Source organism: Pollicipes pollicipes, unplaced genomic scaffold (genome assembly GCF_011947565.3).
Source record: "Pollicipes pollicipes isolate AB1234 unplaced genomic scaffold, Ppol_2.1 Scaffold_4881;HRSCAF=5763_pilon_pilon_pilon, whole genome shotgun sequence".
In the NCBI taxonomy this organism is placed as follows: Eukaryota; Metazoa; Arthropoda; class Thecostraca; order Pollicipedomorpha; family Pollicipedidae; genus Pollicipes; species Pollicipes pollicipes.
The window spans coordinates 55516323-55588411 of NW_023596576.1; the positions used below are offsets into that span (position 1 = coordinate 55516323).

The 72089-nt window shown below is 50.0% G+C and overlaps 1 protein-coding gene across 1 annotated transcript; it reads left to right on the forward strand.

The window, feature by feature from the left end:
• Positions 1-31618: 31618 nt before the first annotated feature.
• LOC119100614 (uncharacterized) lies at positions 31619-38615 on the forward strand. The gene is made up of 4 exons (XM_037223692.1): positions 31619-31661; positions 36838-37170; positions 37330-37445; positions 37784-38615. The coding sequence occupies exons 1-4, from the start codon at positions 31644-31646 to the stop codon at positions 38613-38615; spliced, it is 1299 nt and encodes a 432-aa protein (XP_037079587.1). The 5' UTR covers positions 31619-31643.
• Positions 38616-72089: the final 33474 nt, after the last annotated feature.

Consider the following 72089-nt stretch of genomic DNA (forward strand, 5'->3'; position numbering starts at 1 on the left):
GGCGGGGCGTCTGCGCCGACTCTGGGTCGATACTCCGGGGCAGGTCCAGCGACGGCAGGTCAACGGCCTGACGCCCTGCGCCCGGGCCGGCCACCAAACGCCGGCGCAGCTCGGAATGGTACGGCCCTGCGCAGCGTGCAGCCGGTCGGACTGCCATGGCGCCAGATACTGGCATTGTTCACGTACATGAGTGGGTGTGCTTTAGGTTGATTATTTTTTACCATGTTTCTTCAGTTATCTTTAGGTACACGCGTGCTGACACTATCCCTTCTTGTAACTCTACCGATGGCTCGATCTTCGTTTTTTTGTGTGAAAAGACATGTGACAATTAAGGCTTTATCCATTTACCAGAAGTCATGCGGAAACTATGAATGCTATAGTCATGATTTGCTGCAGTCGATATATGGTGCTGATTAAAACGACCTGTGATGCTAGCTGGCCATTACCAACAATCTATGATGCTGACCACTGCCAACAACACCGCAACCGAGAAAATTATGATTGTCCTGTGATTGCACCTGGTCTGCGAAGGACATACGTAAGAATCACGAATCATAGGAATCAAGCTCACATCAGTCCCCAAGTCCACCTGGAAATCCAATACTGTGTTGCACAGCTTTACTGAAGTGGTCCACACCCCTTCCCTCTCGTCAGCCACTGCGACCAAGAACATGTAATCGTGGTGGTCTTGCACCACTTCTCTCACGAGAGCGCCTCACAGATTGGATCAATCCACGGATTGTGGATCAATCCGCGGGTCGGTTGAACCGGACCAGAAATTTCCACCGAAACCTGGATTAGGACCCGACCGGGTTTGCACATTTGCCAGCTCACACGGGTTGAGCGGATTGAAATCCAATCACATGCTCAGCTCAGAATTCAGCTCAGAAAAGAACATGCAAACCAATAAAATACAGTGCTTAATGGAGTACGAAGAAAATACGGCACTTAGGGACCGCATCCTTAATGCGGCCAGGATCCGACGGGATTGAGTGCAGTAAATGACGTAATTTGATCGAGCGGGGCACTAATCTTCAAGTTTTTTTCATGCTGGAGAAGGATTTCAGAGTGCCATAAAAAGTGCAGCGGCTTAGAATCCAGCCGATAAGAGGTTGTAACGTGCACGTGGATCGTGACCAAAGACTGGCAGGGCCCCTGCTATTGTCGCGAAACTACAGCTGCCAGCATGGCGCAATTCGGTGTGTAGGGTCGTGACATACATGACGCATTCCAGGACACACCGTGCGAAGGTATGTCTCGGAATTGCTTTAACTTAGTCCATTGCATCATCTTGACGTAATGATTGCTTTTTGCTAGTCTGGGCCCAGTCGAGTTACTGGGTCAAGCGGTAGAGATAATGACGTTTTCGGGATTAGCGAACTCGGTTCATTATAAAACTGTGAACAGAACCAACGTCGAGGCATACAAATGATGGAATCGGAATATCTCCAAATTTAGAGGAAACTCAAGGATCCAAAAAGGCATTTGTATTTTACAAAGGGCTATGTGTAACCTCGTTACCCCCTGACATTTCATGGAGTTGGAAATTAAACTTTCGAGCAAACACAATGCTTATGATGCTGCCTAGCACATCCACCAAACAAAGTGTGCTTTATTTTGGTGTCTGATTGACCAAGAAGGTCAATAATCATTGTCACGCATGTCTCATAATTTGAGAAAACATTATGATATTGTACTGCAGCCGATAATGGTATCAAACGATTGATTCGACGATCGATCAAGCAAGCGATTACTGCGACTGGTGTGCCGAGCATCTTTAAATGCTTGGTGAATACGTGTCACTTCATCTAACCTTATACGGTTCGTAAAGTCTAGGAAAGGTCATAGGATGACCATGAGGATATTGCACCGAACCACACCGATATGGGTATCTTTTGGAAGCTCCCGCCCTGCTTGACCCGATAGAGAACTTTCTGACCGCTACTGGTCCCGCACGACCGCTGGGTTTACAGAAAAGTTGTCCGTGTCTCCCGCACCAATTGTGCCGGCGGAAAATTACACTAAACAAAAGAGGAACAACACGGTGACCCGCGCCAAGATCTGTGCTGAAAGGCGGGGAACATTGTTGCAGGCATCATGATTTGCTGTAGCTTTCGTGCAAGAATCACAACAAAACCGAGTTTACTCGTGCAAGAAACCGGTCACAACTGCCTTGCCGACTACCGGCAGGCTTGAAGATGTCGCGGAAGGGACCGCCGGTTACGACAGCCCGACTACTGCAAGACGATGTTCGTTGTATAAGATACGAGAAGGCTTCATTGGCATTCGTGTCGGCTGGAAACCAACGACAGAGAAGCTTTGGAATACTCGACCCGTTTTGGAATCACTCAAGTCAAGACAGTGAATCTAGTGCACATCAATCCTTTGCCTCTAAATAGACACAAACAGCAGAACATTCCGTGACGAATATGATGCTCCGTTTATGTTGACAAATGGAGCATCATGTTCTCAGTTACCAACACACTCATTTGGTAGCGATGGGAACCTGAAGTACGCATCTTGTTTTCTGTCATGGTTACAGTGGATACTACCACCTGGTTATTGTTAACAAATAGCTATGCACCGTGTTGGTTTGGGCAATTTAACTAATAGCAGTGTTTATTTGCATTTAATGCATGACATTTTGCCAGCTTTATCAGGCGCATAACGGCGCAAATTCCTTGACAAATTGTTTCAGAACCATGAACAATTCTTAGAAAAGTACACGAGACATCCCCACATTCTTCGATTTTATCCTCCTTATGGCATGTGCAAAAAGTGCATCTGTGCGGGAAAAACGATGAGCTATCAGGATAATACCTCAATAGGGCAGGGAATGTCACGAGGTCAGGCATTAACCTTACACACATGTCTGGTTGGGATTTTCAGTTTCTTCCCTTTCTGGAGATATATGAGTTTGCTATGCTTATGCGTTGATATTGTTTTTATTGGGTTTGCTTGTTTTCATATTTCGGTATTGTCTTCCTTGACAGTTTTGTAAGAAACTGCTTTCGTTGAACCCGAAAAGGTCACGACCTCTACAGTTTAACCCTTGACCCGACTGGGCCCACACAAGAAAATATTTAATCTATTCGACCGAACAGATCCGACCCGATGCCTTTAACCTATGGCTGCTCATGTTACAATACACTCCTCTGCAACATGGAACGCCTGAATTGGCAGCCTTAGAAGATACATGCCCCAAACTTAAGGAATATCTATCGTACCGATCAATAGCCGTTTTCCTCGGGACCCAATCGCAGAGGGTCAGGCAGCACGGACTGGTTCCGTGTTGCGCTGGAAGATACATGAGTGGCTGGGTGATTGGTTTCGATCGAATCCTTCCGGTAAGGGTCCCTACATTGCACGTGGGGTGCGACCCAAGATTGACACCCCTGTGCCAATGACACCGACCTGCATCTATCAAACCTGTTAATTTTGGCACGCAGAATCGCATCATAAATGTCAGCGAAAGCGGCTGTGTTGTGACCCAGGAGCTTCAATCTATAGGAAACGGGACACTAGCGCTGAGACGCGCTACCACGGGTATCTTCATTTGGCATCCTTAGAAGTGACACGCTCTCCAAACTCAACGGATATCTTTTCTGATACAAAGGCTCCATGCACGCACCACGGTAAGTAGTGATCAGTGCCAAGTGCCAGTGCCAAGATGTAGGCTGTACGTGTAACACATGTTTGACCTGGAGTCTTCCGGGTCACGGAAGCTATGGATTGGATACACGAAATTTGGTGGATAGAGAATTGCTTTCATAAAGCATCTAATCGTGCCGCATTTAAGTTCCAAAGATGCACGTACGGTGCTCGGGGCGGTCCTTTGGGGCACTGTGGAGATTGGTGACAATATGATCGTGGATCTCCGTGTTCATCGTATCCCGGAGATTGGTGGTGGTACGATAGTGGGTCTCTATTTTGACCCCACGCCGATACTGATCACGTTTGTTCGCCACCAGTTCCAACGGGAGAAGGGATCCTTATTAAGAAACTACTTTCTTTATCGTCTAACTATGGCCGTAGCCATGTTTCACTCCCTGTTATGGCTGAGAGACGAGCGCAGTAATGATGTCATGCATCTGGCCTGGCCGCTTATCTGGTCTGCGAAGTGCCAGAGCGCCCGGCATTTCGCTGAAGATATCCGACCCCGGCAACCGAACACCAGACCGGGCCAGACAGCAGACTGCGGCAGCAGGGCGAGCTGATCACCGCACTCCACACATCAGACCCACTCGCGAACGCACTCCAGGCCGGGACAGACAGAAGAGGGCGGCGGCAGGGTGAGCTGGTCACCGCTCTCCACTCATCAGACTCACTCGCGACCGCACATCAGCCCAGGCCAGATAGCAGACGGCGGCGGCATGGCGAGTTGGTCACCGCTCTCCACACGTCAGACACACTCGCGACCGCACATCAGGCCGGGCCAGACATCAGACGGCGGCGGCAGGGCGAGCTGGTCACCGCCCTCCACACATCAGACTCACTCGCGACCGCACGGTGTGTCTGGACTGCAGATGCTGATCCGCCATTAACTCACAAGCACGATTTGTTGGCAATATGCATTTTATCATTTCATCTTCATTTAATACCTATGCATTAAAGCGTGTATAGAATGGCATGCAAGTGCCACCTAATACGTGACGTTGTTTTTTCTAGCACTCATGATGCTGCTCTGGGGACAGCCATCAAAGGACCTGCACAATGGAACTATGATGCACCAAAGTAGATCTGAAACACCGGGCTAGGAGTTTTCAACAACACATGAGGAGGAAGAGGATGGAAGTCACCTAAGTCTTTCACCAAAATGTTCCAAAGATTTCACCCTTCTGCCTCATCTCAAAAGATCAACGGCCATTTCCGCCAAGATTTGATTCATTGACTAACAGCTTCGCACTAACAGGGTAAAAAACGCCGGATGTTTCGAGTCGTGGAAAGTGTCAGTTCATTGCAATGTGCCTAAGCCCAATCATCAATCGACTGCGTCACGTTTGCCGCAATGTCAAGTTTCTCATTGGAGAACCAGAGCCAGCCTCTTATATGGTGTTTGCTGTCCATAAGTGGATAAATCATGCAACTATACTAAGTAAACACCAGATGGAAGCATTGAAATGATCCACATTTCTCCTACCACTATCCACGTTTCAGCCCACAACCATCACCGCGCGGTGTTATGCAATGCTACGTGAAAACCACGTGGAAGCAAGGATGACAATAATATTTGCTCATGAATATATTCCCCTTCCAGTGACATCATTGACATTCAGCAGCGTAATGAAAAACGTTGTTGTTGTCATTGCTGCGTACTGCAGTAAAACTTCTATGAAAACAAACAAAAAATAAAGATAACTTTCACGAACTCTTCCTACAGTTTGCAAGCCTACAGCCCGCTGCTTTTGATCGTAAACGAATGTCTCATCAATATAATATTTTGGGTTGAGCTTTTCACGTAGAACTGCACGCAGATACAATAAGGAAAAAAGAACGGACAGAACAAATGCTTTCTGGAAAACGTGCAATAAACTTTGCCCCCACTTTTCAGTTTCGACAACTGCTACACATTTAATACGCCAATAACTGCTGAGTGAGGCAAAAAGGTTCAGTGTGCCAATCCCTCACATTAACAGCCAAGTGCAATGTGTAGCTGTATTTATATTAAGGACCCACCTAACTGCTGTTCAGTAAAATTGGGCTATATCCTTGAAAATGTGCGTTGTTGCTTTTTAATTGTTCAGCGAGATGTTTGATTAAAGCTGTTCAATTTGTGTATCCTAGTTTTCTGGTGGATCATGTCTGCCATAGGATTTCTGTCACTGGTGCTCTTGCTCTATAAATAAGAATACGTTTATTTCATGATTGCTTTGTGTTTGACAGCACACTTTGATTTTAGATTATTTTAAAACTTAATAAATAACAAAAGATACATTATTTTGCCCCCTGAAACTTTTGACCCGCAAAAGCCCGACAAGTCTAACCCATAACCAAACCAAAAGCTCGCGTTTCTTACTGGTCAGACATTGACGCGTTGGCGGGCTGGAAAGCTGCGTCCCTAGTCTGGACCGACAGCCAGGCTTCCACTCTGCTGGAGCCACCAGCTAGGGCGCGACCTCGCGACGTAGCTGCCGATCTCGCGGTGACGGTGAGAGGGTTGGCAATACCTCAATGCTGTTAGTAAGGTCTAAGTCTGCTTACCATCAGCTTACCAACGCGTCGTTTGTGCTAGCCGTGAGAGCGCTGGTGCCACACGTGCACCATCTCAGTGCGAGGGCTTCACATGAACGGTAACAAGATATGCACTGTCTCCACGCGCTTGGTGATAATGCGAGGATCTTCTTGCGCGGGGGGTGAGATAGTTGGCATTGTTCCCGCATACAGGGTGAGGAGTTTGTTGCACTCAGGTCAGGCCGTGAAGCGATTATGGTCTGACGTAACGGCCTCAAAAAGTACAAAGACAGGTAACATTTTTTATGAGAGATTAAAAGGTTGGCCAAAATGAGGCGCTCACTGCAGCAGTTTTATCTCGAATTCCGTGGAGAAAATGGTGCCTGCTTAACACGTAGCGCATTATGAAAGACAATCTGACCTCTGCAATTATCAAACCGGGATATATCTGAGGCAATAGGTAAAAACACCGCAGGCTCAAAGGCTACGCGTGTGTGTGTGTGTGTGTGTGTGTGTGTGTGTGTGTGTGTGTGTGTGTGTGTGTGTGTGTGTGTGTCTGCGCAGCCGTTTGTGCCGATGGCGCACGCTGTAGGTCATGACTTCACGCCGGTCTCAGCGACACCCGTCTGCTGCGGGTCGCAGCCGTAGCTGGGGTGGCAGCCAGACGAGATTGTGGGCGGCATTTGTGCTTGACAAAGCCCTTGGCGTGGCGCGGTCTGCGATCCCTCCCTGATTTGGTACTTCCGTGAGGTCTGCTGTCTCTGCTCTGTTGACGTGAAAACGGGATTCCAGCGAAGCAGTAGAGATATGCTGCATGCCGCGCTCGCCCACAGCCTACGCCACGATGAGCCGCCGACCGCGGTCCTTGCCGTCGTCGTCGCGGGCGACGAAATCAAAGTTGACGCAGCCTTCGGCCTCCTTTTTCACCGGAGCCTTTTTACCTCGTTCAGACCTCCTCAGGGCTTTGCGATGAAAGCGCTGGGAACGAAGCGTTAAACGATAATCAACGTGCCCCAGCTGCCTAGGACTGACGGTGAGACCTCCGTTGCCTGGGACTTCCATCGAGGCTTCCGCTGCTTGAGTTTGTCGCTGAGACCTCCGTTGCCTGGGACTTCTATTAAGACTTTCGCTGCTTGAGTTTGTCGCTGAAACTTCCGCTGCGACTCCCACTGCGGATGCAGCCCAAGCAACTTCCATAGGTGGGTTCCGTTTAGCCGGGTCGACTTTGTCTAAACATCGTCAGTCTGGCCGACTGTACTCGACAGGATACAGCCGACTGTACTCGACAGGATACTGCCGACTGTACTCGGCTGGATACTGCCGGGACCCGCCTTGAAAGGGAAATTTGTGACGGCCCAAGGGTTTTTCAGCGCGCCGTGAAAATGAAACGACGTTATGTCAGTGAAATCTTCGGTATCATTTCCTAAGGCAAGTAGCCAGAATCTTCCTCACATGGGCTAGACGTCAAGTGTCCTTCGGAAACCCGCGAACTTAGACCTCACTCCTGCGAAATCGCTCAGTACCTAGTGTCAACCAAGGCTACTAGACTAAAAGGCTACGCAGATGTGACGTCAACATGGAACTAAAATTTGGTAACCTGCAGTATGGTTTTTGGTCGATACTACGAAAGGGTTGGTTGATACTAGTTACACGATTAAAAACGGAGATTTTGCCAATGAACTGGCTGGTGATCCCATTCTACACCTTAATTTCAATGCTGTGTACGTACAAAGTGCAATTTGGCAGTTCAAACCATCTAAAAATATATCAGTACTAGCGGCATATTCCAAAAATAGATCCTACTAAACCACGTTTTCTTGTGCCAGTACCCACGCCATACTGCCGTGGTTAACGCGCCCGCATATTTCTAGGTAATGTGCTGTTGTGAAAGGAATATTTACATCTAAATGAATAAACATCATATGTAATGTTTACACTGTATTCATAAATGAGCAATGATTGCCCATATATCTTCGTACTGCAGTGTCTATTTGAAGTGAAATGTTGAAATAAGGTAATGCGAGGACGGCAGGTGGTGCGAGATTCTTGGCAGGTGCCGAGAATCTCGCTGTTGCTGTGCTATAACCTTCCTAGGTGTTGGTTACCTTGCATATCTATAATATTGGATGGGTTAGATAGAAATGGTGCGCAGAGAAAAATGCCCCGACCGCCCTATTATATCCCAATTAGACTATTTCAACCTATTAGACTTAAGAGACCATGTTCCCCTTTGCCCCATCCTTGGTTACGTGCCCAAAATTTTCCTTGGATATATGTTTGCGTTGTCCGCAACTGTCAACGCCATTGCAGGCCAGGTCATTGGCAGAGGCTGGATGAAAATAAATATACTTTATATGTTATTGTGCATCACTTTTTGCTCACCATTTTTGAATAGTGACCTAAGAACTAAAATTCTATTTCGATTATCATGCTTAACTACTAAAAGAATTTCCGGTGATCGACAGAAATAAAACGTATCATGAATGTGTTCTATCAACAATGATACACAAAATACGGGCCCAGTCATTCCGAGACAATACTCCGAAGTTGGCTGCTACCAGTCTGACCAGGTACTGCCGGAATGCTCGTTTAAAACCATTCCGCTACAAGTTTTAAAACCAGAAAATGCTTACAAATTAAACAAAACCAGTAAATGCGCGTGTTAACACATAACGGTACAAATCTGCCATGCTCACCAAATCTGTCCATATCTGACCAAGTTATTGGGACCTAACTTTTAGACTTCAATTTCAAACTAACCTCGGTTGACGCCACGACTTGCTCTGGATCTCAAAATTTTCCTCGGGTGAAGAACGAACAACAATAACAAAGGCACTTGAGATTTCACGTCACTCCGCTCCAACGCTGTTTTGTTTTTGTTTTTTTGCTAAGTTTCTGGAACTTAAGAGGAGGGATTTTCGTCCCCCGGCCGTCGTCGTCGTCGTTGGGACTTTGTGGAAGCACTCAGCTGCAGGGGCTACATGGCGCCGCCTGCCTCTCACCCTGGCAGAAATGGCATCCACCGCGGGGACGTTCTCCGACTTAGTCCAGCTGAGACCTTGCCTTCATTTCAAATGGAAGCATAATTATGCCAACACTGTTGAAAAGAAGATCATTTAAAGATGTAATGATTCTGGATTAAAATACATTTTGAAGAGAAAAATTCATCAAGATTGCCACTTGTGGAGTATGTCAAGGCGTCGAGAATATCTTATATACTGGCGCTATGATGCAATACAATTAAATACAAAAATTTTCGATGCGTACAATTTTATTTAAAAGAGCATTAATCCGAACTTTTTGAATAGATGGATTTCTGGGATCAGGTCTCGCGCTAAGCATGACTTGTTACCGGCGCCCTGACCCCTACCATCCGATCGCGCAATGCCAGGTCAACGACACAATTTAATGGCGAAAGCGTGACGTGCCGCATTGGTTGGCACGGTCAGTTCTGCCCTCAGACGTCAACTGACCTTTGGCGCGGCCGCTGCCACGGGCCGCAGGCCATACCTGTCAAGGGAAAATAGCGAGCACCTAAATTAGCGACTCGAACACATCCCGCCACGGGCAGGTGGATCGCAAGCCAGGCGCTTTAACCATCTAAGCCGTTAGGACGGAAAAATCAAATGAAACATGACGGTAATGCAAATGAAGCATACTCAAGGTTGCAGAACTGTAACTAGTTGCCTTCTAAAATGCTTCGCCAAAACGCGACGGTGGACGTGGTGATTACACGTGTCGGTCTTTGACGGAGCCTACGAAAATTGCAATCGTGCGTGGGGAATTAAAGGAAATGTCTCACTTTTGAAGATATTAAATCGAGCAATGGTGGCATGATATCAGATGTGATATGTCAGATATGATAAAATATATCAGATATGATGAAACACCTCACCCGTAACTATTGGCTTCCTTTTTAAGTGGAAAAGACTGCTTAGACAGCACGATTCTCTGTGAAGTAAATATGCCCCTCAATGCATCATGTTTTGATTACGTCACTGTACTTTGCACAGCATTGATTGAGAGTCATTTGTTGGCCGTTATATGAAGGAATTGTGCCCAAAAACGCCAGACATGAACGCCCCGACGATAACATTTTTGTTGGCCTTGATCGCCGCATAGCTCATGGAATGGCAGGACCTGAATGACGTCATTATACTGTCATGAATGTTAAGATGACTTGTAAATACCCTCCCCGATATACCTTTCCCATTTTCGCGGGCGCGTGGTGCCGTGATACCACATCACTCCCTGATCCAGCTTTGAACTCCAGGTCAGGGGTTGAAAAAGCTTCCGATTTACCGGATATGATTGGTGACAAAAACTGATACTTGTACCGGCCAATAATGACAAAGTTGCAAAAATGAAAACAAATTTCAACGGACCAGACCATATTATAACAAGCAATCCCAGCTAGACGAGCTCAAAGCTTAGTATTGGTCAGTACTCGCAAACTTCTGCAGCGTGGACATGTGTGGAGCACATGTCGAATCGTTGACATTTCGCTGCGTGACCAAGTTGAGCCATAATATGCTGCCAAACATAAGGGCTTTAATCAGTATAGCTTTAGCAGGTGACACAAGTATACTACAACTATATGTACTACGAGCCGTGCTAACGTCACAGATCGATGGCGGCGCAGTGTTTTTCCAATGTCCCTCGGATTAGTGCTTTTCAAATCATTTTTTGCCAACATTCGTTTCACATACTGAACAGCATAACATATCAAGTAACTAGGCTTATTACTAGTCGCAAGAATCGAAACTGGCTACAGCATATTGCGACGAGCTTGATCAGTTTGCTACGCAGTGTTTTAAAGCGGCGTGCCATTTGAGACAGATGGACCCGAATGCTCGCCACGCGGTAGTGCATCCGGTTCAGTGCAAGGCTGTGGGCTGCTGTTGGTTGTGTTCATGTCGTGAGAAGCTGACTGGCTAGAAAAACGTAGCTGATCGTCATTTTTTTAGGTAATAGCGTTAAAAAACCCTACCGATCTTGGAGGATGGTTGTTTGTGGATACCTGAGCAGTAGCTTCAGAAGGTAAACGGAGAACATTGAGGCAACACGTGTCAAGGATTCATACCGGACTGCCTGCTGCTGAGAGGAACAGCAGCCTTCAGAACAACATCTTTAAGAGACCGAGCACCGCTGATGTAGGCATCCCACATTGCCCGTTGCATCGTAGACTTAGCGCACTGATCGGTGGACAGGCGTGAAATTAAAAGCTTTAATTGCCATCATATCGCATATAGGTACAAAACGTGATCAAAATGTTCTTGTTGCATTTATTGTTACCAATGTTGTATGGATTTTCTCTTAACAGCTGCGGTCATGTTAGGTGCGAGTTCTGCACCTGGTAATGATTATGCAAAGTTCGCCAACGTTGCCAGCTGATTGCACGATGACGACACAAAACCAAAAGTGTTCTGTTTTTAAGTGCTTTTAGAACCATGTTTTCGGTAAATGTAGGGGTACGTGAATACAGTTTCGCAAAATATGTTGGGGTGAGGGAGGGAGGGATGTGGATGCAGAAAGAAAAACGGCTAAGCCTACCTCCGAAATGCATTTAAATCTATTTTCTGCTCAGATTTGATGCGCTCTCTTTTCCCAGTGGGGAGAAGGGATGTAGTTTCTTATAATCAGTTTTGGCGGACTGAACTCCGAAGATTTTGATGAATGAAAAATAATGGATAAAAATGATAACTAAAAACAGGAAACTACACCCCTGGCTAGCAGGCACACTTCTCTCTTCCCTCAGCTGGAAAAGAAACTACAAGCTGTCTGCAAGCTACAGAAACTACAAGAAACTACAAGCTAAGCTGTCAATGTTAAGTATGCCTCTATCTGATAATTTTGTTAGTTTAGCTTCAACCATCACTCAGTGTTTGATGGCTAGTAAATGATACTCTAGTGCAAGTGGACCCCCGGAAGAGAAAAATAATGTTTACGCTGAATTGCATTTAATTTTACTTTTTTCGTTTATCGCTTTAGAGATATTTTGCAGCAGTTTCTGAAAGATTTGGCTCTAGGTGACAATTTAGCCGATTCCAGATTTCATCGGGGACAGAAAAGGCACGTTTTCACCCCTACTTCAGGCACGGAAGACATTGAATATTCTCTGGCAGTATACGGGAAATATCGCCGAACGGTCTTTTTGAGTTCTAGTACCCTTGTACTGGCTGGCTAAGGATGTTGCATAATAGCACGTACGCTACAATTCAATGTTAGTTTTCACTTTTCCCATAAAACATCCCTGATATCCATAGGATGCAGGCACGCCATGATCCAGTCACCTTCTGATCCGACTTCGAACTCTAGGCTCGAAAGACATTGTGTGTGCTCTGGCAGTACAGGGGAATGTCGCCAGGGTTAAAAAAAAATCCTGACGACATCGCACTACATTTTTAGCACGGTAATCTTCCCCACGTGAGATAATTTCGTCATGGTAGGAGTTGGGAATATGGACCCCTTTGTTCAAATCTGTGTGAAGAATATAATTGTGCTGCAAGGAGGTCGATAGGATAGGGGGATTGTCCCTCTACCCGACGATAGAAAGGGACGCGTCCCCTAGTCTCCCCATTGGCGCTGCCCATGGGTACTGATTTTGGGTCATCTGTGAGAACCTTTCTTTAGACACCTGTCCCTCACGCCCTAGCAATAACAACTAAAAATGTCCAACATATAGCAGGCAATTCTCAGCGATATCCATACTGTTCACGCCCGCACGCCAGACAAGCACGCCGGCTCAGGATCCCGGCGCGTCTGCGGCGCTGCCCTCAACGGGCTGCCACCGACTGCCCTGTGAAGCCGCCGCCAGACCCGTCCCTCGTTAATCGGACATGTCCGCCAGATCCGGCGCCGATAATAGGACACGGCCTAGCCGCCGCCGCACGGCTATGGCTTGGAACGGTCGGATGATCACGCGCGCCTGTAATTTGACGGCTGAAAGGAATGAAAAATGAGATTCTGTGAGGGAAGGATGTGGAAAAAGAAGCGTGAAATATCCCCGTGATTTCCCAAACCACCTCGGGCGCTGATGGACAATAGTGTAACCATGCTTCTGAGATGACGGGGGGGGGGGGGGGGAGGGGGCAGATGTTGACCTGAAGTTGGCATTCGAGTGAGAAAATGTGAAAGTGAAAAACTTGATTTTATGGGAATTTTTTTAGAGGAAATGCCTATTTTTGAACTTCAGAGAAATGTAACAAGCGCGAATAGTATCACTGGTCCGGTTATCAAGGAGTGTTGCGTGCTGGTAATTAGAGGAACACATTCCAGGATGGTTTCATTTCATCTGTGTGGCCAAGACCATCACAAACTGTCCCCATTTCCAAACAGCCCGGGCGGGAGGAAGACGTCAAAAATCTACATGAAACAAGTTTTGTGAGCTCGCCACCTGTCTGTAGCGGTAAGCAGCTGACGTCGAGCATTCCGTGTATTTAACCTCAGCACGCAGCCGCCGTGGTCGGCTGGTCGTGAGAGCCGCCCTGACCAGCCGACCTCAGCAGCCGGCGGCGGGCCGACAGGCAGCACGCGAAGCGGATCCCCAGGCCGTCCGGACGGCCGTCATCAGCACGTCACCGCACCTGCGCGCGTGCCCGCCGTCACGGTCCAGCGCACAGGGCTGCCCCATCGGTGGTGACCTTTCCCGGAGCTGTTGAATTGCATGTCAGAGTGCAAGAGCGGTTGGTAGGAAAAGTATGAAGGGTGACGTGTGTGATGCTTTGACGGCCTGACTTCAGTAGTATTCAACCTTTTGGCCTCATTGCAAAGGTTGATGTGTTACGAGCCGGTGACAGCCACCCCATTCAACCTTTGGCCTCATTACAAAAGTTGAGGTATCACGAGTTGGTGAACCCTATACTGAACATTTGAAACACTCGAACATTACAGACTGGTAATGGACACCCCATGCTGAACATTGGAATTGCGATGAAGGCACTTCGGCACGAATGGAATACTCCGATTGGCATCAAGCCATCATACCATCAGCGTGCAGTCCGTCAGCCCGCCACACCATCAGTGTGCAGTCCATCAAACCTCACACCATCAGTATGCTGTCCGACAGCGGCGCGCCGAAGACGGATCAGACCAACCGGTGGAGCAGCGGAGACCGATCAAAACCGACCCGTGAAGCAGCGGATACCGATCAATACCGCCCGGTGAGCCAGCGGAGACCGATCAATACCGACCCGTGAAGCAGCGGAGACCGATCAATACCGAACGGTGAAGCAGCGGGGACCGATCAATGCCGACCCGTGAAGCAGAGGATACCGATCAATACCGCCCGGTGAGGCAGCGGAGACCGATCAATACCGACCCGTGAAGCAGCGGAGACCGATCAATGCCGACCAATGAAGCAGCGGATACCGATCAATACCGACCGATGAAGCAACGGAGACCGATCAATACCGACCCGTGAAGAAGCGGAGACCGATCAATACCGACCGATGAAGAAGCGGAGACTGATCAATCCCAACCAATGTAGCAACGGAGACCGATCAATACCGACCGGTGAAGCAGTGGAGACTGATCAATACCGACCGATGGAGCAAAGGAGACCGATCAATACCGACCACTGGAGGCTGCTGCAGTCTGCAGTCGCCGTCGGCTAGCGTAGCCTTTAACAGAACACATCAACAGCGTGGATGTCAGATGTATAGCTGGATCTATTTGACACAGATACTTTAAACAAATAAACTTAGAAACGTGATGACGTTTACACTGGACATTTGGACATTGTATCGGACGACGTTTTTACGGCACAGTTCGAGCGGATGGTTACAGGTTCTGGCAGTTCTGAAACTAAATGCGACCGTCAGCCATTTGTTGAAACACAACATCAGGTCTCGACGTGCCCGTGCCTCCCATGCGACCGCGGCCGGGGGCTCATACGACAGTTACACCACTCGTCTCGTGCCCGTGTCTCCCGATGCGACCGCGGCCGGGAGCTCATACGGCAGTTACACCGCTCGTCTCGTGCCCGTGTCTCCAATGCGACCGCGGCCGGGTGTCATACGGCATTTACACCGCTCGTCTCGTGCTCGTGTCTCTGATGCGACCGCGGCCGGGCGTCATACGGCAGTTACACCGCTCGTCTCGTGCCCGCGTCTCCGATGCGACCGCGGCCGGGGGTCATACGGTAGGTACACCGCTCGTCTCGTTCTGACTTTCTGTTGAAGTTCCCGTCTTCCCCGGATGCACTGGATTGGCTGAAGTTCCATGACGGCAGAATAATCGAACTTGCATTTTAGCGGGGGAGGAGGGGAGGAGGCGGGACGGGGGTAGCCTTCCTGGATGCAGCCTCAATAATACATTTCAACTCGACTGAACGCATGTTCGGCAGAATCACGTCAGGCAGGTCGCACCGAATGCATTATTTGCCGAACCATTGCGGTCGCAGCCAGCCGGATGCATACGTGTGAAAGTTCAGCTGGCTTGGCCATCCAGCTTGAAAGACACTTCGTTTCGATGGGCAAATCGATCTGGCCGCTCGCTGCATCCATAGCAAGCCGTGACCGCGGGCCATGGTGGCGTCCGGTAAACATTTGGATGCACTCGAGCCTTACGATGCTCAGCAGTGGTGAAGACCACGGTGGCGGTGGTGGACAACGTGGCAAAACCGTCCGTGAAACCGTTCCCTTATTTTCCCCCTCCTTTCCCAACACTGCCCGACGCCGCGCGGCTGAGGGGGGGGGGGGGGGGGGGGCGAGAGGCAGCATCGGGCCGGGCAGCGCCGCGCCGCTGCCGCCCGGCGCGCGTCTGGCCTTTGTGGAGGGGAGTCACAACCGCCAGCCGGCCGCCGCGCTGGCGGTTGCATCTCGCGCACAGCCATTTTGGCCGCCAAGAATGCCGGCCGGCTGGCGTGGCGACCGGGTCCGCTGCCGCGCCGCCCGAGCGCGGCGGCGCGCCTCCTGGCAGCGGGGTCGGCGGGTCAGCCGGCGGCGACTCCGTCCCCGTCGACGTCCGTGCGACTGCTGTCATGACGTGCGGCTGCTGTCATGACGTTCGCTCGACTGCTGTCAAGGCGTCCGTGCGGCTGCTGTCATGACGTTCGTTCGACTGCTGTCATGACGTAGTCCAGTCTGTCAGATCGGTAATCAGGTGTTAGCTGTGTCGGCTGTTTTGAGACTTGTGTTGGTCCAAGCTCATTAAGAGCGCTTGCCTCGTGTCGTCCTCATTAAGATTCGTACGAGCATGAATGATAATTCAGTTCCCAAATACGATGTACTCATGTCAACCAGTTGAATGAGTGCACAATGCCTAGCTGTTTCTGTATGCCGTTATAGATCGGCTGCGGGCGGTGGTGCAGGCATCCGTACGCAATAACTAAAAACCATATCCAGGGTTGTTCTGAGTATCGCGCACGACAAAATAAGGCAATACGATGCAAAGGCTTGGTCCTAACGACAGTCCTAACGAAACCACTTCGCAGCCTGGTTTGACCGTTTTGGTTACGAAGGCGCGCACGTTAGACATCCACAAAGCAGGACCTTTTCCCAGAAGTTTAGTGACCACACATCTGCTTACCCTACCATTGGTCACCGACCTCTTTGTGCGCGGTGTGTCTGGGAGGGTTTGCCGAGTACGTGCGATGTAAATTCATCCCGCAAACTCGAGACCGGGTCGTAGCCCCAGGCCGGCCAACGAGAGCCCTAGGGAATTCGCTCGAAGAGATTCCATTGTGAAAGCCTCCGTGTGTTTCCCACGTTAAGTTTTTGGGAGAGTGGAGCAAGGGGCCAAGTTTATGAGAACAGTGCGGAGATAGACGACCTTACTGTGATAATTAGGACGTAATCGATAAAGCCACGCAACATCGTGTCAGTGTAATGCCTAGGAAATGCCAAAGCGTCTTTAAAACTTGTGTGTGGGTAGTGCGAACACGAGATGGAGTCTCTAAACGGCTATATCTTAAGTCGATGGAACCCAGCCGTCATCGCCTTGAGACAACTGGCCATGTCATGAGGCACCTCTGCTGGTAGGATTGTCGTTGTCTGACTCAGACTGGGCGGCCAGCTGCCTGCGTCACGTCACCCGTAATAGGTGAGGGGGGAGGGGGTGGGGAGTTGGAGGGGGGCATAGTTTGACCCATTCGGGTACATTGTTTAGTGGCGTTGAGCAGCCTATAGTACCTACGCATCCAGCCTTAACCTTAAACGGCACCCCGAAACCGAATTCCTTTTGGATTTACCAGACTGTGTTTTATGTTGCGCGTTAATCTCTCTTGTCGCGTCCAGAAGACATCATCAAGTACTCATCCCACTTGCGATGCAACGGGGTGGGTTGGATCGTTTGAGAAGAGTCCATTTAGAAGTCATCTTTTCAAAACGAATGCGTGCACTGCAACAAGTTAGCGGCTCGGATGTAGGTAAGTTTAAAACTGCCTGCATACGTAAGAATGTCAATGCGCAATGAGGAAGCTGAAAATAGAACTGATACAACTTTCCTCACTCTTCCCTTCTTCACCGACACACATGGCACCGTTGAACCAGTTCACCGATTTTTATATCCGGTATTAAAACGAACATTCTGATATCAAACATACTATGATGGACAACGGTAATGCGTATTTTGCTTGACATTTAGCGTTACAGTCTAACATTTGACGAACAATCGCAGCGTGACGATGTTCCTCTGCGGCCGCGTACTGCCACCTGGCGAACTTAAATACAACTTCAACTTCTCCCGTGACCCGCAAAGGCATGGTGTATGGAGGCGTAGCAACCAGAGCCGAAGTGGCACAAGGGTCGCTAAAGAAGCTATTATGTCATGATGCTAGGCATACAGCTAGATTTTTCCAGAACGTATGCAGTGCCAACTTTTCGCCGAACTCCTACGGACATTATTGTGAAATCTCGCGGGATGTTCTGATGACCTCAAGACAGGGATGTAGTTCCACACACAGTTGTGGGCGTAGGATAGGGCTCAGACAACGACAATCCGACCAGCAGAGGTGCTTCATGACATGGCTAATTGCCCCAATGCGATGACAGCTGGGTTCCATCGACTTTGTATACCCCCTTAGAGACTCCATCTTGTGTTTGCACTATCCACACACAAGCTTTAGCATTCCCCCCCCCCCCCCCTAGACTTCAGCCCACCTAACTTGGGGAAAAAACGGGTTAAAATCACGGGAGAAACGCGTGAGTAGGCTATTTTGGGGCTGGGTTTGTCAAGTTTCCTGCCGCCTCCTCCTCAACTCATTTTACGAAAAATTATATGCCCGTGCCTCATACAGGAGGAGGGGGGGGGGGGGGGAAGGGGGAGGCATACGTGGTCATTCGTATAGGGTAGGTGTGGATAGTGTCACACCGTCATTGACGTCGGTGTGGAAAATCCACTTGATCCCCTTGATGCTTGCTATATTTGCTGTGCACGTCATTATCTGCAATATTATGAGTGCAAATTCTGTTAAAACAGGCACCAGTGCGTGCGCTGCTTGACACGTGAAAGTAGTTGCATCTTCAAGCTTTTTCATCGCATCAGGTTTATTGCCTGTCTCTGAGCTACTACACACCCAGTCCCAAGAAATGGTCCCGTGTGCCACATCCCGCACAGCGCGTCACATCACAAATCTGAAGATATACTTCTTTTCAATGGAAATAACCACAGAAGGAGCAATAACCATAAGTTCCAAAGTTAACGTTGAAATGGGCCAGAAAATCTGAACAAACGCTTTGCTGTCTTGGCTTCCCCAAAAAACATGCTCATCAAAACGGTAAACCGGAAAGTTTGCTAACTAGGCCTCTCGATTCGAGTGGCTTGAAAAGCAGGCGGACGCTAAAGGACCACCTTGGCCCTCCGGTCTGCCCTTGGTCCTTCCCATGCTCCGCGGGAACGGCATGCGCCGGCTTGCCGGGCGGGTGTGGTTGGTAGCTACACAACGCGCAACTTCATAGATCAAATAACATGTTAAATGTGTACCGCTGGTAGCAAACCCTCCTCCATCGGTGCGAAAACGCGTCTTGCACGAACCACGTACAAAGATCATCTCCGCGAGCAGGAGAACAAAGTTTTTGCATCTTAACTCAGCGATCGGATTAAGAAAGTGAAACGGCATCCATACCACCGAAAAAGCCACTATCAAAATTTTGCGCACCTGAACAGACGTAGCTGCGCTAAAATTGCCGCATCAGTGGTCATTTGTCATCACAAGCCGGACCTAAACGCCAACCTCACCTAGTATGGCGCTAGTATGGTGATGCCCTCACCATGCTAGCGCCTACCATTTGTGCCATATTTGTCCCCCGAATGCATTTGTCCTAGTGTTTACTAGTCACTCGCCCGTGTCATTGTTCGCGTATTGCTTCTGTAGCGTTGGTGAGCGTTGTTCATAGCTGGAACTCCTTTCCGAGGATATCGTTCTGGACATCAAAAACGCGGTTTAAAATTTTGCTAGCTGGTGCAATGCTTTCATTTTGAGAAAAAAATCTTGGACACCAAGAAAGCCGACACGGTGAAACGCTTTTCTTGTTGCTTGGCCCATTTTAGCACGTGCACGGGTGACCGGCCTGCCTGCGACATGCATTGGTGTTGAATGCGTGAATTGGGTGACGGGGGGGGAGGGGGGGGGGGGGCAATTTGACCACTGATATATTAAAACTAAGAGAGCTCGGGACAGCAAGGCTGTCGGGGTAGGTCGGCCTGTATGTGAGCTCACTTGTACCAACGGACCTACCTCTACTCCACTCAATACTGCGAGGGAATCCAATACTGTGAGAGAACCCAAAACTGAGAGAGCCCAATGCGGTGAGGGAGCCCAATACTGCGAGGGAGCCCAAAGGCCACGCTTGAGCCGTGCAACGGCAGAGGCTGCTCAGCGGGAGGGCAGGACTACGACATCAGTTTAGTGTCTGCACTGCTCCGGGGTGATTTGAACTTTTTTGCATCTGACGGTGTCTTTTTGCTGTCTCTATATGGCACTATTAGTTCAATGACCGTTATGGATAGCGAACGGCACTTTTTTGGTTGTGGGAACGGGATGAGTTTAACCATGGGAAACCTAAGTTAGCTCCATGCTCCATGCTCCAAAGATTACTTATTTAACCTCCCATACTTTTGCATGGATTACAAATAGTTTTCTAAAAGTTACTTAATTGCTTGGGCTTACTTCTCGATTGCTATAATTTTTGCATGGCGCACCCAACACACTCGTTCTTTGGTGCCAGTGAGTGTTATAGGGGCTGGTAGGTACACTGCTTTATACGCCAAACAGACTTCTCTGTGGGTCAGTGAACATCCCACTACGGTAGAAGGCTTGTTAGAAAAGAGTAATCTGACGGTTCCGGAAGTTCAGAGGGCATGCCGTATTATGAGGAAGTGTTACCAGACCTGAAACAGCCAAATTGAATCAAGTATGCAAATTTGGAAAGTCGGCTTGCATTAACGAGAAGGCTCGAGCATCGCTGAAAAAGGAGCGGTGATTGGTAATGCTACAGCAGGCCCAGCTTTCAAACAACCCGAGGGGGAGGGAGGCGTCCAGGATTTTGTTTATTTTCTTTCATCGCCAACGGAGCAGCGCTCACAAACAGGCAAAGTTTAGTAAAATGCAATAAATGCACAGCAAACAGTATTGCAAACATAAACAATAAACGACATTTTTCAAGGCTTAGTGAACATGCTACGGAGTTCAAACGCACTTGATCAATTTAACTCATCCAAAAATGCAAAAATTGGCACGACAAATGTCCGCGCTAGTGTTGCTAGCGGGGACATCAATAGCGCGGACAAGTGTTCATAATGCTTGACAAGTGACGCAATGACGTAAGGTGATGCAGAATAATGGGGAGGTGCTCCCGCCCAAAAAGGCATGACAGCGGAAATCTGACTGCAATGAACGTGTGGTCGTCGTGACGTCATTGAGGATTTGATGACCAGCAGGTCAACGACCAACGTACTAGGAGATGGTGTCAAATGTCGCAAACCGCCGGTCTAGAAAACGTCTTAACCGACAAGACCCTGACCGACGGAGCGGGCCACTGAACAGCCAGTAGAGCCTCAGTAGCCGAGCGATGCTCTGCCCCGAGCGGCCGGAGAGTCCCGACTAATTGCGGGATCCATCATGTCATCCATCATAAGCCCATGACGGGTTGGAATCCTAAACCTGCAAGGTCATTAAAAGGCCGCCAGACTCTCAGGTACCCAAAAGACGGCTGGAGTTGGTCGAAGCATTGAACGCCCCGCACTTTCCGAGGTCCAAGGGTGCAACAACCGATATGGCCACGTCGTAGCGAGCATAGTCAGACTCGGCTGGACCTCATCTGCAGTTGCACTGGGCTTGAACTCGGTCTGTAGTTGAAGTTCAACTACAGTTGAAAGTCGTTTTTTTAACTGGAAGGGCAGGGCCGCACCTTTTACTGCAATAGCGTGCCTCACATCAAGCATGGCTGGGGATACTGACATTTTGTGTCGGCCTCAGAGCTGTAGGCGCTTGGAGACTCATTGCGCAGCGCTTCACTGCAATGTTCGATCCGTGAAAAAGTCGATTCAATGATGCGTTTATGAATGAACAAACGCCAGTATTATCGGATTGCATCCAAATACAGAGTCGGAGTCGATAAAGTATGTCAGCCGAGACCCGCTAACGCGAGCTCCCGCGGACACCAAGCATGTGATCATGCAACGAGCGTATTTCCTCTGCGGCCTATCATGTAAGACTTCATGACACACCACATCCTATATGGATTCCATATAAAGACCTGTCGCAATCCGGCAGAGCATGCCCGTTGTTGACTCATGGAACGTGTCGCTGATATTTTGTTTTACCTGGCCAGGCACTATTTCCATCTACATTTAACCAAACTGCTGCTTCCAATGGCGTAAACAAACGCTACCCCGACAAACCTGACCTGCTCCCATCCATCAGCAAACAAACAGGTATTCCAAGTAACTCCTCGCTACTGCAGGCGTGTTAGCCCGCCCAAGACGAGGCCACAAATTTCTCTGAACACAAATATACATCACAGAGGCTTTCGCGTTTCGCCAGGTACAGCACAGCCTCACCATATGGCCTGGTTTCAATAAAGCCCCAAAAAGCAGAGCGCAGCAAACAATCAACTTCGACGCACGGAGCGGCGCTGGTTAAAAAAAGATGCCGCCGGCTTCGGGTGTTTCGGGGATGATTGAGAGTCAACTGGATGGTGCCTGGACGTCTGGATGTGATGCGTCGCCGGCTGCCAGGGTTGATTGCGAAGACAGGATTGCTGCCAGGCTTGCGAGGGACAGCACTGCTGTCGGGATCAATTGCTAGGACGGCCAGTATTGGTTGCTGGGACGGGATTGCCGTTAGCATCCGAAACGTGTGTCTGACAGGCAGATAAATGTTTTGACGCATATGGCACAACAGAAAGCTAAGTAGTATTTAGGCAGGTCTAAGCATGCCTTTTGAAAGCTGTGTTTAAATGATGCTGTTTAAAGAAATTCGCTGGCAGAACAATCCATCGTGCCTTCGAACACTCGGCCCCTATTCCATGTATGCAGACGTCTGGTTAGCTTGCGCCAGGGCTGCCCGTGTGCCGCAGCCCAGATCTGATTCACTGTTCGCGGCTATCTATTTCGTCGTTGATAAATGGTTCGCTGAAACCGTTAATCGTTTTCTATTGAATCTTCAGGACCCAACGAGCGATCAGCTACCCCAGACTGTTGTAAATGACTGAAGAACAGTGACGTTATGGAGCCGGAGCGGACTCCATAGTTGGTGCTCGGGGGCGCCTGTTGGAAGCAAAATGATAACACCAACAGAATGGCTTAATAGCGGGCATAGAGCACGGCACATATGATTGGATCATATGATCGGATCATATGTATCACCTGATTGGATCATATGTATTGCATGATTGGATCATATGTATTGCATGATTGGATCACATGCATCACACGATTGGATCATATGTATCACACGATTGGATCACACGTATCACACGATTGGATCATATGTATCCTAAGGCGAGGTCTAAGCATCGGGTGTCTTTGTAATGAATGTGCGTGGTCTGGCGCCTGGCTCAATATATCGTTGCCATAAGGGTACCGAATGGGTGTGGTCTCGCTCCTTACGACGGCGGCCACCGTGGTTTGATGCTCTGCTTGTTGTGTGATTTATCGCGATCCTGATGGACCGAGACGGGGGATGATTGCACTAAGTGAAAGGGTAACCCGCCTTTGGGGGCATATTTAAAAAAAAATACTCTGATGAAACCTCAGGGCCAGCTACGTTTTATGTGTTCAAACTACGCTGACAACGAGTTAGTAACAGCACTACACCTCTTACTTTCTTAATCCCAGAGTACATCCGAGTTCGCGATAACTGCAGTTGTCGTGACCACCGTCGTCATGAGAACCACTAACGTCATAACGGCGGCAGAATCTGCTCAAGACCGTTGCAAGCTGTCATGAGTTAGGAGTACATTTTTTAGCTGTTTTAAAGGAAATGTTCCACATTTGAAGACATTGAAGCACACATTAGAGATAGGATTAAATAGGTCCACTTATAACTGCTTGTATACTTTTAAATGGCAAAGGGTACTCTAGACAACACAACTTCTCTATTGAGTAAATATGTTCCTCAATACGTTATTGTTTGATTGGGTCGTTGTAACCTTGCACCACATTAATTGAGAGCCACTTGACAACTGATATATCTGGAAATTGTGCTCACAAACGCTAAATATGAACGATTCGACAATTTTTTTTTGTGCTCAATTTTAATTCAACCAGTGGATTTGCAGGGCCTTGATCGCCGCATGGTTAATGGAGAAAAGGGATTTAAATGACAGTGTCATGACGCCATGGATGCCTAGATGACCTTGAAATAGGCTCCCCAAAATAGTCTGCGCATCTTTGCGGGCGTGTAGCTAAGAAACTAGAGGCGTTTAGGTCTCAACCGCAGGGCTGTGAACTGCACCAAATGATCTTCAAGATGGATTATGCAGTTCAAAACCCCATTCCAATATGGAACACTCTCTTTTTAACCCGCGCACTGCCGGCCCGCAGGCCTTAAACTGGCACCTCGGCTGGGCTAAATGACGCCGGTGCAAACGGATGAATGTGATTGGCACAGCGGGCGGCACGGGCCATTTACCGAGAAGCGCATTCGTTGAAGTTTGAGCCAGTGTCATGTAGACCATGCGATACCCTGTTTCCTAAAGCCAAAGTTCGCGTCGAAACAAGCTGCTGTGATAACCGCGGTAGGGAAGAAATAGAAGCGAGAGTATAAGTTTCGTCGAATTCGCGGGATAAAAGCCTCACGTTCGCATATATTTTGTCCAAAAAGTGTTTGAAGCTTTCGTAGCATTTGTTACACAAACATTTTGACACATTAGTTTGTGACAAAGTTACAAACATACACGCTGAAAAAATAAATATATTATTTTCATAGTGATGAGCAGGGAATCAGGTAAATTCTACCTCGCAGGAATAGCTACTTAAGATCGATGTTCTGAGCCAGCCTGAAGGATCTCGAAAAACCGGCACTAACGATAAAATTGGACGCGTCTGATTCTAACAGTAAATGCTAAGTATAAAAAGATGACATACTCCGTTAAAAGTGATAAACCGGTTCTATTACTTTTGTGGAGCTGGTCACCTGACACCAAGGAATGATTGTCGCTCTTTCCATGCATGTCTGCGTCCACAGTATGGAGACGGCCACGCTGTGTAACTCAGCGTTCTACCGGTCCGAGATGAGGCATGCCTTCTCGTCCCACCAATCAGCGCGGCTAGCTACTTTCCATCCATGGACATCCCTACCGGCCTGGTGTTGGGTCAAGGTCAGCTGCCTGTTTTGACTGCGGCCGGCCTGGCTGGCCAAGGCGTCGCCAGGCCCTGGTCCGTTATGGCGAGCTGACGCCCGCAGCCGTCCGCCCGGTGGACGAGATAGAGGGAAGCCCTACTGGTCGAGTGCGACGGTGCGGTGTTCGAGCCGAGCGTCGCGTGCAGCAGCGGCGACACCGCTGGGGTCGCGGCGGGGGGCAGCAGTTGCACGGCAGCGTGGCGGCACCCCGCCCTGGAGAGACCGGACTGTGCCCGCTCGCCTGCCGATGAAGCAGACCTCGCGGTAGCGACCCTGTGTGGGAGATGCGCTCTCTACTTTCGGCATCGCGCATGCCTACGTCCGATGGCTAGCTCCAACATGAGCTGTGCCAACCAAATGCTGAAGAAACACCAGCGTTTTTTGATTGATTTTGATTTAGGAAATTTGATTGGATTTGATTTTTTGATTTGATTTGATTTGATTGGATTGGATTGGATTTGAAATTTGATTTGATTTGATTGATTTGATTGATGAAACACATGATTTTTTTCCTTACAATTGCTGCCACGGACAGAACTACGGTTTTCCTTGGATGCCGGGTTTTGCGGGAATCGTCCGGTCCTTACTCGCGGCGGTCGTCGTGCTGCCGCCGTCGGCGTTATGTGGGAGGGGAGGAGGTCGCGATACTGTACATTGCGAGTCCCTGACAGCGACGGTAAGGCCAATGACCGTCAGGCCGGTGGCCGCCCATAGCTCCCCATGAAGCTATGGGCCGCTGTGGGAGCTATAGGCTGCCACCAGCGGCGGCGGCTACCAATCGGCTACTGTCGGCGTCGTGGAGAATGCATCGACCGTCGCCTTGCCCCGCCGCCGCCGTCGCCGTGGACGCTCTGCATGATATCAGTGGGCGGGCAGCTGTGATCTCCGGAGAGGCTGTTTTCTGTTTCAGTGGGGTGGCATTAACGTAACTATGTGTAGCGTCCTGACGGTTCCGGTGTGCGCCGTTATCTGTCAGTTTTAACGGACTTTTCCTTGTTTCAGCTTGCTATCGCTCCGGCTCATCGCGGCCCACCCACGCTCGCATTGATCACATCATCACTAACGTTCCTGATCTTGAGTCGGCTGTTTTTGTACCTCCTGGACCCATTGCTGCCTATCACGCTGTATCGTCCGCTCGCCATCCCGCCGCCAGCGCTGCAGTCTGAACCCGCTGAAGCCGTGGGGCCGTGGCCATCGCCGCCAGCGCTGCAGTCTGAACCCGCTGAAGCCGTGGGGCCGTGGCCATCCCGCCGCCAGCGCTGCAGTCTGAACCCGCTGAAGCCGTGGGGCCGTGGCCATCCCGCCGCCAGCGCTGCAGTCTGAACCCGCTGAAGCCGTGGGGCCGTGGCCATCCCGCCGCCAGCGCTGCAGTCTGAACCCGCTGAGGCCGTGGGGCCGTGGCCATCCCGCCGCCAGCGCAGTCTGAACCGCTGAGGCCGTGGGCCGTGGCCATCCCCCGCCAGCGCTGCAGTCTGAACCCGCTGAAGCCGTGGGGCCGTGGCCATCCCGCCGCCAGCGCTGCAGTCTGAACCCGCTGAAGCCGTGGGGCCGTGGCCATCCCGCCGCCAGCGCTGCAGTCTGAACCCGCTGAAGCCGTGGGGCCGGGGCCATCCCGCCGCCCGCGCTGCAGTCTGAACCCGCTGAGGCCGTGGGGCCGTGGCCATCCCGCCGCCAGCGGCAGTCTGAACCCGCTGAGCCGTGGGGCCGTGGCCATCCCGCCGCCAGCGCTGCAGGCTGAACCCGCTGAGCCGTGGGGGCCGTGGCCATCGCCGCCGCCAGCGCTGCAGTCTGAACCCGCTGAGGCCGGGGGCCGTGGCCATCCCGCCGCCAGCGCTGCAGTCTGAACCCGCTGAAGGCCGTGGGCCGTGGCCATCCCGCCGCCAGCGCTGCAGGCTGAACCCGCTGAGGCCGTGGGGCCGTGGCCATCCCGCCGCCAGCGCTGCAGGCTGAACCCGCTGAGGCCGTGGGGCCGTGGCCATCCCGCCGCCAGCGCTGCAGTCCTGAAACCCGCTGAGGCCGTGGGGCCGTGGCCATTGCGCCCGCCAGCGCTGCAGTCTTGAACCCGCTGAAGGCCGTGGGGCCGTGGCCCATCCCCGCCCCCAGCGCTGCAAGTCTGAACCCGCTGAGGCCGTGGGGCCGTGGCCATCCCGCCGCCCAGCGCTGGCAGTCTGAACCCGCTGAGGCCGTGGGGGCCGTGGCCATCAGCCCGCCAGCGCTGTCAGTCTGAACCCCCCGCTGTGAGGCCGTGGGGACGTGGCCATCCCGGCCGCCAGCGCTGCAGTCTGTAACCCCGCTTGAGGCCGTGGGGCAGTTGGCCATCCCGCCGCCAGCGCTGCAGTTCCTGAACCCTCTGAGGCTGTGGGGGCCGTGGCCATCCCGCCGCCAGCGCTGCAGGGCTGACCCGCTGAGGCCGTTGGGGCCGTGGCCCATCCCGCCGCCAGCGCTGCAGGATGAACCACCGCTGAGGCCGTGGGGCCGTGGCCATCCCGCCGCCAGCGCTGGCAGGCTGAACCCGCTGAAGGCCGTGGGGCCGTGGCCATCCCCGCCGCCAGCGCTGGCAGTCTGAACCCGCTGAGGCCGTGGGGCCGTGGCCATCCCGCCGCCAGCGCTGCAGGCTGAACCCGCTGAGGCCGTGGGGCCGTGGCCATCCCGCCGCCAGCGCTGCAGTCTGAACCCGCTGAGGCCGTGGGGCCGTGGCCAGTCCCGCCGCCAGCGCTGCAGGCTGAACCCGCTGAGGCCGTGGGGCCGTGGCCATCCCGCCGCCAGCGCTGCAGGCTGACCCGCCTGAAGGCCGTGGGGGCCGTGGCCATCCCGCCGCCAGCGCTGCAGGCTGAACCCGCTGAGCCAGTGGGGCCGTGGCCATCCCGCCGCCAGCGCTGCAGGGCTGAAACCCGCTGAGGCCGTGGGGCCGTGGCCATCCCGCCGCCAGCGCTGCAGGCTGAACCCGCTGAGGCCGTGGGCCGTGGCCATCCCGCCGCCAGCGCTGCAGTCTGAACCCGCTGAGGCTCGTGGGGCCGTGGGCCATCCCGGCCGCCAGCGCTGCAGGCTGAACCCGCTGAGGCCGTGGGCCGTGGCCATCCCGCCGCCAGCGCTGCAGGCTGAACCCGCTGAAGCCGTGGGGCCGTGGCCATCCCGCCGCCAGCGCTGCAGTCTGAACCGCTGAGGCCGTGGGGCCGTGGCCATCCCGCCGCCAGCGCTGCAGGCTGAACCCGCTGAAGCCGTGGGGCCGTGGCCCATCCCGCCGCCAGCGCTGCAGTCTGAACCCGCTGAAGGCCGTGGGGCCGTGGCCATCCCGCCGCCAGCGCTGCAGGCTGAACCCGCTGAAGCCGTGGGGCCGTGTCGCGGCACGCAACGGGATGCCCTATGTCTGGACTTGCCGCGCGCTAATTGAACTCCAATATACCGTGCCGTTGACTTGGATGAGAAACCAGATGTGTCTCTTTTTTTCGTATAGTGGACGTTATCAGTGCACATTGCCCTATGAAGACTGCGAGCCCCGAGCTACCTTAGATCATGGCAGTGCGAATACAATGTCTAAGGAGCCGTTCAATCTGATACAACAATGGGGTGTTAGACAAAGCCTTACATACCTGTGGTAGTTTCCTAGGCAATAAAGGCGAGGCGAGGGTCAAAGCCAATCTATTTATCACTCTAGAGCTTCCTATATGGGGTAGTTTCTGGTGCTCATTTTGAATTAATTGATGATAGGAACTGCAATATGCATCTTCAATAGACTTTCGAACGGTCAGAATAGGTCCCTAACCTAAAACAACCCAGGTCATATATTTTGTTTTAAGAGACATGCTGCCTAGCGCAATCCTTTACGTTTATGCAAATGAAAAAATCAAAGCATTCTTGTATAATTTTGTTCACCATGACCTTCAAGAGATCGCAAAGGTCACTTACCTTATACGACCAGCGCCAGTGACCTTTTGCTTAAAGCTGGTATCGAGGTCCATAGTGGTTGCATGAGATGGTCTAGAGACAAAGTTGGACACCAGTCTGGAGTTTGACCTTCTTTGACCTTCTTTGACCCATAGGCCATGACCTAGGAACCTCAAATTCTAGCAAAAGTGAGTGTACACACAGGCCAACACACCCTGTGAATTTGGTCCCTCTAGCTCCCGTAGTTTTTAAGATCTTAGGGGACCATATTGATCCCCACACGAGCGAAGAGTATTCAACCGGCCACCCGGACGCGTGTTACATGTGGCGACAACCGACGGACCCAACAACGCACCCTGGCAAAAGCGCCAGGGCAGGCAGCGTTCTTGGAGCGCCGGCCAAGACAGGCACCGCTTCGTTCTAAACAAACTACAGATTATGATGAGTAATCGTTTATCTACGAGACAAAAAATGCCCGGTCACGAGCTTTGCGATCATTTATCACTCGGCTGCGCGTGGAAACCAGAGCACGCGCGGTGTAGTGCATATCAAACCGACATCCTGTTGCTGGTATGGAACGGGCATTCTACTTCTCAGGCGAACGGTAAACCACGCGCCTTGTCTTCTTGTTAGGCCATGCGGCGTTTCATGTCATTCTCCACTTGGCAAACTGGCGACCCCCGGGCGGCCGCACCGGAGCTCCCACTATCATTGGAAAGGATGTGTTTATCTCTCCAACATGTAATTTTTCCAAGCAAATTAATTACCAATTTCAACAGAAATGTTATGGTAGCACAAGAAAGCCTGCACTTACGTTACTGAATGAATGTGGTAGTGTTTTTATTTGGAAAGGTGCATCCGTGCGCTTGGGATAATTAAGCCCTTGCAGCAGGCAAAGCGCACTCAACGCGCGGAGCAAGCCTTCGTGGCCGTCTGATGTCATATCTCGCGCCTCACATCGAGGAGATAGCAGCTTCTTTAAACAGTATTATACTTAACATTGGAAGCTCGATATATTCGGACTCCACAGGCACCGGATAAAAGTGACACGTAACCCTCAAAACATGCATTCGCACTTTTTATTAGTGAAGAGTATCTAGGCGTTGTGGTTCCGGTGTCATTTGATGGCGCTTTTTTTCGCGCAGGATTTGACGGTACTTATAAACTAGCGCCGGACTCACAAGAGGCGATAATTTGTCAAACTGCTCTCTCACCCTACCTGCGCTCAGCGCATGGGAAAAGCAAAAGTTTTGTTATTGATTTAAGGCATGTTTATTTTCGCGGGAAGAAATAATCATATTCAACCTGCACACTGGTCATGCCCAATGAAAAACAGCTCATACAAATGCTTGCAGGCTCGCTTTGCTAAGCAAAGGAGTTGACCGCCTTAAAGTGCATGCAAAGGTCTGCTGCAATCTGTGGACGATATGAATTAGCAATATTTCGTGGTGCATTGGACATCATTTATAGGATTTCATGGCTGACCCGACATCTAGCTGCCGGAATGGCTGACGAAAACTGAGTGTGTTGTGCTAGCCGTCTTCGTGCCATGTGGACATGCGTCGAAGCTGATGAGGCACACAATATTGAAGTAAATGAGCCGAGAACATCATTTCAGGCATCCTGATTAAAATTTCCCACAATCTGCTTAATAGGTAAAAATCAGCAAACTTCCATCTTTTCAATTTAGTTTCCGAATTTCCACTACGACCTGAGTGTTGTTTCATATTCGAAGCCCCTCATGGAAATCGTGCTAGCTGCCACCGCAAATGCCAGACTCCTCAACTTCGCCGCCGCACGTTGTCAATGCTGATGCAATGTCTCTACCAGACTCTGAAGTGGCACACCCACCCCGCAAAGCCTGTGCGAGTGCTCTTACCTGGAAGAGGCTGTGCAGTCATGTGCTCATTCTTCCAGCTCATTGGTGTTGCCTTTCGGCAGAAAACGTGATTTACGCTGATATTTGTTACGCATGCCAGTGCTCGATGATGTGAAGTGAAACATCAGTGCCCATACCTGCATATTTAATCATTTGAGCTTGGTCTAAGGTGTAGAGGAATGGGACACTATAAAATGATCGCCCTGCACCAACAATGAAGAGTGTCTAAAATTATACCTGGATTTCCGCATAGGCGTATCTGGGTTTTCCCCTCACCTGCTGAAGCTGGCGCGGACGCACATGCTGGACAGAGGCCTTCAGCTGCCGGACAGTACTCAGCTGGACGCCCAAGCGTTCGAAGAGATGTTGTATGCGTCAGATAGCTGGTATGTGCTGTTCACGATGAACTCGAAAGCCAAAAGTTAATTTCTTATTCATAAAAGTGATAAAGTTGACCATAAGCGCACACTTGTTACAGATGTGTTCATGCATATTTACGCCATTCATGATTGCTGACGCATTTTTCGATGCGTTTTAGAACACAAAACAATATTTTAAACCACATTTCTTCGTGAGCCGCCGTCATGTCTGGAAATAAGTCATTGCATATAGCACAGCTTTCGAAGAGTTAACAAACAGACCATGCAAAATGTCTGTGGTGAGCTTGCTGGAGCCCCAGCACGGCATCCCCTGTCCCGGCACGGCGTCCCCTGCCCCGGCACAGGGTTCCCCTGTCCAAGCACGGCGTCCCATTTGCTCCGACACGGCGTCCCGTCCGTCCCGTTACGACAAGACGGGGCGGAGCCGCTTTAAGTGGCCGGCCGGGCGGCGCGGTCCGAGACAGCGTCGACCATCGGCCGAGATAAGGTGCTCCACAGGCAGTGGGAGACGGTGCTGACGTGCGGATCGACAACCGGCGCCATGGTGTCCAGGTCGGGGGTGAGTGCTCACACGCCAGGCAGCAGCAGGCCGCTGTCGTTGGCGGCGACCGATGTGTGCTGCACGGGGCTAATAGACTGCCAGTTGTTCGCTGAGTGGTGTCGTACCAACGACTGGCACCAGTCATCACAAGAGTAAAATCGTTATGAAAATACTGAAATGCGCTACAAAAATGGAAAGGATTTACGGCAGAAGCACCATCATTCTGGGGAAAATCGTCCCTATCTTGGTTGCTCCAAACACCGAAAAATGCATGGCGCACGGTCATTTAGTATCACCAGTGACGCTTATATTACGCTTTTACTACAGTTGTTGCAGCTCTGCATCGTGAAGACATTTGTACAGACTTCTGTGGTCAGGGGCACCTATAGGAATTGACAGTGTATGTGTGTGTGTGCGTGAGGGGAGCACAGCTTAAAGATTTCCAGCACAAATTTCCAATATGTTTCCAATACGCAATACACCATTTCCAATACACTGCCAATTCCTTTCATTCTTATTTCAACAAAAATTTCCTGCATTATCAACTATCTAAGCGTGCCGACGACGCGCGAAATTTCTTGTACGACGGAAAACATTACATGACAATGCAATGCTTGACCTGTTTTGTTTTGCGTGCCCATCTCGAATTTTTCAGTGCCAACGTTTATTCACGCACATATTAATGTCTGCAGAGGTTTGATAATGCGGACCACGTGAGTTCGCCCTGTCTTTGACACCTACGAACGGTTTGTAAGACTGCCTAAGCTTTTTCCAATGTTTAAGGATTTGATGTTACTTTACCACACCTTATCACACTTACCATTCCATTATAACAAATAGTCCTGGGACTTTCATTAAGTATAACATCATGTTCACCTTCGAACGCACTGCTTTATGCCATTGGTTGCAGTATAAACAGGCCCCTGCACTTCTCTCCAACAGTAGCAAATCAAACTGGCGAAGTTTTATATGTTCTTCAATGTAATGATAATGGGGTAGGATGGGGTTCTGAGACATAGTTTTAGCTGTTTTTAGGTAGCACGTGGCACCTAAAACCAGCCCAAGCACACACGACGATCATCAGATGGACAAAGGCTTATCTCTGGATCATGCAACCACAAGTGCGCACGTGCTCAGCGATGCTAGAATGATCAAAGCTTTATCAAAGTTATCTGCGTGCTGCGAAACAGTTTTCAAATAAATGCTACAAATTAGACTCTCCAGCACGCAAAGGTCTCATCATGTTTTTGATAGCTATTTAAATGTCACGCAATGGTTAATATGGCCATCAAGAGGACAAGAAAGCAGACTAAAGACACTCCCATTGCTCACTTTTCAACTGCTAATATTCGATTTCGGGAACAGGTGTGCTTGCATCGATGAATCATCTCATGGAAGGATTAGTTGGAATCTGCTGCCCAAACCGTCCACGCATCGTGCTATATTCCAACGGATTTCCTGAATGCGTTTTACTAACAGAAAGTGATTCTGGTCCACATATAGTCAAGCTCATTATACAGGGCTATTTGTTTGCATGCGCATATGGATGTACGTCACATGCAGTCAGGCCCGTCACGCAGTACTGTGTGTTTGTATGCGCGTGTGAGTGCACATGCACATACGTGTGCTTGTATGTGAAGGTGTTTGTTTTGTGCGCACACGCTTTGCTTAAATGTCACTATGCTATGCATCATGCTATTTGTGATAGTTTGGTGTCTCCACTTAAAGCGTTAATCCCTTAAAGAGTGTTCCACTTCTCTGTGAGGTTTTAAAATGAAATAGCAATCTTGAGGATCATTTTGTGCAGTTCACAGCCCTGCCGTTCTTAAGACTTAAACCCCTCTTATTTCTGGGCCACGCTCCGCGATATTTCAAAGCTACCTTGGCACCCATGACGTCATAATAATGCCATTCAAAGCCTGCCATTCCGTAAGCCTTGCGGCGATCAAGGCCAAACAAACATAATAGTCGAATCGTTCATATCTGGCGTCATTGAGCACCATTTCCAACTACAAACGTCATCAATAAGTTCTCAATCAATGTTGTGGAATGTGCGATCACGTAATCGTTTCCCTTTGAAAGTATACCGATAATCATAAGTGAACTTGTGTCATCAAATCTGATGCTTGCTTCATTATCTTCAAATAAGAAACATTCCCTTTAAGGTATCAGTGAATATGGCATTGGTTATTTAGCATTTCACCTTTTTAGTACGTCCGGTCAAGTTTTTATTACGTCTTATACGATATTTAGAACAAAAAAGGCAAGCCGTATGCTGCATTATTTTCTATTCGTTTTTTGCAGAAAGCTTGTAACTGGAATTGTTAATTGAAACCACGATTTATCATTCTTTTTCATCATGATGGTGATAACTTTGGTAATATCCGAAACTAATCCTTTCACCAGTTATTTTAAAGTTGTTAGGCTTATACAATTCGTAAAACTAAGACCATGCTTCCAATTCATTCTTCCAGAGCTTCTACGCATAGTGTTGGTTATATTCTTTTCAATTGTCTTCGAATCGCCCGTTAAAAGATCTTCGGTGTGAGGGATATAACCATGTGCCAGCTTAAACCAACAGAATTAGACCGAAATGATCCTGTTAAATCTTCACACTCTGTGAATAATTCGGTTGGAATGAATCATGCCCAAACCATCAAATCTGTGTGACTGAGCGAGTTTTGTTCAGCTTCTATAGACATGCCTACCGTCTAGGGTCGCGTCAGAACACGTGTGTGGCTTCGTGCTATACCAGGAATATGTGCACTGATTTAGACAGAATGAAGGACTTGATTGCAGCTATTTTACCCGTTTGTGTGAGATGTCTGTGCTTCCATTGTTTTATATCCTTTCATTTATGGGATACTTTGCTTTCTAGATATGAAACGAAATTCTTAGTAACTTAAGGGGTGGGTTGTCCCCATTAACTTCTATTGGAGGACACTTCGTTTTATCAACGTATCGTCTAGGCCCCTCACACTGGCCACTGTTGGCTGTGTGGCAATACCGCGCGATGAGAGGCGGCACGAAACTGAAAAGTAACTAAACGTTGGAATAATTGTGAGTCCCCAGCGCGGGGCACAATCCAGCCGATATGCAGGGCGGAACGGAGCACCGCTTATTGGCAGATGAAGGCTTAGATTGGTCATTACTTCAAACAGGCCAGGCATTGAGGAAATGTGTTTGTCTCCTTCATAGCTCGATTAAAAGACTGGAGTCGATCGTATTGAAACAAGGCATTCTGCTCACTGTGAAAGTGGACAATCGCTGATAGAGTTCCCTTTGAGATATGCTGATTGTGGGGCCGTATGGTGTGGTGCGCTACACGTTTTAATTGGCGATTTATTGCTGAGAATATGCTTTGCAACGTACAATAACGAAATATACTGGTTTCCTGTCTTTGATAAAGCCTATTGGTTGGACAGCACTGCATATAAGCGTGATGATATCCTGGTGATACGTAAGTGATAGTGAGATTTCCTGCATGTACAACACACTTCTGTATAAAGAAGACACTACTTGCATAAAACAAGAGTCCTAAGTAGGCCATGAAGCCGTTGGAACCAGGTGATTTCCCCTTTTTATTGATGCGAAGTCAGCATCGATCTATGTGAGTGACAACAGGTGCTGTGGCGTACATGTTTCTCCGTCAATTATTCGCTTTGTTACATTTCTTGGTAGATATTCGATGACAACCGGTACAGCAGAGTCAACGTTACAATTACTCCTGAATTATTTGGTAGAATCACAAACTGTTTTCGGCTTTCGGGTATAAATTAGTAATCTGTCTTCAGTGATTACATTGACTTACTTGTTCCAATTCTCCTCTTTAGGGAGAGCAAAGCGTAAAAGCGTTTATCCCTTTGTCGCAGCACCACATTATGGAATTCCTCTATCAATCTTTGATTAAAAAAGAAAATAATCCAAACCTTTCGAATGCATGCATTTCTGGAACAAGAGCTGACGCCGAACATGGCTTGTTTGAGCCCTGACCCCACCATCCACCCGCGCAATTCCAGGTCAACGGCAGACTTTGGCGTTCAAAGTTTAACGTGCCGCAATGCTCGGCACGGTCCGTCCTGCCCTCTGACGTCACCTGACCTTTAGTGCGGCCGCTGCCGCCGGCCACAGGCCATGCCTGTCAAGGACAAAAAGCGAGCGACTAAAGCGACTCGAACCTGCCCCACCACGGGCGGATGGAAGGGAAGGCAGGCGCTCTAAACAACGGAGCCGTCGGGGCGGACCAAAATATTTCTACTTCCCTTCATTTTTTCCAGGTTTTCTGGACCGGCGCGAGGCCGTTTGCGTCAGCTTTTCCACCAGACGATAATCGTACCTCTTCTAGCAACTGTGGGCATGACATAATTACATATTTTGTATGCTGACGTAAACATTTTCATTATATCTTTGGCGATAGTTTTTCAACCTGAATTTTGAAAACGCACTAACCGCAGAACCGTTCCAAACAGTGAATTACTTGCGCATCACCGAGATCAAATGGCTACAACAACATACGTGAAGGTAACCAGATTCCGTGCCCAGGTTACTGAACCCGTCTTCAAACCTGTTATTCAACATACGACGCTCATCAGCCCGTAAACTGCCGCAAGAAGTGGCCCTTCTATTGACACTAGAGCTTTAAAACCCTGACCTGGGTGGATCCCAAGGATGCCATCGTGAATGCCATGCGGGTCATTGACCCTGAAAACGGACCGTTAAGTCCCTTTTCTGCCAAAGTGCTCGAGGCGGAACTGGTTTCGAAACTCGGTTATGTGGCTCGGCCGTAGATAACGACTCATGACGCATATGTTTCCGCTCAGGTTTGGCCAAAATAAATGTGCCTGTCTGTTCGTGTAGCACATTACGTAGATATCACTGCTCAGACCAACCAGGACTCAGAGCACCTACTGGGAAGACAAAAAAGAAGAAGAAAAAACGCTGCCAAACATTGGGAACAGGTCAAAGGAACCCATCAGCGTAACCTGAATCGTGAAAGTAACCGCTCGAATTGAGTTCCTTAAGTCCATGGTCGCATTCCAATGGAATCCTATCTAATTCCATCTCACACGAAAACCGTCCAACATTAATGTCATCTGTCCCGGGGCAGCGAGGACGAGGACCCCATCACACCCATCGGTAGTTACTGGTACATGAAGAGCGGGGACTTCTGCTGACGCGTCGCCCGTCTCCCCAGAGTGTCCGGCGTGCGTACCGGGTGCCACGCTCCTTCATGGAACGGGCCACGGTCACTGCCACGCTGGTAGTGTGGGGAGCGTTCTTCATGGTGTTGGCCGTGCGCCAGCCGCGGCCGCCGCCGATGCCAGAGCCGGTCAGCCTCGAGCCGGGCGCCATCCCGGACGAGGTGCCCTACATCCCGGCCGAGGACCCGTCCTTTGTCACCGACGACATCTGGGGAGAAGTCGGCGCCGACCAGGCGCAGCCGGCCAAGCGTGAGGCGCCGCTGGTGGCTGGCTCGACGGCCGAGGGCGTCACGGGCAGCACCACGGCCCCCACGGAGCCGGCTCAGGCGAGCGCCGAGACGCCAGAGACGACCCCGCCGCCAGCCCAACCGGCGCCGCAGGCCGCGGCGGCCCCTGCGCAGCCCGCAGTGGCCGCTGCGCAACCCGCGGCGGCCCCTGCGCAGCCCGCGGCGGCCCCTGCGCAGCCCGCGGCGGCCCCTGCGCAGTCCGCGGCGGCACTGGCACAACCGGCAAATGCACCAGCACAGCCTGCGGCGGCGCCGCTGCCGTCGCCGCCCCCCTCGGTGCCTCCCGGCAGCTCTACTGGTCTCAGCTGTTTCACGTGAGTCAGCAACAGCGAAGAGAACGCTGCTGCTGTGCCAGATGATTACATACTTGTTAGGTGTGAACGTGCACAGTCTTAAAAACCTTGAACAATTATGAATTTAAACTCGTCACCTTCTCCGTGTTGGGTAATCTATTTCATTGATAACTTGCCGTGCCTTCCGTAAGCAGAACGCGATCTAGATGGTCACATGTCATCCCTCATACAGCGCCAGCAGACCCGGCCCTCCGCAGAGCCGCTCCAGTCGCCTGCTCCGAAATCCGCGCCTCCTCACCGGCTGGTGGGGTGGCGGCGCCCACTTCCCGGGCTGACCCGACCCCTTTCTCCCGCTGCAGGGCCCGCTCTTCTGCCAGCCAGCGGAGCTTCTCGGAGCCGGAGAAGAGTGTGTTCCGTCGGCTTTTCGACTGGGCTGAGAAGCCCACCGGCTCCTGTAAACGGCTGCTGAAGTTCGGCGGCGCGGTCACGTCGGCCGGCTGTCTGAAGCTGGGCGACCGGTTCGCCTGTCTGGACCCGCCCATGCGGCTGGCCACCTCCAAACAGTGTCTGGTCTATGCGTTCAGCGTGCAGGCCGAGTGGAGCTTCGCTGAGGCCATGGTGCAGCTGGGCTGCGAGGTGCACGCCTTCAGCCCGCGTCTGGACCTGCCGAAGCAGCATCAGCCGGCCGGCGTCACCTTCCACCAGATCGGCGTCGGGCGCAATAACCACACCAACGTCAACGGGTGGCACATCCACACGCTGGACCAGGTGGTGCGCATGCTGGGCCACATCGGCCGGCCTATCAGCTACCTCCAGCTGGACATCGAGGGCAGCGAGCTGGACATGCTGTCGCAGCAGCTGCTGGACGGCAGCGGCGAGTTCGTGCTGGATGCGGTGGAGCAGATCGGACTGGACGTCCACCTGCGGCTCGACCCGCGGCCGGAGATGGACTTCTATCGGACTGCGAGCCGGGCAGTAGGGCTGCTGCGGCGGGTCGGCTTCAACGTGGTCCAGTGGGACTACAACAAGGTGGCGAGGCAGCGGTTCATGTTCCCGGGCGTGGAGCGGCCCGTCAGCCTGCTGTACGAGATCCTGCTGGTCAAGAACGGACCGGACACCTGGGACAGGTCAACCCGAGGTCAAAAGTCCGCCGCTAAGCCAGACGTGACGGCGAACCTGGTGCAAACGTAGCTGGCGGATTGCATGGGACGCTGTTGCAAAATTGAAGATTCCTTGCGGAGATCCCGGAGATGCAGGGTGGATGCTACGCTTCTATGAAATCATAGCTTTGATGCTACGCTATGAGCAGGACAGTGGTAGGTAGGAGATGATCATGAGGAAGAGTACACATGCCGTGCGAGGGTCGTTTGCATCTTGAGAGTGTATGCATGCAAACTTATGCCTCACAAAGGAATCAGAGGCACCGGGGCGGGGGGGGGGGGGGTTGTTGTTGTTAGAGCATACACGATCTAGGTGATCGAAACATTGGCAGGGGTTACCATGACAGTGTTTCCTACTTGACTTCATGACGCGTCGGGCATTGCCTAGATGGTTTTGATATTTATATTATCCGTATGTACATAATGCATGACAGGATTCATACTGCTTTTCATCTGTGCTTTATATCTAACGACAGTCTTAGTGTCCAAGGAATACCCATCCTGAAGACGCCATGAACCACACTAGTGTGCTATGCTTGTTGTGTGCGCTGTGTTATGCATGTAAGTGATCATGCTAACCACACACACGTGAGCAAATGACGACTGTCAGCTGTGCATGCGAGAATAAGCTGTGCTGCGGCCATCGAGGCAATGCGCGCAGGCCGCCGCGATCAATACAGTTGGCGTGAAACTATCCATGTTTAATGTCATCACCCGCCAATGTATATATATATATATATACATATGCATAAATATGCATTCTTCGAGTACCAATGCTGTTGACGATTAACAAAATACCTGCTGACTGCGAATGGTCAACACGGAAGCATATTGAAATGAATGCCAACAAATACGAACGACATAACATTTATCGATGGGTACTACAATTTATCTCTTTGATCACACTCACTTTTATGGTCTTACATTTACCGTGAGAAATGAAAGGTTATGGCACACTGGGCATGTGATATCAGAACAAAAACGGCATATTTTTATACTTCGACCGCTACCTTTCTTTTGGTAGCGCTCTCTCTTTACACTGCAAAGGTCCTGCGAAGTTTTCACCGAATCACTGGCCCAAACAACCCCACAGCTCCTCATTTTTTCTGATGTGTCAGGTAAAAGCCCCCATGGTTGTGAACCCTTGATGAATATGCATCTTAATCTGGATCTGAATCCAATGAAGTAATACCATTTTTACAGAAGCACTGGCCTAGGTGGTGCGGTATAGCCCTCAGCGGTGGTCTAATTAAAGACACCGTTTTAGTTCTTAAAGTTCCGATGTAAAAGAGGGCAAAGTAGTAATATTTTTGCCGTTTTAGTTGCCATGCTACGGCTGTAAATACTACTTACTGCGGGCTGCATAAGTACGTATACATACATACACACACACACACACACACACACACACACACACACACACACACACACACGCACACACACACACACACACACACACACACACATATATATATATATATAAATATAAATATATATATATATATATATATATATATACATATGTATATATATATATACATGTATATATATATATATACATATATATATATATATGTATATATATATATGTATATATATATATATATATATATATATATATATATATATATGTAATGCTCACATCTGAAGTCCCCAATCAAGTACAACTGACAAAAACGAGCCGCAACCGTTCATTTGGATGACATGTTATCAATGGGATGCAAAAGACAGGTGTGACAGCTTCCAAAAATGACTTGGAATCCGAAGAAAAAATCTTAGAACTTTTTGAGGCCATTAACTTTATGCATGACCACCGATTTAATGTTAAAATATCAAATTCTTGAAGGGGAAGTGCACTGTGGCAACAGTATAGCTAAAATATTATACATCATCAGGAGCGGAGACACCATGGAAAAGGGGGCATGCGTTCTCCACAACTTCCAGAACGTGGCGATTATCTGCCACGACCTCGGGGATCTTCCTGCGTTCTAGTGTTGCGGGAGCATTAAGTCTTACTCAAGACACTCCGCATTCTGACGCCGTGACCAGGGTTAGGTAAGTGGAGGGCAGTAAAATTCAGGGGAACTGACCTGGGAGCTGAATGGGGGCCGGAATTCTGATGATCCCTTTCAAGTCAGCACTCATAGGACCATCACTGCTTTTCAGCAAGTTCGGGGCAGCCGCGTTCCGCAATCCCTTTCGCTGGTTTCCGTGCCCCTTAACACGAATCTTACAACGCATTGGAAAAAACGAGCCGGACACGCGACGCACATATCTCCTTAATATGAAGTCTCTCCGACTGCCGATGCCAGACCGCGCGTCGCCGCTTCGACTCCTCAACGGCTTTCGCACGCTTTTGGGCAGGTGTTCCGCAGTGGTGTAACTTTGTATCTCACTGTGGGGCGATGCCCTCCCCCCCAATATTGAGCTACCCTCCCCCGATGCTGCGCTAGGATCTCGCAATGCAAATGTTGCCCAACGCTTCACTAATTGTTCGAAATAACGCGTACGAAAAAAAAAACTGGGTGAACGCAAATGAGCTCAACAGATAGCTTTATATCGCATGCGCTTCTAAGGTGTGAAAAAATGGTTCGCAGAATGCTTTCTTTAGCAAAATGTTTTTGTCCTGCGTGACGAACTTGAGCACAAACACCGCATTTCGGACAACAGCGATTTTAGGCGCGTCTTCGCTATCGACATGTCTGCGCGCAAGATATTTGATATACTCCTCACATGGCTATTGTCTTGTTTGTAATTTCACATAGGTACGGTCTTGTTTGTGTCTGTCGTCACGTGTCGTCTCGCGCTGCGCACGTCACTGGTCTGGGCCACACATGCCTCGTAGAATAAGCGGCAAAAGACGGTTGATAGGCATTTACGACGGACAGTAGAGAGATGAAATGAACATAATTTTCCCTACAGGTGACGAAGTGCTTCAGAAGGTTACAGCATGATAATTCAGCATTGATCACTTTTAAAAACGTGCGTTCCAGGCCACTGGACCCGCAAACTTGGGCCTGAGCGTTCAACTCGGACATCACCAAAGCACCGATTTAAGTCCAAGCATGGTCAGACATTTTCATTACTGAGGCCGATTTTCTAAAGTTGCGCAACAAACGCAACTCCGGCGCCTCGTGTCTAACAATGCTGTGATGGTAACGCAGTGCGATTGTCAAACTTAAGGAATCGTATGCTTATCGACCCCTGGAGACGTAGGTTCGACGAATAAAACAGTGCGTCTTCCAGCGGCAGCTGGGCCACTTTTCAGTTTTGGGTGCTTTTTCATCGCCAATTTATGTAAATGATTGGGAGCCGAGTCGAGGACTGGACGATCAAGCAAACCTCCTTCCACTTCGCTGCAACGATATATCCTACTTCATTGCGAAGAAACCTAAATTAAGGTGCTATCTTTTGTTAGTTATCAAGCGGTCCTTCATTTCAGCAGCATAGTAGTCATATAAGAAGGCATCTGGATGGGTTCCGGGGCCCCGGGGGGCACGTGCCTCCTCTGATCGGAAAGTAAAGACGTTCCTTCAGAAGCCGCCCTAGGGATCCGAAGGCGCTCTTCCACACGCCTTACACGCGTACCCGGCACGGGGCAGAGCAGGGCAGGGCGTATCATGGTCATGAACACTTGGAGGTGCCCCAAACCTTGGCGGGAGGGGAAATGGCGCCCCGAGGACTGAAACGGCGTCATTGTGATCTGTGCATATAGCGCGAAATCCAAAGGGATGCCTTGGGAAATGAATAGTAAATGGGCTGTGCTTTCATCAACTAATACAAGTGGACATTAGAGGAGGAGCTGCTGAGTACGGGGCTGAACTAGATCACTCGTGCCTAGCACCGTTCCAGGCCCTCACATCTAAAGATACTTACCCCCGCTTCCTGTAACAGATGCAGATATACAAATGCATATGCAGATCCTTATCTATGCCATGAAATATATTCGATCCAGCTCTATGTTGTGACTACTGATTAATACAGTGGTGTGGCGTTGTCAGAAGTTTACGGAGGAAATGGTGCTTTCACACGCATTTTTTCATGTAAGCACATGAAGCGAGTCAGGTGATTGAGACAGCAAAGCACCGTACGCGGCGCCACAGTGCTGATCTCGGCCTGCTGTTATATTCATAAGACAGCTGTTTGTTCTACTAACAAATGCACGACCACCAATCAAAAACGAATCACAGCGGCGGTTTGAAACAAACGAGAAGTGATGAGGCGCTGGAGCAGATTAAGAGAGGACCCGGCGTCGACAGACAGAGGGACCGGCCCGCTCCATTCCGCCGCTGTCAGCCCAGCAGGGAACGCCCTCCCGCCACTCTAGCGACGCTCCTGGCACAAAGGACCCATCTGTCCGGTGGGGTGCGATCAATCGCGCCGGTATGGATCGAGCTCTGCGGTCGGTCCCGCCACGCTCGAACCGGCCGCTAAACAAACGTCGGCGCGGTGAGGCGTCAGATTCGCCGCGACAGGCGCGCGGGTCGAGTCCCGGTCGCGTGCCCGCCGGCCTCCGTGTCTCCGGCCCGGCGGCGGGCGGCGCCCGCAGCTAGCTCGGATCGGCGCCGCTCGGATGCCGCGCCGCCCGGCCGCCAGGCCGACCGACGTGTCAGAGTCCATCGAACAGGTTCAGAGCGGGCGGTAATTGTGTATCCGTGCGCCTGCCGGCCGTGATTGGCGGCCCGTTACGGCGGCCGGGGTCGACCGCCGCGCATCCGTAATGGGACTGGATCCGCCAGCCGCTCGGCAGGGCCGTCTGGCGGGGTCGGCCCGGCCCCCGGCGAGGTTTGACGACCAAGAGTAACGGGCCATCGGCGATCCGTCGTTTCGGACGCTCATTAAGCTCGGCCCGGCCCTCGAGGCGGCCGGGTCATGCCACGCGTGGTGAGCGGATCCAGAGCAGATGTCCCACGGTCGACCAAAGAGCCGGACCCGCCCGCGGACCGCCGTCCCGAGCGTGGGTCGGCCGCGCGCCTTCACACACATGCTGGGATGCCCGGCAATTCAGGGATAATGAGGAGAGGTGGGCGTACCGCAAAGGAGCTATCCGGGAGAGCTGTGTTCTGGCTTTATGGCGGAAAATTGGCCCGATTTGCCTGTTGTGTGTTCGTATTTGTGCTTTCATGTCATAGCATGTCACACCATTAGCAGCTTAGCTTGAAAGAAACAATGGTCAGACGGTACGATACGGTCTGCAGAAGTCACACACCACTCTCAACTTACCACCAATAACCTCCGACATAAAGCAGGTGGAACCCCCGACCGAGTTGTTTGATCACCAGACCAGCCAGCCAGATCACCAGATTGATCACCAGACCAGCCAGCGGAGTCTCGTGCCCCTCTAGGGTACAGCATTACGTCATACATGACGCCGTAGGGGGATGGGTAAGTGCAGGCCAGATGCCGACGTGCGTTGCGATCTTGCCAAAGCTGCATTCCTGCGCCGACGAAGCTAACGGTTGCGGTGGCTTCTTGTGCACCACATTGCTGGTCTTGCTCTCCTGCGACAGACTGAACAGGTCAGGTGCTCACTCTGGTGAAGATGACGTAAAGCTTACCTTGAGAGAACACTGGCTGAGCCAGGTTGAAACTTATCACTTGTAGGGACTAACCTTTGCTCTTGTTCACAGCCATGATGTAGCTCTGCACGACAACAGCTGGATACTAGGAACTCGAACTACCCGTCATAGATAAGTGGGATTCTTGGGATGAAAACGCTCATTCGCTCGGTCTTGCCTGTCGTAGTGGTCGCCATGGCATATAATTGGGATCCAGGTTAAAAAAACATGACCAGCGAGTCGTACTTTAACAACCAGTTGTGTAATGACAGTCTTCATGGCTTCTGGCTGCTGAGAAACTCCAATGGGTCAAACCCTAGCCCTAAAAAAGGGTCTATGCGACACCCGCAATACCTCTCCGGCATGGTGTACAATTGCGCTCAAGTTTTCAGCAGCGCATGGGCACCAATTGATTTTTTACGGTAACGGAACACACAGCGGGGCAGCCGGAGAGAGCAAGGGCACGTTTCCCCCGTTAGTTTTCGACAACCTAAGCAACCTGCAGTTCCGGCTGGGACCAAGATTAATGACACGAAAGGCCGGCCGGAAATGGTATTCAGAGGCTCCGGCCCGCAGCGGCGAGCACTCCAGTACCAGCCAGAGGGCACTGCACGCTGATCAGAAGGTCCCTGAGTCGATGAAGGCTTATGTGTCGGTCAAACACCACCAGTGCCGCACAATCGGTTCCGTTTCGGTATGGACCTAAGGGCCCACTTCCCAAGCAGCTACAAAGCCGGGGACAGCGATTTACACTAGTCGAAGTCCCTGTATTTGAAACGGATCCACAGTGCGTAACGGGGGGCCCGTTGTTTGCAAGGGGCTCCGAGCCGACCAAGGGCGGTGTTCGATGAGGCCCGGAGGAACCTGGGTGGCCCACCGGAAGCGACCATCAAAGACCCGGTTGGAGGAAGTAAGGGCCAAAAGGGTTGGCAGTAAGTCACATACAATATCTCCGCCAGCAGGGCCGGGCCTGAAATATCAGTCAGAAATCCTCTTGCACCGTTTGAGGACCCCTGGGACAATGCTGGTGTCTAAGTCGACCAGAGATCACGAACACCGAACAGTTGGCTCCCTGACGGTCTGAACCCTGGGGACCCATTTCCCAAGCGGGAGGAACAAGGCCGAGGGCCGCGATGTCTATTGATCTGGGTCCCTGAAGTTGTGGTTGGGGCCCTTATGTCGTTAGGGGCCCACAGTGCTTAACAAGGACCTTTATGCCAGATAGTGTCGCCGAGTCTGTCACGGGCTTTGTGGAGTTGTGGCGAGGGCCTAAAGGGCTCCTCAAGACCAGAGATCAAGGGGCCCATTGCCCGATCTCAGATGTCACTCAGAGGGCCTCTTGCTTCGATTGGAGAACCCTGGAATGGCGTGGGCTTCTATTTCGGCCAGAGACCATCGACACCGACCAGTCGCCTACGTATTGGTCTGGGCCCTGGGGATCCATTTCCCAAGCACCAGCAAGGTCGGGCCCCCTATTTGCATTTTTCGGGCCCACTGATACCATGAGGGTTTCGGTCAGGAACCAATAGTGCCTAACGTGGATCATATGCCGGCAAATGGCTCGAGTCACCAGGAGCTGTGTATGTGGGGGTCTGAAGGGGCCCGAAGGTCCCTCGAGACCGAAGATCAAGGGCCCGATGAAATCGGGCCCGACACCCCAGCTGTAATATCAGGGCCTGAAATGGCAGTCAGAAAGTTTCTATCAGGACTTTCTTGTTGGAGGTTTTCTATTCCTATCATACAGGGCCTCGACACGGAGCCAAACAGTCGCATCCTTGTCAGTCTCAGCCCTTGGGATCTATTTTAAAGATAAGAACAAAGCCGGGCCCCGTGATTTTTCGGGCTCCGTTTTTGTTCTTGTCGCTGACATCGTGAAGGGCTCTTCACACAATAAAGCGGCATCTGTCTCTGTCAGGGACCATAGTGCCGAACAGGGGTCCAGTGACGGCAGGTGGACCCAAGTCTGCCTTGAGCTGTGTTTGAGGAAGACAGAAGAGGAGCTGAAGGGTTTCTCGACATAAGAAATCAAGGGCGCGATTGGAAGGGTGAAGGTCCCGAAGGGCTGACTATAGGTCTCATTAGGGACCCCCGCCCGTGTAGTCGTGACCTTAAATGTCGGTAAGAGGACCTCTTGCGCCGACTTGGGACCCCGCGACAGTGCGTTCCTCTGCTTCGGCCGGGATCACAACACACAACAGTCTGTTCCGTATCGGTCTGAGCTCTGGTGGCCATTCTCGAAGTGGTGATGAGGCCGGGCGCGCGATTTACATTGGTCTGGCTGCTGTCCAAATACGGGACTCCTGTACCGACCAGGGGCCCACAGTGCCTAACAGGGTGTCCTGTCTCAACAAGGGGCCTCGAGTCGGACAGGGAAATATTTGCTGAACAGGGATGAGGATGGGACCACGAATGCCGGAGGGCCTCTAGCGTTGGTTAGGGCCCTTTGACATGGGCTCTTTGACATGGTAATTATCATGAACGCTTACATTGAAACAATGGAGGGATCCTGTGTCAGCCAGAGTCCTTAGTACCGAGCTGTGGGGCCCCCCAGTACAATTCCAGCATCAGCCCGTTAAGCCGAACTGGAGCCAATGTGCCAATTATTGGACCACCTGCGGCGATCAGAGATCTTGTTGCCTCAATGAGGGTTCATACGGCGATCCGGGATCAACTGCGTATATCAGAAGGTCTCCCGTATCAGGAAGATGACAAATGTAATATGATGTTTCAACGTATGTATTATGTTATTACGGTATATAATGTTATATTATGTATTATTTCAATACATAACAAATGTATTATGATGTTTAAAGCCCCATTCCATGTTTGCCTGCGAACGCTCATTCTTTTGCAGAATCGACTAGTGAAACAAGATTACATAAAAGAGCTTGAGCCTGCCGCGCTCGCAATCTCGGGGGCAAGGACAGCAATGACCGGGGCTGCAGTGCCCGCTACAACCAAGCGGTGTTGGCCACTACAAGTAACATCGATCGACGGGCACCGTACGCGCGAAAAACGACCATCGTGAAATAATCATTCCGAAAGTCCTTCAAAATTGATTCGTTCTGGTGAGAGATTAGACCAGGCACATCTTTTTAGAACTTTGAGGGCAACAGCAACATGAAAAAGAGAGATTCTAGCTTTACTCTTTCGGCTTCACCACCAGATTCAGACACCACTTCGCGTGGTGCTGTAAAGATCAGGTCCGTTCTTATCATCAATCCAAAACTCGCGCAGGTGAAAAGCTACGCCCGAACTATCCTTCTAGATGTAGGCATAAATGTCGTAAATCGTCCTAAGGTACTTCTTTTAGATGCGTCGCCATTTTCACCCATCCGTTTGTTGGGGCTCTTTATTAGCTGCGGGGGTCGACGCTGAGCGGCAAAAGAAAGATTGCAACTGCCTGACTGTCGAGGTTTTTGGTACTAAGATTTGCGAGCGTACATGTTTAAAGCTGCTTTACGTGATCCTTGTCACTAATTGAATCGGAACTGAATGTTGAAAATTTCCATACAAACAGCTTCGGCTATGTTAATACAAGTGGTAGTAGCATTCGAATCTACAAACATTCGCAAATTCTTGAATTTCTTCTAGGAACAACATCAAAATTTTGGCAAAGTCTCTGAGTTCTTCTCAGCTTAGGGAAGATACCGGCAAGAACATGGTATAGATGAAGAGCAGCCGGAGATTTATTTCATGGAGTCGATTTCATGGAAACGCATGCTTTCTTCAGTGTAGTTATTGACTAAAAAATTCGGGCAAAATTGGTCTTGCGGTAGCTTTGGATTCTGTTTCAGTTACACAAGGTTAGAAAGGAAATAACTGAGAGCATATTCTGCTTAACAAATGCACCACATTCAGTGACTTCGTGGGTGGCTCTCTCACTACCAAGGGTCGTTTTCAGCCCTAAGCCCCCTTCGCCAAGGCCAGTAACCGCTGCCCCTCCATGTATATATAATATATATATATATATATATATATATATATATATATATATAGTATGGAAGTGTTGTTAAAGACCTTGGCGTAGGTGCATTTCATAAGCCTTTTCTGCACCTGCTCTTGGTTTTCTTATTACAGTTGTTTGTGCATTCATTAGACTGAAAAATAACTCGCCGATGTTTGGCATCTCTTGGTTGGCCTGACGTTTCAGAATTACATATTCCAGTTTCAAAAGTACACCCATGCAGCACACAAGTGCATGATTGCACGTTACAGTTAGGTGCAACAGTAAGGTGTAACAATTGGGTATAGTGGAGCTTAGTTCGATGATCAAGCCGTACAGAGTCTAAATTGGGTGGTTTAGTTTTTTAGGGGCATAATAACTGCAAGCGGCAAAACACGTACTAAATCGTAAAATATGCCATCTACTGATGGGACCGATCGTTCCCAAATAAGGTGAAGGGTGACTGAGGAGTTGATTTGCGGAACATCACCCGAGACGACCCTGGCCAGAAACACAGCCATCATAACGTCATCATCAAACATAAGGCGCTTTATGTTCTGGAGGCTTGTCACGATCAAAACACCGTCACCGGAAATGAGCAAAGAAAACCAACCGCTCGATCACCTTTCGCCTTATGTAGCGACGATCGATGCCATCAGTAGATGATTACATCTTTCTATTCAGCACGTGTTTTTCCGCTTGAATTCTTACACTCCTAAAAATGTCGACCACCTAGTTTAGGTTCTACAGTTTGTCGATAGAACTGAAATTGATTATACCTAATTGTTATAACTTACTGGTTATACCTAACTATAACATGTATCATACATACATCTGCTTGTATGCTGTATGTGTGCATCTATGAGGAACGGGATATGTAATTCCGAAACGTCAGGCCAACCAAAACATGCCAAACATCGGCGAGTTACTTTTTAGTTTTTATGATGAGCAGACAACCATCATCAGAAAACTAAAGCAAGTGCAGAAAAGCTTATTAAAAGCCCCAAGTCCAAGGGATAGAAGACAATTTGCTGCTTATATATATAATATATATATATATATATATATATATATATATATATATATAGTCTTCTCCGAGATGAGATAAGATCTCGAAACGTTAGAATGGAAGGAGTGATGATATATGAGTAATTTTGTGCCGAACCATCTTAATATATCTACATTAATATATATATATTATATATATAATATATATATATATATATATATATATATATATATATATATATATATTAGACATTCATAATAGTAAATCCGACTACTAATTACCGGACTTGACTATGCAAATCTATATTAAAAATTCGTCATCGTGAGACGTAATGGAAACCTTCTGGCCACGCTCCGAATCAATAATCATTTTTTACAGCTTGGGCAATAAGGGAGCGACACGCTACCCGGTGCAGTTAGTTACGTGCTTGCCCTTTGATTGTGGTCCGCAAAATATGGAACACAAAGAATGATCTGTCAGCTATTTGCTATCCTTTTTTGGTGACTTATCAACCCTCGTCAGGCGAGGGGCTCTGACAGGCCTCCCTGAGGTTTTCTTAAATAGCTTGACATGGATGAAAGACAGGGTGCTGTTTTGTTAACTAGCTGGTAACAATGGCATGTCTTACCCTTTCTGTCAGTTTGATAGCATCTGGTGTCATGTAAAGGTCATGCCAGTCAGATTTCTTACCAAATTGACAACTCAGCTCACTTGCTAGTTTACGTTCATCTGTACATGCAATCGATATCAACGTCAGTGACGTCAGTCTTGGAGACGGGAACCACGCTTTCGAGGGCTCGGGAACTCTTTTCAGTGCACACCTAGTTTTACGCTCCGCTATGTCACGTAGGCGATAGTGATATCCACCTGGCCTAATGACCTTCGCGTCAGTGGCATTCTCGCCGCTTTTTCGTTCGCCCATTCATTTGTTATGTCCGAATTTGTTGCCCGCCAGTGTCATAAATGCTGGGTTGCACCCAGCCCAGTTGCAATTGGCGCCGGAAGGCGTGGTGCGGGTGTAACGTTGCCCGAGACTGTGGTCTGCATACTCCCGACACTAACAAGTCTCGCTGCCAGCCGGCCGCTCGGTGCCACCATTGCTCGGGTGCAGCGGCGGTAATTTGCTGCTTTTATCAGGACCTTGAGCGTCCTAAGATATATTTGGGCCGCCTTAAGTTGGTGTGGTCCTTAATAGATTGGGCTGAGGCATGACACAACTAAGGGAAAGGTACAAGGTAGGTTAAAGGTACGTAGATATCCCGCAAACCTAACTCTATTAAGTACATTCTCTGGTCATGAATGCCCTGCTACATTTTGAATGACGGGGCTGTGTCCGTTTTTATTCTTTGGGAGAGCCCTTTCCCCACCCCAATGCTGCCTTGGCCACTAACGCAGGCGTGGTCTCCAAATATTTGCAGCTGAAAATGTTGCAAAACAGGAGGAAAAGCTGCATCTTACACAAACCAACCAATTTTTGAGAACTGTTCGATGGCCATGACTTCCATGCTGCCCAAGTGAGGGACTATGCCATCAGGCAACTCAGCTATAGGACAATAGGACAACAATTTTCGTTTGCTGACATGAAATGGGCTAAATCCGGTGATGTGCCCATAAACGACCACATGGTGCCCAAAGTGCCCATCAGCGACAAAGAGGGCATTATTGACTGGAGCAGAATCCAAAACAAGTCGGGTCATTACCTATTACTCGATTTTGCCATTTTGCTACCTGTTTTGAAGCTTTCGTAGAATTTAGTGCGCAAACATTTGACACCTTAGTGAGTTGCAAGGCGAAATTATAGCTTTGCCATATTTCACACACCTGGTATAGGATGTTTTCAAACACATTCAAAGGGGGTGGTCCCACCTTTGGGGCGCGTTCTAATAACACGCTCTAGTGGAACCTCAGGACCAGTTAGTTTAATAATAGCACTGGGCAGTGTCATTGCAGCTCCAACAACACTTAATTGGATATCAGCTTTGATCACATTTTAGTCCAAAATATGCTGTCAAGGCATTCTAACAACACTGCGCTTCTTCTCCGCAGTTGCGGCACGTCATCATGACAACTGTCGAGCGCACCTATACGGATGCGAATAAAAGAACGCTTATGATTGGCCCAGCGGGTGGCAAGGGCCTGCTACTAAGACGTGCACTGACTGAAGTTTGAACCGGTGTGCGTCACTATGGACCATGTGATGCTTGCATGCCCAAAGCCAAAGTGCGTCTCGAATAGAGCCGCTGTAGTTAACACCATAGCAAAGAAACCAAAGCCATAGAATAACGTTCTTTAAAGTCGCGGGATAATAGCGTCACGTTTGCCTATCTTCTGGTCTAAAAGAGTGTTTGAAGCTTTTGTAGAACTTTTTACACAAACGTTTTGACGCCTTAGTGTGTTCCAAACAATGAAAAACACGGAAGCTGAAAAAGAGAAACAAAATTGTATTGCTTTGACAAAGGTGATCAGGGAGTCGAATGAGATTTGGACGGGGAGCCGAATGAGATAACAGGAGCGACTACTTCAAATGGCAAATCTGAATTGATCAGAAGGACTTCGAAAAATGGTGTCACCGATGAAATTGTGATGCCAGCAAGATTTACTGGCATAACAGTAAATCGTGATGCCAGTACGGATACTGGCATCACACGTACGCATCTGATGTAACCATAAGTGGTTACGTACAAAAAGGTGTTATACTCCCTTTAATAGGTATGCGCAAGAGTTGTGAGAACATATTGAAACCGCTTAGAAAAGAAAATATACGTTTTCAACCTTACGTTTGTGTAAGTTGTCACAAAATAGACATTAATCTGAAGCAAGGTCGCCCAGTTTTCGTAGGGCCCAAAATGGGTTTAGGATTTCGCTTCAGCCACTTTTTGAGGCACAGCTTGGACACCGCATGGTAAAGGATAAATGTGACACGTGTCCATGGCCAGATCTTGTCGGAGTTGATATGGGAATCCTATGCGTTATTTGGCAGTTGCTTTACTACATTCAACTTTATAATCATGCTTTTCCGCTTGCACACTGATTTTTTAAGATTCAGATCCGCTTCGCTTACGCCTTAATCAAATTTGCACGCGGTGCGAGTAGATTTTCATACTTCGGTAATTAGCCAATACTTTTTACATCGATTCAACTGGGTAGTGTTGACCCCTGTCTGTTGTCAAACACCGCAAGAGGCTCAAAAGATCTCAAAGTCAATCCTGTCTTTCTAGGTCCTACCCTTAATCTATGGCTATTAGTCACCGAACCTGGTTTAACTGAAGGTCCAGATGAATTCAATCTGGAAGGCCTTCGCTACTTCCGAACCAATTAAACGACTTGAAAAGGCAAGGCAATTACCAACGATTTCAGTCATCCGAGCCCCACGCTACGCACAAGCGACGGTGGCGTCACGATGCGGCCGACAGTCACACTACACACTTCCCGCTAGTGCTGCCACCATAATAATCACGGAGCGTTTCGTGTTCCACCATCAGGATTTCCTCTGAAAATATTGACGGAGGTAAAATTTAATCATCAAATTGTCTAAACACGCGGCCAGATGGCCGGCTGGATACTGCAAGCTCGGGTGGGGAAGGGGGGGAGGGCGGGGGGGGGGGGAGGAAGGAATTTTACCCTGCTGATATTTGAAAAACGAAGATAACTAGAGACGCCAAACTTGCAAGGTTGGTCTTTTCGGTAGGCCCGTATGTGAACTAGCCCGTATCACATCTTGAGGCCCCATGGTAATGACACACATATCACACATGATCAAACAAGGTCAAACTCCACATCGGTGGCCAACGCGTCCTCAGACCTCCTCATGTAACTATCTTGGACCTAGGTACCTGTTCTAAGAAAAGGTCGCTGATGTTCAGCTGACCCGAAATCAGCTCATCAGCGAGATCATCATCCAGGTCATCAAGACCAAAATCAGCTGACCCCACACGGTTTTGATCCAGGCTGGCGGCACCACCCTGGCTCTTCCATGCATTTCATTTATGATGTGGTCAAATGTCTGTTCCTAAAACGCGAACATAAACTCTGTTTGATATCATGGCGAATGGTACCATTTCGTAAGAACTTGCCACGTTTGCAATGAAGGAGAGCATGAGCGTAAAATCTACAGGTTCCGAAGGTATTTATGTTTTGTTGACATTACACCGCGGGGGCAAGGAAAGCTCTTTCAGTACGACGGTCAATAGCCATCGTTGGTGAATTCTTTCAAGTCAACGCTGAAGGGGCCAGTGATGAACTTTTACAAAGTTGGGTGTCTCAGCCTCACGCGGCTCCCCAGTTCCTGCGCCACTGTCAGACCAAAATGGAAAAGCATATTTGGACTGCATCCCTCTCAGGATTTTAGAGACTCCAATAACCGCAACATTGGCGCGCGCCAAAATTGATGCAACTCTGGAGCTTGGACAATAGACAATAGTACTAACATTTATATTTAGCATTATCATTCTTATATTTAGTACAGTAGTATCAGCATTGATATAACATTATTAAGACAGTAGTATTAGCCTTATTTCCCGGAGAAAAACCAAGAGAATGAATTCACTTCGATAAAGGCATCTTGCCGAAATATCAACTTAACTATATTTCCATTTTCTGGCTTTTCTCCGAGGAATAAGGCTAATACTACTGTTTTGCCTATACGAATAATGTTCCTCGCTGATACACTGAACAAATTATGCAATTTGGGAACCTATCTAGTTTATTTTAGGCGCGTTTTATATACGGTGAAAGGAAAAAAAACGCATAGCACATTGTAAGTACTTTGATGCCCGTGTTAGCTCCATCACCGAGATGAAATCTACCGAGTCTTGGGTGAAGTGTGTTTCTGTGAGCACAAAATCAAAGCTGCATTTGCAATGCACTCTTATCGTACAAATCAATGTTTGTCTACAGCAAAAAGCGTGCTATAATACCAGCTGCCACAATAAACACTGGCATAAAATTATACCTGAATAATTTAGTTAAATTTGTGATTTTGAAATTGTACGTAATATTCAGCAGCAGTGTCATTTTGCGTAATGATTGGACGAGGGAGGAGGGCTAAAAGTATGACAAACTCCTTCCTCCCAATTGTGTCCTCCACATAGATAATCCGCTTTGTATTGATTACCTATAAAAGAGTTATAGTCAGTTACTTGAGAGTCACACTAGCCGTGGCCTTCAAAAACAAATTTTGGACGTAAATCAAGTCGAAGAAGAATTAACGTTGCAATACTGAGACAGCGCTAGTACACAGAGATAGACACCACTGCTATTATGGAATGGTGAGCAGATAGCTTTGGCTACCACGTACTTCCTTGTAAGTTGGAGGCAATGCTTTTCATCTGACGGCATATATGTATTAGTTAGAGTGGTATCAGGGCTTTCCGACTGTTTAACTGGCCTATGTTGTTTGAGTTTAAATCATTATAAGAGTCAATATTTATACGTGATCCAGTGTGATTTGTGTGAGTGTGTGGCTAGGAACCAGACATCAGGGGCATGCAATTGCGAACAGAAGAAAACCAATATCCACAATCTAATGTTTTTGAAAGAGCCCACAAGAACCAGGAGCCAGCCCCATAGTCTCCTAAAACGGCAATGGGAACGAGCACGTAAGGTGTTGTCTCGCCAAAGAACAGGTGAGAGCCAGGACCGAGGGATTGTTTTGCCGAAAGAACCAGTGAGAACCAGGATTTAGGGCTTTAATTTGGTGAAGGAATCTTTGGGAACCAGAACACAGTTTTTTTTGTGTGTAGAAAACGGTGAGCTGTGAATCAATGCTTAATAGTCATCTTCATTGTCACCAGTCACATCTTCAGTCACAACAGCCACTTGTCACTGAAGCCTGAAATAAAGAACTTCTAATTTTCCTTTGAGCGTAGAAAACCACGATTCATCTAAAATGTCACGTAGCCGTAGATCTGTCATCATAATATTCTTCGACCTGTTATGAATCGGAACCACCGATTCATAACAGATCGACGAGGGCTCCGATTAAACCCTTTCTTTTCCCATGACTGTACGACACTTTTGGAACAGTTTCTTCGGGCATTTGGTTTCATAAGTGAAACAAAAACTAGCGTCTCACTTCGATGAAGTGCTGCTCTCCCGTCACGCCCCGGGTCAGCTGCCTACAGCTTGGGCGGGCCATTCGGCCTACGGACGCCGTTATGTGCCGGGCCTCGGCGCGTAGCTGCGGGGGCCGATGACCACAGCTAGGCCCGTATGGTTTGTTTTCTGTCGGGGTCACGTGGAAATTTCTGTTTTATGATGGAAATGGAGGTGTGTGTATGCCAGCAGACCAAAACAAAACCCGGGTTGTCTACGCAGTGGTGCTGCACGAGTTCGATTGGCTACACAACACGCTACAGAATTATGGGTTAATTAGTATAATGTCGTACGACAGGGACCTATTCGACCCGTTCACTACACATTAGATTCACACCAGCTGGTAAACCTTTCCCGCCCTGCCCACCACAGGACCAGATCGAGCGACCAAACTGGGAAATAGTGTTGAACGGCGGTTACGAAGCCTTTGCGCGGGACACCGGAGTCGCAGATATTGGTCGCATCTTGCCCACACCATGGCACAAAACTGTATTCGTTTATACGTAACAATAATGGGAGCATGTTGGTACCGGTACGAGTACCAGGCATTCGATTATATTCACGTATATACTCCTCACCATGTATTTCTCATGACACTAGATGCCCATGTCACCTTGGCTGATTTGCAGAGGCGCCCTTACACAACTTCTGAACACAACAAGCAAACTGCACTATTTGTAAACGTCTTTCTCATCCCTGTACTGAAAACAATTAGACAGGATCTGCTTGCTAGCTCACGTCTGTACGACATTTTCCTGCTCCGCCTGCTGCTTGGCTTCTTCCCGTCTCCGGCTTCTGACCTCGGGTTGACCTGTCCCAGGTGTCCGGTCCGTTCTTGACCAGCAGGATCTCGTACAGCAGGCTGACGGGCCGCTCCACGCCCGGGAACATGTACCGCTGCCACACCACCTTGTTGTACTCCCACTTGACTACGTTGAAGCCTAGATCGTGCAGGTGGTGAACCGTGCTGTTGGCCCAGCGGTAAAAGTCCATCTCCGCCTCGGGTCCAAACGGTAGTGAATCTCGAAGCCGATCTGCTCCACCTTATCCAGCACGAAGTCGCCATCGCCGTCCAACAGCTGCTGCGCCAGCATGTCAAATTCGCCACCTTCGGCGTCGATCTTGAGGTAGTGGATAGTGCGATTTTCGTGACCCAGCATCTTCATAATCTGGTCTAGTGTGTGGATCCTCCAGCCGTACACGTTGGTGTGGTTGTTCCTTCCGATGCCGATGTGATGGAACGTGATGCCCGGGGAGCGTGGACCCTCGGGATAGTCAATGGTGGGGTCAAACGAGTGCACTTCGCAGCCGAACCGCTCCATGGCCTCGTCGAAGCTCCAGTCGTAGTTGATGCCGGACAGAGTAGACCAGGCAGTCGTCCGTCGTAGCCAGCTGCAATGGTTCGTCCAGACAGGCGTACTTGTCTCCGTCCTCCAGACAGCCGACGCCGCTGGCCAGGCCTCCGAACGTCACCATCCGTTTGCAGGTGCTGGTGGGCTTCTCGGGCCAGTCGTAGAGGTAGCGGAACATGGCCTTCTCCGCCTCCGTGAAGGTCCGCTGGTCGGCCGAGGACCGGTCTCTGATAAAGGACCGCTGGTCAGGCATGCTAAGCCAAAGATGGAGCGGAACATCAGCTGTGTGCCTGTCCAGAGAATGTAAAGACCCACCAAACAGCGCTGGATAAAGCTGTAAGACACACCCTTCATAGAAGATTTCAAGGGACGCGATGGGATGGTGATGCTTGTAGCCACGGAAGTGACTAAAATAAGCTAAAACTGATACTTCTGTGACGAAATGTTAGGTAACAGCAGAGTTTGGTAAATGTTGTATTAACAGCTCAAACAAAGATGATGGTGATAATGTCCTATGCAAGCCCCAGACCACCGTGCCTGAGGGCGTGTTCTACACGATCACTCACGTGAAGCAGCTGAGTGGCTCGTGTCCTCCCGCCGACGGCGCCGTCTTCGGCTGGGTGATAACCTGGTGACTGCCCGAGGGCACAGCGTCCACCACAGCGGCGGCGCCGGAGGTCACCAGGCCGGCCGTCAGCAGAGTGTACAGGGCCAGCCGGCCGGGCAGTGGTCGGCACCCCATGGCAGACCGCCTAGGACTGACGTCAGGTGTGCTGGGGGTAGGAGAGATGGTCAGTATGTTTGCCTTGGGCTACCTTGGACTGACGTCAGATATGCTGGGGAAGGGAAGGTGGAAATGGTTTAGTTACTGTCAGAAAACAAGACCATCCCATCCAAGAAAGGCCATTCTTGTATTTCTTGTTGACAAAACATCTATGTTCACCCTGCCACTTGATTCCTTCTAAAGCATTACGAAAAGCTTCACCAACCACCACCCTTGCCGGTCCGTTAGCGCGAGCCACCGTCATACCTGAACTAATGATAGAAGTTCCCAATGGCTGATAACGAGGTAAGGTGCCTCGAAAATCAGCGTCTCAGACGCGCAAAGTCTTGGAATACTCTTTTTTACAATTGTGTTAATCTCATTCAACAATGCCTCCCGATTTTACTTGTCATGGCACGTTAAATCTCGCATTTTACGCACATTGCCAGGTGGCTGATTCCGGTTTGTTCCCTCTCTACCGTTACGGCCAGGTATGCGGGTCATGACCTCCGCGATCAAAGACCTGCCCGACCGGCGGCAGCAGGCGAGCACTTGGCGCTGGCCAGCGTTTGAGCCCCATGTGGAATCTATCAGGGGTCATCGCCCCGCCACGTCTGGCCAAGAACCGCCGGTACGGTGGCAGCAGGGCGGGAGAGACGGCAGCCTTCATACCAGAACGAAAGGCGGGCCGTGCCGGTTTGGTAAAGGTCCGCGCACTCCTATGGGTTTGATGCGTGACGACGGTTTATCGTGTGCTGTCATGCCGCAGTTGGCCGACGTTAATGCGCATCTGTAAAGGGACCTATCTGTGCGGAACTTATCTGGGTCTAGTAACTGACAAAACCACCAGATTGTTGTCAAAATGTGGGGAAAATTTGGAATTCACAACCTCATAGGCTTTTCTTGGGTGCATGACATTTGCTCGACAATAGAATAAGACCAAGGAAATAGATGAACTTTGCTAACATTCAGTATCGACGCACTGAAAACGACAAACACACCATACGAAGCCTTCAGCAAACCACGAGAAGCGTCATAAACACGGAACTTGCTGTGGCATACAGCCATATATATATATATATATATATATATATATATATATATATAAACCAGACCATATGTGAATTATTGGGGTAACATACATTGGGAGGTGAAGGGTTGACAATTGGTGCCAAATCACAGCTTGTGCTTATGGAGCTACAGTTTGGGCGTGAGGCAATGCTGCCGTTGTATTTATCGGCTAATGGTGCCAACTGTCAGACGCATACCGACTCTGGGCCGCATAGGCAAGTACACACTAGCAATGTAGGTATGGTCTTTTGTGTTGGTGAGTCATTTAATGTTTTATGTAAAATGAGTATAGTACCTAATCAGCACTGGATATTTCTATGCAATTGTTTCGTCACGGTTCAAGGAACCGATGAAAGCCCATCGTCAGACGTACTGCGCTTGTATCTGTCATCCTACCTAAGACACTTACTTTGTCACCTTTACGTAAGATTCATTCGCATCTATTTGCCACAAATATCATCCCCAAATCGGGCCTCCAAAAATCCAACAACAAGAGTTGATGACTTCTTTGACGTATTGGTGGCAAGTCAGGCAGGGGAAGACATGGCATGACGGATATAAACATAGGCCATGACAGATACCAGACGCCAGGTCAAACTTTAGCACTCGATCAATTCAGCCAGGCGGGCGTCCTGTCCGTGCTGCCTGCCTGCGCTGATCGCGCTGTGGACTCACGTGTGTTGCGGTCGGTCTCGGCGCCAGCTCCCGCTCCTGCCCAGCCCCAGTCCGAGACTCGTCTGCGCCGGCCTGGCCGGCCCACCGGTATATGCCCGGCGCCGGCGGCGGACTCTCCATTAACGGCACTCCAAGGCTGGCGGCGGGCACGCAGCCCCTCATCACGCCAGCAGCCTGGATAATTTTTGATTTGGGGCTATGGTCCAGTTTGAGAAAGAGGCCGACGAAGCTGGAAATAAGCGGTTCATACGGTGGATGACGCGATCGCCTTCAGACCGGATCGAGACGGCCGGCAGGTATCCCGCCAACCGGCAGATATTGTGCCAACCGGCAGATATCGCGCCAACCGGCAGATATCGCGCCAACCGGCAGACATTCGCGCCAACCGGCAGATATTGTGCCAACCGGTAGATATCGCGCCAACCGGCAGATATTGTGCCAACCGGCGGATATCGCGCCAACCGGCAGATATGGCGCCAACCGGCAAATATTGTGCCAACAGGAGGATATCGCGCCAACCCGCAGATATCGCGCCAACCGGCAGATATCGCACCAAGCGGCAGATATTGCGCCAACCGGCAGACATCGCGGCCAACCGGCAGATATCGTGCCAACCGGCCGATATCGCGCTAAACCGGCAGATATTGTGCCAACCGGCGGATATCCCGCCAACCAGCAGATATCCCCCCAGCCGGCAGATATTGTGCCAACCGGCAGATATCGTACCAACCACTTAAACCTGTTTGAAGGTATTGCTGCAAACTGTTGAGTCTCCTCGGGAATACTTATCGTTTCTTGATAAATAAGCTAAGAACATCATCGCAGAATAAGAAACCAAGAGCATCCAATTTGAACTTACGTTCAAGGGACGTCTGACATAGGCATATTGATTCTAGACGTTTAAGATTCCATTGCTCCGACTTCGTTAAGTGGCTGTGGTGCCCACATCCTTGCCAAAATTTGAACCAGCAGTCAAGTTGACTAAGCTGACTAACTAAGCTGAGCAAACCCTACAGATCCTAGTGAATCAATTAAGCTGATCTCATGTTGCAGTGAATGCCCATTTGGGTGCGTAGTTCTTGTTGGAAGGGTGAATGCCACTACTTTACTTTTCATACACAGATTAGACGTGTTCGATTTGATCGGTAAGGCCATCTTTCTCAAAATCTCATACGAGGCATACAATTTTATTCAAAGCAGCCACCCCGACGGGAAGAAATGCCATTGGGCGCCCTACTCGCCACCGTGAACGTAATGCTAAAGCGTTTAGCGCAGTGACTCTCCCCGAAAGGCAATTTGGCATTGGGAAAAATCACTTATTTGCATGCTCACTTTGTCGCAAAGTTGTGCATTCAGACAGGTGTTATACCAGCGACTAATCACGTGGTGTAGAGACACACGTTGTTCAAACTTTCAACCACGCACTTCTCGTTGAATGGCTTGCCTTCCGCTTCGTCAATCAAAAACGTTCAATACTGCTGCGGTCATTCATACCCAACCCATACGAAAATGATAAATATACCTCTCCGCAACCATGGTGGCTGGTATAACCCGGTAATCGAAATGAGCACAAAGGGCTTCACTTTGCCACAAAATAGTCCCATCCTGAGCAGGCCAGCTTTACCCGATCCCAAATGACAGCATGGCCATCTTGAGCTATGCCCCTGATTGGAGGGTCTAGGCAGAATGGCGCTGGAATGCAAGCTGAGGTGGGAGAAGTGGACCCAAAGCAGGTTATTCGTCAATTGCCACCTTGTAAATGAGCGCTTTGTCTCACCAACTCCAATACAAGGCGCTTAATTTGCGGCCCACTACAGCGCATGTGTTCTTCTGTCCGTTCAATTAAATGAAGCCAGCCACATGCCAATTGTGCGTTTATTTTCAAAGCTATATATGAACTATTTGTGCGTTTGTGTGTGTGTGTGGGGGGGGGGGGGGAGCGTAGCTTACATGTCGTTGAAAGCCCAATGACAGTATCAGGAATAGGTTGCCCTATGTAGCTAGGGCATTGCGTGGCTGGTTACCCAGTGCCCTTGGTCCGTTGCACGCGGACAGCGGACTCGAGCGACGGCTGTGTCACTACTCAAAGAAGGGAGTCAGGGACACAGACGCTTTTACCAACACCCAGGGGTGACCTTTTTGCAATTGCTACTGCCCAGAAAGCATTGGTGCGAAATCTGACGAGATATTTTAAGCGCCTGCTCTCTGAACAGCGGTAAATAGGGAGGGTATCGCTCGGGAAAGGTTTAAAACGTCTGTGTGCCGTCGACTCGCGTACCTTAGACTGACTGTACATGAGAGGCCAAACAAAGTTTGGGACAGAGGCCTGTTTACAAACAGCTATATGACGAAAGTTTGAACCACTAGTCAGGCCCCTACAAAGTATTATAGAGCATTTTGCACCCAAACTGGTAAAATAATGAGCTATTTCGGAATATGTTTCCAGACTGGTTTCATTGGAAATGAAAAACCGTTGGCAATGGGTATACATGCATTCAATGACTTTTCGAATTGTTGCAAACTGGAATTACATGCGCATCAACTTCGAGTTTCTTGTCACATATAGTTGTATCCCTCCCAAGTCCCAATAGAGCCTGAATATGAATATAGACTACCAATTGTCTACGATTCCGTCGTTACGCTCTGCTCCGAGTGCTGGTAAACGGTGCCGGCCGACGCAGGTCATGAGCGGCACCTCCAGACAAGCTTTCTTGTCTAGGTCATGTCCCATCCCGAGGCACACCCTAACCGCCTCCTGTGCCCGACAGGAAGGCCCCAAAATTAGTGGCGTAGGACTTTGACCCGCACCGAAATCGGACCGGTTTGCGGCGGCCGCGGCCGCTACACTTCTTGTGACCGATCCCATGATGAGTGCGTGCGGGCCTGCCGGCCGCCGGCCCGTTACGGCCTGTAGGGGCGTCGGTCCGGTCCGGTCCGGTCCGGTCCGGCCCGGGCCGGCCCGGCGCGCCGCGACGGGGCGGGGCGGCGCCGAGGGTCCCAGCGCGCGGAGCCGGGACTCGAACGCGGTCACCCAGCGGACGGCGCGCAGGTAAGAGAGCTCCCTGGATTGGGCGCCAACCGCAGAGGTGCCGGCAGCTCGCGAGGAATGCTCCTCTGGGGAGGCTTGCGGTCGGTGCCTGGTTTTGCTGTGTTGTTTTTGTGGGACGCATTAGGCGCACGCTGTACGTTTTGAGTGTGTCAGGTCGTGGATAGGTCGTGCACTGAGAGCTGGCCGGAGGTACGGACGGATCAGGTGTAACATTGTACGTTTTGAGTGTGTCAGGTCGTGAATAGATGTTGTACTGCGAGCTGGCCGGAGTACGGACGCATTAGGCGCACGTTGTACGTTTTGAGTGTGTCAGGTCGTGGATAGGTCGTGCACTGAGAGCTGGCCGGAGTACGGACGGATTGGGTGCAACGTTGTACGTTTTGAGTGTGTCAGGTGGTGAATAGATGTTGTACTGCGAGCTGGCTGGCGTACGGCTGGGTTTGAGCTCAGAGCCCTGACGCAGAATGTTGGTGGTTGGGGAATACGGCGTGGCAGGTCTGGGAGCGGTCTCACCAAGTTGGCCAGAAAACTTGGATGATTTCCAAACTCTACATTGGGAGATGTTTGTTTTGACATCTTTGCAACGCAAACCCTTGCCACCATTTTCTAAAGGGATGGTACGGTTTAAACTGCAGATCCTGCCATCCAACTCGACAATCTTCACTAGGTCCTACCAAACGCTTGGCTCTGTCAAGTACAAGGTGTGATACGTTTATTTCGACAGACGTCGTTCTTATTATCGAGTAATGAGCATGGGAAGAAAAATTACTTCTGTGAATAAGTCCAATGAAATACCAAACCAACTCCTCTCACTCACGTATCAAGCAATGATGATACCCGAGACGTGCGTAACCAATATTTTAGCATACCTTCAGCAATCTGATACATTGTGTGGGGGCACATAAAAAGCTAGTGACCTTACTGGAGTGATTTTATAGCAGGAACCCATCTTTCTTGGTATGGAGATGATCTTTTAATGACACATTTTATTTGAAGCTAAGATGTCGAGGACAGGGGTGCACACAAACTTTCAGCCTGCAATATTAATGCCATAAAAAGCCTTTTGTGCAGCAGGTCTTCATAAAAGGGACCGGCTACTTCCTTTTAGCGCGCAGGGTAGCTCAACCATGGTCGTCTTACAAGAAAATCGATTCAAGTGTACGGGCATATGTAAACATTCCTCGACGAATCTGAGATTGTAAGCCCCTGCCTGTCTGCCTGTCTGCCTGCCTATTTGTCCTCCGCGTTCCAGCGTCAGCTCGAGGATGTCTCCGTTCATGGTTAGAAGTTATGTTAACCTACAGCCCTGTCCACAGCGCCCCTCTGACAGTCCTGAACAAAACTGAGGAGGCACATATTGACCTTCGTCCTCGTATGCTCCCAGACAATCTGGCCCTAGTCTTCCAAGTAAGGCTGAATATCACACAGTTATGATCCTCCCGTCTGTTCCCAGCGGACCAATCCGGCTCGATTCAAGGATGGGTATCAGCCACCCATACGTCCAAATGACATTCGGGGGACCAGTCTGAGGTGACTTGGGGTGTACGTACGGATATTCAGGCTGCTCCTATTGTACCCAGCGCCGGTAGGCACTGTCGCAGTAGCCTGATGCTAACAAGCCCCTCTGTCGCTAGTTTGCCCTATACAAGCCTGAGGGGTCCGCAGTGATCTCCGCTTTGTGTCCAGTGTACCCAGCCTTAGTCCGAAGCAGCCCAATGTGTGCACGCTGACTAGTCCATCTGTTCCCCAGCACACCTGACGTCAGTCCTAGGCGGTCTGCCATGGGGTGCCAACCACTGCCCGGCCGGCTGGCCCTGTACACTCTGCTGACGGCCGGCCTGGTGACCTCCGGCGCCACCGCTGTGGTGGACGCTGTGCCCTCGGGCAGTCGACAGGTCATCACCCAGCCGAAGACGGCGCCGTCGGCGGAGGGACACGAGCCACTCAGCTGCTTCACGTGAGCGATCGTGTAGAGTACAGCATCAGGCACTGGTGCTCCGAAGGTGGGGAGACCGTGTTGATAATTCACGTTTCCAGGTCAATTATTGATGGTTTCCAGATGATAGACTCAATTTTTGGTAACATCACGTGGATGACAAAATCCAGTCATATCGTGGCCGTCTGTTGCATTGTGTGCACTTGCAGTATGGCGCTTCATAATATATTTTGGACGGTGATATCTTCGGCAACATTACAATTGTTATGTTGCTTCGAAGACAAATCTCATTAGATCGAATATTTTCCTACACATTTGCAAGTTGCAATAATCACCATCGCAGCTTTCACGTCAGATTCACGCTGTGAGTGCTACGTTTGTTTCGAGGACCTTTCTGCGCCTCAGCTGGTAGAGCGCTGAACCCGGTGACCAAGGCGGGGCAGGCATGTGGAAACGCGACCCGAAACTGGACTCATGTAGCATGCCATTAACGGCCAGTTCGCAGCCGGCCAGGGAAGCAGGCAGAAACAATTGGGTCGATTCCGCGGCCTCCTGCGTTATCACACAATCCGTCAGCCAAACATGTCATTGAAGTGAAATTGCACGCCTGGAGGTTGAGAAGTAGGTATCACAATGGTATCGCTAGAAAATGTTCTGTCCTTTCCGTTCATTTGAGCATATTGCACAATGACATGTTCCATGTTGCCAGGTGACAGTGCCAGCAAAAATTAGGCTGGTTCCTTTTCTTACCGTACGAAATGATTTCTGCCATTCATTTGAAGTGTGATCTAGTCATTCAACGAATAACTCGAGTTGTATTTCAGAGATGCGTCATCGGCTGACCAGCGGACCTTCACGGAGGCGGAGAAGGCCATGTTCCGATACCTCTACGACTGGCCCGAGACGCCCACCAGCACCTGCAAACGGATGGTAACGTTTGGAGGCTTGGCCAGCGGTGTCGGCTGTCTAAAGGATGGAGACAAGTACGCCTGTCTGGACCAGCCGCTCCAGCTGGCTGCAACAGACAACTGTCTCGTCTACTCTTTCGGCATCAACTACGACTGGAGCTTCGACGAGGGCCATGGAGCGGTTCGGCTGCGAGGTGCACTCGTTCGACCCCACCATTGACTATCCCGAGGGTCCACGCTCCCCGGGCATCACGTTTCCACCACGTCGGCATCGGAAGGAACAACCACACCAACGTTTATGGCTGGAAGATCCACACACTGGATGAGATTGTGAAGATGCTGGGCCACGAAGGTCGCACCATTCATTATCTCAAGATGGATGTGGAAGGGAGCGAATTCAGTATGTTGTCACAGCAACTGCTTGACGGCAGAGGCGACTTCGTGCTGGACAAGGTGGAGCAGATCGGCTTCGAGATCCACTATCGACTAGATCCTCGGCTAGCTATTGAGTTCTACCAAAGAGCGGAACGTTCAGTTTCGATCTTTGCAAGAGCTAGGATTCAACCTAGTTCACTGGGAGTACAACAAGGTGGTGTGGCAGCGGTACATGTTCCCGGGCCGTGGAGCGGCCCGTCAGCCTGCTGTACGAGATCCTGCTGGTCAAGAACGGACCGGACACCTGGGACAGGTCAACCCGAGGCCGCCGGGAGGTTAAACAGGAGCAAAAGGTGTGGACACAGATGATGTTGAAGAGTTCACCGTCCCGAAAACCTGACCGTGATAAAATACAGCATGATAATATTAAGGCGGGGTTTGCATGATGCTTAATGTGTAGCGGCATTTATTAAGATCGTGATAAGAGACCCAGCGCTCCAATAAAATGGGCATCGCAGAAACCTGTTTACCATCAACTAAACCGGCGTAAAGAGCCGAGCCGGGGACGAAGGTACATCACTATGGATGACAAGATATCCACTGGTTAGTTAGATACATGGGAAAATATCATAAGTTAAAATATAAGCCATTAAACCATCAATACTTACAAGAATAAAGCGTTTATAGCTTTTTCGGTTATTCCCATTTGACGGCTAGTATATTTCCACACAACCACCCATATCAAAGCAAACTGGAGGCGTATAAGCAATCAGTGCACAATATGAGCACAATGGCTGCACTTGGCGCACTCCGTCTCACACAGATATATCTTTCTTGCGCAGCTTTTAAGTCACGCCCTCACAAGTAGCATTCCTAATTATTTATATCGAGGTTCAACCAAACTTCCTTACGCCAGTCTCAATTGTGTACAAGATGTGTGCGTTTGTGTGTGTGTGTGTGTGTGTGTGTGTGTGTGTGTGTGTGTGTGTGTGTGTGTGTGTGTGTGTGTGTGTGTGTGTGTGTGTGTGTGTGTGTGTGTGTGTGTGTGTGTGTGTGTGTGTGTGTGTGTATGTGTGTTTGTGCGTGTGTGTGTGTGTTTGTGCGTGCATGCGTGCGTGCATGTGTACGTGTGTACGTGCGTGTGTATGTGCATACGTGTGTACGTGCGCGCATGCGTGGGTACGTGCCTGCGTGCGTGCGTGATTAAGATGAGGGCGCTGCAAAGACCGGCAGCCACAGGATATTGCCATGCTGCATCACTTTTTTATTGCATCATTTAATGACTGTTCTGAGTTCTCCCCATTTCTGTATTTTTTTTAGCTTATTGATTACCCCAGAACCATGACAGTGTTTGAGCTTTTATGTTTGTATGTTCATCACCATTGGTGGAGCAGACGCTTCTTTCTTGAATCGTGTCCTGCGGATCATCTATGTTCCAACAAATGTTAGGACGGTGTGTAGATACTTGGTAGGTCGCTCAAGAAAAAACAGGTTGTAGTTGTTACACACATCACCTTGTTAAGCCTTTTTTAGGCATGCAATACCTTTTTTAACAAATATCTGTACTTTCGAATAGCTCTAGAGGAGGTGAGCGAGAGTTTCTACAGCACCTCCGCAGAACGAACACCCATTTGTCTGTATTATTTGTGGTCCGTATGGCAGCTTATTTGTTGGAAATATTCGTGTTATAATTCTATAGTTTCGGTAGAACAAGCAGGATGAGATTGTGGCATCGGTGTGTTCTCATAACGTTCTACCAATCTCGTCGCCAATGTCGTTTTGCGAATTCCCTGATCCGCTGTTGCGTGTCTTTGTGGTACTGATGCAATAAGCGCGTCATCTGCGTGCTTACAGAACTTATCTTTGCTTATTGCGGTATGAATCTCGAGAAGATCCTTTGAATTGCCAGGCCGAATTATGTCTGTGCAATTGCGCAGGCTAGGCGGGAGGCCCTGCGCTGGCGACTTATAATACAGAATGTTATTTTTATTTGATAAGGTTTTGAAAGATCCCCTTTTGGTGTAACCGGCCGGTGAGGGGTTAAACAGGTCACCAACGAAATATAATCCCCCATCGCACTGTTCTGTAAAAGTCGTTTGAAATTTGCTATAGTCAGAGAGGCATATCGCTTACGAGGACATTTCTTTGTGTTTTCGTTTGTAATCGTTGACAACTAATATTAAAAGATTTAGCACAGTAATGTAAAATGAGCTTGGTATCTTATTCGTAGAAGGAAACAACCTTTCGTTCCCACTTTTTAGCAACCGAGTTACACCGGGTAGTTGCTGGTGAACTATATGCGTCCCATCAACTTTTCGGATAATCAGGCGCTTGAGTCAAGCTAATTTAATACTGTTAGCACGCGCTAGTGTGGGGATCAGACTGACCGCTCCCGAAGTTTTTTTCAGAACGATTTCCGCGCGGCACGACGTATCTGTACACTGTGCATATCTGTAGAGAATTGCTGCACATCGGACACACGTGCAGGTCCGAGAGCCTTGAGTTCAGCACCACGAGAGGCGTGTCCTGGATACTCTCGTTTTGCTTCGATTTTCCAAAGTCGGCGCATGTCCTGATTAATGTGCTCACACGACAATTATTGTCGATGTCTTCAGTTTGATCAGTCAGCTTCTGTTAGACATGGTGAGTGTTTCAATTTGGTTGTGCAGGACCTTAATGTCAGATCCTTGCGACTCAATGGCAACTCCTTGGCTTCCGACTCAATGATTTCGGTCCGGTTCTGAAATGATGCAAATTTAGCTCCAAAGCTATGAATGACCTTGCTGATCGAGATGTCAATCTTTCTGTCAATTTCCTTGATCACATGCAAGAGATCGGCGATCACCTTGCTGGACTGCCCCTGGCTGGTAGTTCTACGGCTCACTTTTGCTGGTTCTACTCGGGCTATTCTCAGTTCCTGAATCATTTTGTTCTCGAGACTACGCGTGAGCTCTAGCACACTAGCACAGGTGTCTGCCTGTGTCATTTGGCTCGTTGAGAAGGCAGCGATTCGGCGTCCTTGTTGTCACCAAAAACGGAGTCTATATGTAAGGATTCAGCCGCTTCTTTTGCAATCACTGCACTGCACGACGTGTCTGCAGGCACAGGCGTGTGAGCGTTGCCTCCACTGTACACAATCACCGACCCGCAGCCCGACGCCCGCCGCTACCCCTGGCCGGTCAGCACATGGCCTGCGGCGGAACGCAGACGCAGCGACCTGACCGGGCCGACTATCGGCGGTTAACTGACAAAGCGTTGATGCTTATCAAAAACACCAAAGGCCATAAGGGTTTCTGAAAGCTAGAATGATCAGAATATTCTGGCTGACAAGCATTTCTCGCCGCCTTTAGATCTAAAGTAAAGCTTCTAGCACGTTTGGACGTGGGTGAAAGCCACGACAGATCACCAAAGTATGTTCACCATCACATCTCTGATTCCGATACAATTTCGGACATATTTGTACTTGTATCCCACGTCATTTCTATGTTATTTATAGTTTTTAGGTCACGTAGGTCACGAGATGCAGGTTGCCGAATTTTTGGCTGATACGGTAAGTTAGCCAGGCAAATGAATTGCATCAGTGCAATGGCTACTTGGATCTGATTGAAGCCAGCACGCCATAAAAGCGGATGATCTACGGCATCCATAAAAACGATGGCGACGGCCTCCAATCCTTTCCTCACCCCATGAGCTCGTGACATTTGCTTACAACCATTAACTTTCCAAAAAGCCCTATTGGTTATTCTATTCACCTTACCGCTTATCACTAAAATATGTACAGTGCATTGACTGAGTGTTGGGGCGCAGGTTTCTTCGTAAGTCCGGCTCTCCGACTGACCACGTGTCACCGAGTTGAACCGTTGGATAATGACACGACCTTTGAGACGGGACTGCTTCCGCCAATGGGATTTTGCCGGTGGCTCGCCTGCGTTCTAAATAAACAACAGACAATGCGCAGTTCATTTGTGTGCGAGGAGATGTCGGTGGCAGCCACGCCCGAGCAGGACGTGCTGGCGAGCTGGGGTTTCCGTTATTGGCCGGTGCTGGCCCGCGAGCCGCTCGCTCGGCAAACCGGGTCGCCCCGGCGCCGGCCATCCGCCGCACTCCGCTGGCCGACCTGAGACCGGCGGCGTCGGCAGCGCGCCCGCCTCCCAGCCATCTCCGACGCTCGCGTGCCGCACGACAGACCGACGACGCATCAGGAACGGAACGGGCTCGGAGGCAGCGAGGCGAGCCCGTACGCGAGAGAGACGGCCCCGGCGTGAGTCGGACACGCTCCGGTTGAGCGAGACGCGCCCTGGTGTGGGCGCGGGCGTGACTAGCTCTGTCACACGAGCGCAGAGGCCTGGGCTGGGAGAGGCAGCTCCCACGTCAGCAGGGCCGTTGCGCCTCGACGGAGCCTCAGCTGCGACTGGTCGCGTGCATCTGACGACATGGGAGGCTGGCACACAGTGAGTAACATACGACATAGGGTGCTCGCACATAGTGAGTAGGAAGCGACCATGTGCGCATAGTATCTTTGTACATCCGCAGTTATGCGGACGCTATCTCCGTCTGCAAATAAATGCATCCCCTTCCTAAGATTGGCGGTCATGCATTGCAGGTCTTTGATAGGTCTCCGTCTGTGGTATGGCTAGCTTCGGAGATAATTTCGTTTTCATGCTTGACCTGCCGGTTACCTAGAGATGAAATGTGGTCATCCCGTGACGCACTCTAAATTCCGTTGGACGACTATGGACCACGGTACGCATATATATGACAACAATAACAGTTTATTGTAAAGGGAGTTGTAGCATTACCTTCGGTCTCTTCAAATGCTTCTTCTAACGTTAACGTACGCCGAGATGACATGACGGTCTGCCTTTACACGGACGCACTGAGGCCATCAACGCTTATCACGCAAGCGTTCCGCTGGCAGCTGTGATCATGTAATACCTTATCCGGGTTCGAATGAGATGCAACGCTCATCTGAAATGACGTTTTGAATTGATATGAACATTGGCAAAGTGTACCGCATAACTATTTCATATCTTATAAAACGCTGGAGAGAAAACAGCACCATACATACCGAATATTTGTGATGCAACACATCTGCTCGTCAGTTCGTGTGCTTTTTATTCACTACAAACCTTCTTCACATTCACCAAACCTTCCGGTTTACGCGTTTTTTTCCTAAGTCATTAGTGCCATACTATCGACGGTTCCTAGTTTTATGCAAACCGTTTGCACAAAGAAAGTCACAGCGCATGGGATGTAGCCGATAGAATAAGTAGACGCATGCCGTAGCACAGTGGGTATCGCGGGCGGAAGACCGGCTACGTCAGGACGCGACGGGAAATGCTTTCATTGCTCTACATATTATAGGGTGAATGTGTGTCGTTTGGTATTGTCACTGTCTCTCTGTTATCGAGCCGGAGATATTAAAACTGTTCCACTATCTGTGCCGACTATCACGTGAAGTTAAGAAAATGGGTAGATGGAACGCAGAAGGGCTGGACGTAGGGAACGGAGGGTGTGACCACCTAACTGAATACAATTTTGTAGTCCATGATGTGCAAGGTGCCGTGATGCAGCCTTATAGTAGGTACCGCAATGATGTCCCAACCATTAGTGTCTTGCGCATTTAGGCTATTGGTTTGCTTCGATCATATTCTGAATTTTCAGTTCCTATCTCATGCGTTCTATCTGAGATAACCTAGGAGATGTCTGTGCTGGTGACAGCGGTCTCTGTGTGACGCCAGGGTGGGCGACGCTGGCGGATGGCGCGCTCGCTGACTGAACGGCGGCCGCTGGCCACCACGGCCGTCGTGTGGCTGGTCTTCTTCTGCGTGCTGGCCGTGCGCTGGCCGTCTCCGTCACCACCCGCCACGGTCGCGCCCGACCTGCGCTCGCTGGTACCCGACTCAGTGCCTTACATCCCGTCTGAGGACCCCATGTTCGTGCTGGAAGACGTCGGCCTAGTGGAGCTATCCGAGCTGACGGCCCCGGCTCCGGTTCTGGTTCCGGCCCCGGCCCCGGCCCCGGCCCCGGCCCGGCCCGGCCCCGGCCCCGGCCCCGGCCCCGGCCCCGGCCCCGGGTCCGGCTCCGGCTCCGGCTCCGGCTCCGGTTGCGGTTGCGGCCGCTCAGGTGGCTCCGGCTGCTCCGGCTCTAGCTCCGGCCCCGGCCCCGGCCCCGGCCCCGGCCCCGGCCCCGGCCCTGGCCCCGGCCCCTGCTGAGGCTCCGACTCCACTTGTGGCCGACGACCCGACGAAGTGGGGGGCACGTGACATCCTGTCGCTGCCGGAGCCGGCGCCCTACCAGGACAGCCGCATGCCGCTCAGCTGCTTCACGTGAGTCGGGATGTTGCCTGTAAGGCAGGCCGGGTCAGCCGCGTCCTGCGGGCCGGTGTTAGCTGGCGCCGAGCAAAACAATGGCTCAGAGTAGAGACGCCGCGCCCTGGCCCGCCAAACCACCACACATGAGCGGGCGCGAGCACACAGACCACTTGCCCGACTGTGCGTCAGTCACGCAGAACTTCCCGCACCGCGAAATCCAGAGGTTCTATGTTAAACGTGCACAAAATGACATTAGTCTTTTCGTCTCGGAAACAAAGTCAACAAACGCTACCATGCGCTTTAAAATGTTTAACAATTGTTCTTTTTATTATGTTATATAATACTTAACAATGAATTATTTTTATCGCGAACAGATAAGAATGCTATGGCGATGACCACACTGGAGGCTTCACTGCGAACCAAAAGCAGCCATGCATTGCACTGGGCTGATTGATC

Bases quoted from the DNA above. Each gene is read 5' to 3' on its own strand.
- LOC119100614 (XM_037223692.1), top strand. The intron at 37,171-37,329 runs GCGAGCGCCGAG...GCCCCTGCGCAG, and splicing joins CCCCCACGGAGCCGGCTCAG to TCCGCGGCGGCACTGGCACA. The intron at 37,446-37,783 runs GTGAGTCAGCAA...CTCCCGCTGCAG, and splicing joins ACTGGTCTCAGCTGTTTCAC to GGCCCGCTCTTCTGCCAGCC.